Source organism: Phyllostomus discolor, chromosome 5 (assembly GCF_004126475.2).
Source record: "Phyllostomus discolor isolate MPI-MPIP mPhyDis1 chromosome 5, mPhyDis1.pri.v3, whole genome shotgun sequence".
NCBI lineage: Eukaryota > Metazoa > Chordata > Mammalia > Chiroptera > Phyllostomidae > Phyllostomus > Phyllostomus discolor.
The window spans coordinates 88,905,490-88,958,125 of NC_040907.2; the positions used below are offsets into that span (position 1 = coordinate 88,905,490).

Sequence of the window (52,636 nt, forward strand, 5' to 3'; positions counted from 1 at the left end):
TACCTCTCCCTCCTCCACCACCTCACTCTCTCTCTCTCTATGGTTTTTTTTTTTTTTTAATTAGCTATTTAAGATCATATCCTCTTGGACACGGAGATCCTTGTGGCCACAGGCACCTGGGGCCTCATTGGAACCCAGGCCCATGGGACACACTCGCCCACCCTTCCTCTGTCCACACCCAGGCCTCCACCAGGGCCCAAGGGAGCTGCCATCTCTAGGCAAGGGTGGGCATCCAACGGCCAGGACCCCATCAGGCGGGACCCCATTGGGAGGGCGGGAGGCCCACACATGAGCCACGGCTCCAAGCACACTCCATTGTGTCACCGCCCTTCACCCACAACATCTAGTTCAATGGCAAAATCATAAAGGGTTTCGAGATGGTGCCTCAGGGCACTGAACTCCAAGTACCCGGCCTGTGTCCCTGCACTGGTGCCGGGACACCTCTCTGTCCTCCTCTCTCTGGAGCCCATTGCTCACAGGTCCAGAACCCAGGGCCGTGTTTCCGTCAGCCCTCCCCAGCGCCCAGCACCCCTTCAGTGTCTCCGCCAGGCTGCGGGTTGCCTGGACACTGCTGTTTCCCCACTGACCTTGAGCCCAGAACTCACCTGCTGTCCCTGGGTCTGTACCCAGTGGCGTTTGCTGCTTTCCTGAAAATGCCACCTACCTAGTTTCACAATCAGCACTACTGAGGCTCAGCCGCACCAGCAGTCACGCTGCATTTGCCTACTTTCTGTCTTCACCACACAAGGCCTGTGCTGAGCCCCATCCCGAGCTCTTGGTGACAGTGCAGGACTCTGTCACGTGTGGCCTGTGCCCTCTCACCAGTGATGCCTGTCCTCCCACTCTGGGACCTGCAGGCCGCAAGGGGCCACACGGGCCAGCGGAACTGCCCCAGCTCCCTCGCCCACCCCAAGTATGTCCGGATTCTCAGGAGTCTGCACCCTGCTGGGGGAAAGTGGGGCTGCAGTGGGGGTGGGGAAGTGCTGTGACTGGAGTGAAGGGAGGCATGAGTCAGAGAGGGGCCCGGGCCCTGCCCTGCAAAAGGAGAGAGTGAAAGCAAAAACAAGGGAGGATGTGGGTCCTAAAAGCAGAAAAAGGAAAACACTTAGTAATTTTTTTATTGAAACAATTTCACCATGCCAAATTTTCCTGTTATGTATTGTCTCTTCTTCATAAGACTGTTTTTAGAACAGTCTTAGAACTTCTTAGGTTCACAGCATAACTGAGAGGAAGATACAGAGACTTCCCATGTATTCGGCCTCCCCATTATCAACACCCCACACCAGAGAGGGGCATTTGCTGCAATGATGAAGCTACACGACACATCATAGTCACCAGAGTCCTTCGCTGACACCAGGGAACACCCTTGGTCTTGTGTATTCCGTGGGTTTGGACAAATGTGTAATGAACCCATTATTACAGTATCATCCAGAGTAGTTTCACTGCCCTAAAAATCCTCTGCGCTCGTCGCATTCACCCTCCCTCCTTGCACTGGGCTGTGTTGGGACACCAGTGCAAGGTGAGGGCGGGGTGGGGGGTACCAGGAGAACGCAGAGAGCAAGTTTTATGTTTAACTGCGGAAAAGAAAGGATCAAGGGTTGGGATGCTGACCAGCCAGGCAGGACGCAGGCTCTCTGGGAAGTCACATCACCGCGCAGGAGGCGGAGCCAGAGGACAGGAGGGAGCTGGGGCTCACGGGGCATCGTGGTAGGGTGTGCCCACGCCTTTGCTCATTCAGCAAATGCCTTTGTGTGCCCAGGAGGTGCAGGCCCTCACTGGAAATCCAAAGATGAGAGCAACACCGACTCTGCTCAGCAGGAGTGTGGAGTGAAAGACGTGGGTAAGTGACCTGGTAGTTGGACAACGTTGTTCAAGGTACAGGAGCACTGGGCGCTCAGAGGCGGAAGGATACTTCCGGTTGGGGACTCAAAAGCCCTGGAGAGAGGCACCTGGGAGAGTTTCCACAGGCGGGGCAAAGGGGAGGTTGGGACCAGGGCCAGGCCACCTGGGGGAGAGTGCTGGGGCATTGAGGTGCAGGGTGCCCGGCCTGCCAGTGGGGTGGGCCAGTGGCTGAAGGGTAGGCGAGGACACTGCCTGACCCACACCGTGAACAGTGAAAAATGCTGAGCAAGTGAGTTAAGGAATTAGGAGAGCTTTGAATACTGGAGCCAGATTCTGGTGGCAAGTGGGGCCACTGAAAGACCTTAAGCATATCAGTTAGCAGGTCCGAACTGCATTCTAGAAGCATGCAAGCAGCAGCAGAGTGTAAGGTAGAGCGGAAACAGGGAGCCCACTGAAGAAAATATTAGAATAGTCTAGGCTGCGGAGAACAAGGGTTGGAGGGAGAGAGGCGTGGTCAGAGGGGCACGTGCCTGGGCCCTGAATGAAGCCAGGACACCCGGAGGAGAAGCGGTGCTGCTGGCTCATGGCAACTGGGGCTTCAGTCTTGTTTGAGGTGCCTGTAGGAGGCCTTTGATGGTAAGTGACAGAGTCCAACCAGACCAGCTTATGCACAAGTGGGAATGGGTTAGCCCCCGTTGCTGGAAGTCCCAGAGCAGAGGCTCTGCTCACAGCATCCACATAAACGGTGTTGGGATTGCCTTTTTCCTTCTCACCCTTCTTCTGTCTTGACACTGCTTTCATCCTCAGGGAGGGTCTCCGACATGGCAGCAAGGGGACACAGCAGCTGAGCCTCACATTCGTCTGTCTGGCAAACCCGGCTGCAAGGTCTACGTCCACACGGGATGTATTTGTCTGGCTGGCACAAGCCACATGCCCATCTGTGGTTCACAGGCCATCCTTGGAGCAGTGGGTGAGTCAAGTTCCCCAAATTGCCTGAATGGGACACTCCCCAGCAGGAAAACATGGGGCGGCCCTAGGAGGGGAAGGAGAGGGCAGGCCAGGCATCTGTAGCTGGGGGCAGGGAGAGCTAGGGCCACCTGGAGTCCTGTAGGAGCTGCTGCTCTAGGAATGAATGAAGATCATAATGGGGGTGGGGGGTGGGGAGGAGGAGGGCCAGAAAGAGACACAACACCCCCGGAAAGAGAGAGTTAGAGGACGAGAGAGTTAGAGGACAAGAGAGTTAGAGGACAGTAACAGCACTGCCTAAAGGGGTGCGCAGGTGGGGTGACCATTCCCATCAGCAGGGAGGACGAAGACCAGCCTTGGGTTTGGTGACTTGGGGCCACCACCTGTGCGGAAGGGATGGAGGCAGAAGCCTGAGGAGAGCAGCTGGGACTGGAGGTGAAGATATGAATGTGGAGTTCGGCAGAGATGGGAGGGATCCAGGTAAGACTGTCACCAGAGGGGATTGCAGGGTCCTGGAGAGGCTTTTAAGGATCAAGAGAAAGAGCATGGGTTTTTGAAAGGCAGTGAAGAAAACTCCGTCTCCTGATGGTGAGGGAATCATTGATAAGGCAAGAGCAAAAGTTCAGCAAGGTCCTGGAGGAGGCAGAAGGGAAGAAAAGGAATACCTGGCTCTCAAGAGCAGCACCGCCCTGGCCAGTGTGGCTCTGTTGGTTGGAGCCTCAACCCATAGGCACAGAGGTCTCTGGTATGTTTCTCTCTCTCTCTCTCTCAGCAATAAAAAAAAAATGCCCTTAGTGAAGACAAAAAAAAAAAAAAAAGAAAAGAAAAAGAATGGGCACCATATTCCTCTGAGATGGGAACCCAGGAAGAGTGGAAAATGCAGTACCCTAACCCTGACCCTGACCCACCTGGGGCTGAGGAGTAGGAAGTGAACAATTCAGGTGAGATGGCTCCCTTGTTGTGGTGCAGTCCCTGTCACCTGCAAAGAGCAAGGTGGAAGGCAGGAGGGCATGGCACCTGGGGTGGAGGTACAGAGCAGCCCCCACAAAGACCAAGTGACAAGGGCCAGTTAGGGCTGGGTCAGTAGCAGTGCAGGTGATGAGCACCAAGGACCCTGCTCGGCTTCGCAACGTAAGATGCAACTCAGTTCAAGACAAGCCTCACGGTGTGTCCAGGAAGAGGGCCTTCATTCACTGTAGCACTGAGCTGCCTCAGGGTTGGGAGGGCAGGGAGGGGTTGGTTGGGGGGGGCGGGGTGCCTGGAAGAGAGGAGAGAAGGCTGGCAGGACAGTGAGGTGGAGGGAAGGACTAGTGCAGTTGCTTGGGCTTTTTTGAATGCAAAATAGCAGAAATAGACTCAAGTTTGTGGGTGTCCAGGTTCTTCTCTCTGCAGGACACCTCAGGGTGTCTGGGTCTCTCCCTGCTGCCTCTTGAATTCCCAGGCAAGGGCATCCGATTGAGCTGGCTGAAGTCAGGGGGGACCCTGAATCAATCAGCTATGGCTGGGGGCGGGGACAGGGTCTACCCCTGGCATCGGGATGTTTCCAGAAAAGAGAGGATCAGGGGGAGAAAGCCAGCTGCCTCGTTGGGAGCAGGACTGGGGAGTTAGTTGAAGCCTTTAGGCAGAGCAACCAGAGTGAACAAGATCCCAAGGGCAGACCAGGTTTTCTCCAAAGGCAGTCCTTGCTGAAGGCAGAAACCAGGCCGCCCCACATCCTGGCCAGGGGCAGCGGTAGGGCCTGGAGAGAGAGCTGATGGGAGTGCTCTAGCCCAGCCCTGCCCTACACCGTGGGAGACGAGGGGAGTATCTGAAGTAGCCCTTCCAGTTCCTCTCCTGTCTGCAGAGCCACCAGAAGTAGCAGCACGTTCTCCTGCCCCTGGAAAAATGTAAGCTGACCCCTCACACTGGAGCCTTGGTGAGCGTTTGTGATAAGGCAATGTGTGTTTTGGGGGGAGGGGTCAGGATTCAGACCCGGCTTACAGTCACCTGACTCCTGACAGCAAATACCTCTCTTTTCCTTCCCAGCAGCCACTGTCACTAGGAGTGAGTGCTTGGCTGTAGGGGGGCCCCATGGGTGGGGACACTGACATGTGGAAGCTGGCACACACCCAAATCTTCCTCAAGAGTCTTTGCTGCCCCACACCTCCAATGGCCCCAGGACTTGGAAAATGACCTGCAAGCCCTATTCGCTAAATCTGGCACAACCTGTCTCCTGATAGACTGCTCTCTTAAATGACCACACCCCCAGGCTTTCCCAAATCCAATTCTGTGCCTTCAGTCCCACTTCCTCCTGGAGGCCTTCCCTGACTACTCTGGCCCTTGAAATATCCCTCACTTCATTCTTACTATATTTGTCTTTTCCTCACCCCCCCTTTTTTTTTTGGCTGAACTGGGTCTCCTCAACTAGACTGAAGGACAGGGCAGGTGCAGTTACACTTTTTGGTGCCCCCTCCAAAATTTAGCCCAGTGCCCTGCACATTTAACTATTCAATAGTTATTTTCACAGATGGAAACAAAGCCTGAGTAGCATCCATGAGGGGCTGTGTGGTTTGGGCAGTGGATGGGACACCAGGTTTTGGCTCGTCCCCAAAGCAGGCCAGCAGCAGCACTGGTGTTTTTGCCCAAGCCAGGATGATATACCAGTTTTCGATTAGTGACTCCCACTCACTCTCAGAGAGCACACTGTTGCTTTGAACTTCCTGCCTGCTGTTCACAAAAGGTGGTTGTTCTTTGTGTATTGGACTCACCTGGGGGCTGTTTAGATGCCACGTGACGGGGCCCCACCACAGGCCAGTTCCATCAGTGTCTGAGATTCCAGCGCACACTGAGAGTGCGTTTAACCTCCATCCAACTTCACTCTTCCTCCCCACCCCCAGAGCTTTCTGTTGTGCAGATGGCTGGAACCTGCCATTGACCAGTATCCTGGAGGGTGATACCGTACAGTACAAAGTTTCCCAGACTTGGGACCAAAGAGCCCGGAGTTCAAATCCCGGCCCCACTGTCTGTGTGCAGTTCTGCTCTTCTGGACCTTGATATCTGTCTCCAAAATGGGTATAAAATGTCCATTTTCAGAACATAAGGTGCATACAGAGCTTCAAATAAGTAGAAGCCCTTTAAAATGACAGTCCCCAAGCCTCCCTGAATCCTTGAGTCCATCACTGAGATAGACCCACAGTCTTCCATATCTAGGGATATGTGGAGACGACAAAACCCTTATGAGTGCTGTGACTCAGATGATGGCAGCTGAAGTCATTTCACAGAGCTGGGGAATGACACACCTTAATTTCACATCTGATTATAGAGAAAAGGATTCATAGTCTAACTAACTTTACACATTAAATTCTTCTATATGTTAACAAAATTATTATCTATTCATTTTAGAATTTCTCTTTTTCTAATAGGCACTGGGAGACCCCGAGTGGAGCCGTCTTGCAAAGTCAGGTGCTGAGTCCCTCTGCTGGTGAGTCCTGGCCCTGCCCCTGCCCCAGCCCTGAGCAGGGTCCTGGACTCGGACGAATGTCCCCGCCTTCCCCTCTCTCCCTGAGGGAGTGTGGGCCCATCCTCTGCACCCGCATAGTCTGTGGGAGGCAACACATTCCTGATGCCCCCTGGGGGTGGGAGGAGCCTTGGCCAGTGGCAATCATGGGTCTCCTTGGTGTCCCAGGACTGTTGGACAAGATCTTGTACATAGTATTGCGGCCGGGAAATTCTGGGCTCAGAGTTCAATTTTTATTAATACTAGAGAGAAGCTCACCAAGAAGTTGCTTAGAATTCTAAAAATAGGGTGGACTTCACGTATTTTTAAGAGTTAGGAGGCAGAAAATTTTTCATGTTTATCTAAAGACAGACTTCACAGGATCATGAGATAAGTAAGGGCAGCTTAAATTTGATAGATGCTACTTAAAATTATTTTTAAAACATATTTTATTGATTATGCTATTGCAGTTGTCCCATTTTTTTTCTCCCTTTTATTCCTCTTTGTTCTGCACCCCTCCCCCCACCAGCATTCTCTACCCCTTAGTTCAAGTCCATGGGTCGTATATAGTTCTTCTTTGGCTTCTCCATTTCCTACACTATTCTTAACCTCCCCCTTTGTATTTTGTACCTACCAGTTATGCCTCTTATTCCCTGTACCTTTTCCCCCATTCTCCCTCTTCCCCTCCCCACTAATAACCCTTCATGTGATCTCCATTTCTGTGATTCTGTTCCTGTTCTGGTTGTTTGATTAGTTTTTGTTTTTTTAGGTTCAGTTTTTTATAGTTGTGAGTTTACTGTCACTTTACTGTTCATAGTTTTGATCATCTTTTTCTTACATAAGTCCCTTTACCATTTTATGTAATAAGGGCTTGTTGATGATGAACTTTACCTAATCCAGGAAGCACTTTATCTGCCCTCCCATGCTAAATGAGAGCTTTGCTAGATAGAGCCATCTTGGATGTAGGTCCTTGCCTTTCATGACTTCAAATACTTCTTGCCAGCCTCTTCTTGCCTGCAAGGTTTCTTTTGAGAAATCAGCTGAGAGTCTTGTGGGAACTCCTTTGGAGGTAACTGTCTCCTTTCCTCTTGCTGCTTTTAAGATTCTAGCCTTATCTTTAATCATGGGTAATGTAATTATGATGTGCCTTGGTGTGTGCTTCCTTGGGTCCAACTTCTTTGGGACGCTCTGAGCTTCCTGGACTTCCTTTGCTAGGAAGTCTATTTCCTTGGCTAGGTTGGGGAAGTTTTCCTTCATTATTTTTTTTCAAGTAAGTTTTCAATGTCTTGCTCTTCCTCTTCTCCTCTGGCACCCCTATGATTTGGATGTTGGAATGTTTAAAGTTGTCCCAGAGGCTCCTCAGTCTCATTTTTTTTTTAAATTCTTGTTTCTTCATTCTGTTCTGATTGAATGTTGATTTCTTCCTTCTGCTTCAAACTGTTAATCTGAGTCCCAGTTTCCCGCCTGTCTCTGTTGGTTCCCTGTACATTTTCCTTTATTTCACTTTGCATAGCCTTCACTTTGTCCTCTATTTTGCAACCATACTTAACCATTTCTGTGAGTATCCTGACTACCAGTGTTTTGAATTCTGCATCTGACAGGTTGGCTATCTCTTCATCGCTTAGTGGTATTTTTTCTGGAACTTTGATCTGTTCTTTCATTTGGGCCAGGTTTTTGTGTTTTTTTTGTTTTTGTTTTTGTTTTTTGTCTCAGCCTGCCTGTTACATTGTAAGGGGTGGAGCCTTAGGCATTAGCTAGGGCAGGGCAACCCACATGGCTGTGTTGTGGCACTATGTGTAGGGGAGGGGTCAAAGAGGGAACAATGTCACTTGCTGGGCTCTCAGCCAGCTTGCAGTCACTTCCCCCATTACCCACAAGCAAATTGGGCCCTTCTGGTACTGATTCCCAGGTGGGCGGATTTGTGTACATTCTAGGACCCTGTGGGTCTCTCCAATGAACTCTCCTGTGAGTCTGGGAGTTTCTCCTGCTGCCATAACACCCACAGGTTTTTTTTCAGTCAAAGGTTTTGAGGCTTTATTTCCCTGCACTGGAACCCTGGGTTGCACAGTCTGTCTCACGCCCCAGTTGTTCCTCCCAGATTATCTGCATACAAATGTGGGACTGCCTGCTCCACCAGCTTCCACCTCCCCTGACCCAGTCCTCCAGCCACCACCTTGGCTACATGTCCTCTCAACCCCAATTGCTCATCTCCGCCAGTCTGAATGAATGTTTCTTTTTTAACTCCTTGGTTGTCAGACTTCCATACAGTTCGATTCACTGGCAGTTCTGGTTATTTTTTGTTTTTAAGTTTGTAATTGTCCTTCTTTTGGTTTGCTTGGCGGGAAGTCTGCTTCTTAAATTATTATTTAAAGTCCCTCACCACGTATACACTCAAGTTTATAATAAAGGAAATATTGCCTTTGATGGGCCAAATTGTATCCGCCACCCCCAAATTCATATGTTCAGTTTGTCAAAATAAAGAACAATCAGAGACCAGCCTTGAATATTCCCTGAGAGACAGAACCAGTTCAGTCACACAAATAAAGCTTACTTTAGCTTATTTTGCTAGGCCAACTTAACTTGGGTCATTTCTTGATTATGTCTCTGGAAATTATAGGAAAAACTTGAACTGTTTCCCAAGGCTGATATGAGGTGGGCACTGAAAATTCTGACATTATAACCAATCGCTGTGAAGAATAAAGTGACTTGGCTCCTCACTACATAAGCTGCTTTATAATACTATGTCCTTGAGCCTCCTTCCATGTTTTGGTTCAAGTGCTCTCATTTGCAAACTCTTTTTAGTGTCTGCACAATAAACTCTCATTAATTACTACAATACTTCGGTGATTTTTTACTTCTGTTGTTTCTAAACTTTTAAGGAAGTATATGCCTCCAAAACTCAATACCTAGTATGTCAGAATGTGACCGTACTGGGAGACAGGGACTTTAAAGACATGATTAGGTTAAAACGAGGCCAGTGGGGTGGGCCCTAATCCAGTCTGAGTGGTATTCTTAAAGAAGAGGAAGTTTGGACACAGAGACACCAGAGATGCACTTGCACAGAGGGTAGACCATGTGAGGACACAGGGAGAAGGTGGTCGGTCACCAGCAAGCTGAGCACAGGGGCCTTGGGAGAAGCCACACCTGCCAACACCTTGGCCTGGGACTTCCAGCCTCTAGACTGTGAGAAATAAGTGTTGTTTAAACCACACCCCTGACCCTGACTAGGGTATTGGTTATGGCAGCCTAGCAGACTGAGACACTTCCCTGGTTTGACTTTCTGGGTTATTTTTGGGTTAGAGAAGAAAATGGACTCTCATGAGCTTCTGCTTGTAAGGCACATAGCAGAGGATTGGGTACTCAGCACTGATAAATGCTGGGGGTCATTACAGCATTACTACTAATGGTTGTCATAATATTCATAAGAGGAGAACACACGGCCCACGTTCCAAGGGCTGTGCCAGGTGAGTGTGAATCAAATCAACAAACCTCCTGGGCCAACAGGGCCAAGCTCAGTAGGTAGAGTATGTGTCACACTGTCTTTCCCTCACATTTCATTAAAATATCTTTATAGAACCAGAAAAACAAGCGAGTGAGTTTTGTCTTTGTGTTTTGAAAGTCAGGATATTCCCATGGCCTATAACTAGACAATCTGTGATTCAGGTTGTTTCAGGGTGAGGTGTTCTGACTCAGGGTGCCTCACTTAAGACGGGTGTTAATGGTCTACTTGCTTATTTAAATGGCAGACCCCCATGGAAGACAGAGTGAGGCAGGGAGAACAGGCTGTGTGGCCTGAGTGAAGTCACTTGGCATCTATGATATGAAGGGATTTGACAGAGAAGCTCCTAGGGCCCCTTCCAGTCCCCAGTTTGATTCCTTCGATCAAAGAATACATTTGCCAAACTCCTATAACCTGGACTCTCCTGTCAAGAACTAAACAATCTTTGGGAATTGTGCCATTTGTCAATTTAGTGCAGTTCCAAGGTTACCCTTTGTTGGCTGCTCTGAGAAAGTGGATCTGGGCCCTTTAAATTTTTGTCCTTTGCTGGCAATGCTAAATTCTGTCAGCAGAGGACAGTGGAGAGACACAGAGGGGAGGGCTCCTGGACTCATTCAGCAGGTTCTGCACCAGGCTCCTGCAGGGCACAATGGTCACAGCTCACAGTCCTCCCTCCACAAACATACTTCCATGAACAGTTTGCCCCAGGAGCCTAGAAGCTGGATTTCCAGTAAACCCCACCCACACATGTGGCACCACCAGCAACTTGTCAGATGGAGGGAGGGAGGAGGCAGGGGGAGGAGAGGAGAGAGAGAAACATAGACTGGCTGCCTCCTGTACATGCCAGAACTGGCCTGAACCTGCAACCTAGGTCTGTGCCCTGACCAGGAATTGAGCCCACAAGCTTTTGGTCTATGGGACAGTGCACCAACCAACTGAGCTACACCAGCCAGGGCTCCCTATTCAAATTAATTAGTGGTCTTCTCCCTCTTAATTGATCCTTGACTGGTACAGAACTGATACCATGAGCAGTCCCGGGAGACGGACCTGCAAACCTGGGACTTGGGAATTGGTTTGATTGTGCCTTTGGGCTTGAGTGCAGCGCTGAGCTCCACGTCAGTGGGAAATGGTATGGTGGCAAGAACAGACTTGTCATTTCAAGTGGAGCCCGATTTCAGTTGTGTGGGCTACTCATAAATAAATGCCTCTGGATCTAGGCAGTGACCAGGCCCCAGGGGTGATGCCCTTCCAAGGAGCATCTGGGAATTTCACCTGTTACTTCAGGAAAACCAAAACCATTTCAGGTTGCAGGAACCCGGGCATTGCATGGATCCCTAGAAGATCTGGGTGGCCTTGAAGCAACAGGCCTCTGCAGGGCCTGCTTGGGAGACAGCACAGCCTGAGCCCAGGATGCCAAGTGCCCCAGAAGGCACCACTGACAGCCTGGTCCAGGCATGCCACAGTGATCAGCTAACACTGGCGTCTGTCACATGCTCTAGTGCCACACTTCCGTCAGAGGCTTTGAAACCTAGAATCCGTGTAAAGATAAGAAAGACACATCTGGTCAAATTTAAATGTTCGTATACTGTGTCTTGACTCCTGAGAGCCTCAGAAGACCCCTTCAGTCTGGCTAGATGCCTAGAAGTTTCTCTCAGATGAGTTTCCTTTGAATCAGTATCACCCCCTGGGAACTTACCAGCAAAGCAAGTACCCAGGCCCCTCCCCAGACCAGCTGACTCAGAATCTCAGAGGTGGGCCCAGCAGTCTGCGTGCCCACTAGCTCTCCAGGGGATCCTGATGTGTGCTCAGTGGGACAGTCAGTCAGTCCCTGGACACAGGAACTCACCCTGACACTCCCTCCCACCTTCTGATCATTTAGTGGCTCCCTACCACCCAGCAGAGGCTCACCCCTGACCCCGCCGTCCCCCACAGTGAGTGTCCAACTTTAAATTCATTTGCAGACTCTGTTCTAAAGTGCAGATTCCCGGGTCAGCTCCCCGAGATTCTGATTTCAATGTTCTGATGCATGTAGTACACAGGCTGCATTTGAGATGTGTGTTCGCCATGGGAACACACTGTGCATGTGTCTGTCTATATCATCTACTGGCTGGGCAGTTACTGGCTGCTTCATGCCACTCCTCTTCTAGTCCTCAAACACAGTGTGCCTTTGCTCCTGCTACTTTCTGGGTCCACAGAGTCCTTCTTGCCTTTACCTCCTTCTCTCCACAGTATTATAGTTACAGGCCCAGCTAGAGTGAAGACAGGGATTGTCTGTGATTCCCGGGGGCCAGGCTCTCAGCAAGAGATTCATACTTGTTTGGAGGCCTTTCAATTCAATTTATTTCAGTCCAATTCAACACAATGCAATGCAACTCAATTCATGTCAGAATAAAGGAGCCCTGGCCAGCCCTTTATGAGCACCCACTTGCGGAAACCAGGCCTCAGAGAGTGGAGGGAGGAAGGACCCCACTCACTGATAAGGCATGGTGACTTATATTCACATGAAACATTATTCCTCAGGGCATGGAGCTCCTCCTCCACGGGAGACCCAGTGATTGCTACAGTTGCCCAGGGCTCTTTGAGGCCCCTCCCCACCCAGCTCACCAGCAACATTTCCTTCAGATGAAACTGGAAACTGCTAAGGTACCCGTTGCAACCATCACATCACAAGGGTTCACGAGCTCACCTCACCCACAGCTGTCTGTCTCCTGACCTCAGTCACCATCAACATGATGGCGTAAGAGCGAGCCAAACTGAATGCCCCCACAGCTTATCTCTACCCACAAATAATGCACAACAGCTGTTGTTCATAAGCCACAAAGCCCTGATCACACAGCCATTCCCGGTGATGACGTCTCAGCAGGAGCCAGGAGAGAATCTAGCAAAGTTGGATTGCTGCTGTCCTAAGTTTCACAAATAGCAAAACGGTGCAGAAAGGATGGCCAGGCTCCAGGAACCACACGTCCAGGAGGTTTCCTGTGACAGCCCTGGCGGAGCACGCTGCCCGGGCACCTGGAGACCATGAGAGGGCAGAGCTGCAGAGAGGCCTGATGACATCAGTGCGTCTCCCTCCTCCTGCGTCTGAAACAACAAAGGGAGACAGTGATCTCCTGAGAGGCTCTGGGACTGCCCTTGATCACTTCCCTCCCGGGTGGCACTATGAAAGACACTTCATGCTGTGCTTACAAGTCCAAGTATTTCACACGATTAACGGTTAACAACGACCAGAGAATCTCTCACTCTACCAGCTTCCGGTGAAGAAACAAATGGAAAACTCTAGGACTGGGGTCCCAAGTTTTGACAATTAGTCCATTCTGTGATTCCCAAAAGGAAGGATAAATACTGCATCCCTCTCTATTGGGATTTAGTCAGACTCTCATGCATTCATCGACAATCTGGCATAAAAAGAAATCCAAGAATTTAGCCATTTCCATGAATAAAGCAGGAAACACCACAAAGACTCATCTGGACAGATTTGGAGGGTTTTGCTTTGTAACTGAATCGGCTCCCAAATAGTCTCACTCATTCTTTCATTTACTCAACAAGTTTATTAAGCTGCCATGGTGAGCAAGGTGTGGTCCTCGCTCCCATGGCCCATGCCGCAGAGTGGGGAGGGTGGGCACACCACCACCAGGATCCAGTTGGTCATTGTGAACAGTATCAGGCCCGCTATGGGAGCAGACACCTGACCTAGGTGTGCGTGACTGACTGGGGTAGGGGTGCAGATCTTTACAAAGCTTCTTTCAAAGAGGTGACAGGAAAAAACTGAGGTTCAAAAACTCAAAAAGACCCCTCCTTTCCCAAGACCCCGGTATCAACCTCACAGTGAAAGGACAAGCCAGCCCATCAGGTGCCTCTCAATTGAATGCACTGAAAAGGGTTTGTCACTTCCATGCTGTTCCTGCCCTTTAGGCATGGAGGCATGATGTGAATCTAACTAATCATGAGGAAGCAGCACACAAGCTCTGGCTGAGGACACTCAGCAAAGCGAGGAGCCTGTGCTCCTTAAAAATGCGATGTCCCAGAAGACTGAGGAAATGTTTCAGATTAAGACTAAGGAGACATGGCAACTAAACGCAACATGTGGTCTGCGACTGGCTCCTGAACCAGGAAAAAATAGCTGAGGGGCATTACTGAGACAGCTGGTGAAATTTGGCTGTAGCCTGTGGATTAGAAAACATTGCATTTGTGTGTAACTTGATTTTGATAACTGTAACTTGGTTTAGTCAGAGACTGTGTTCTTAGATCAACTGTGGTGTGTTCAGGGGAAAAGGGGCATGTCTGCAATTCACTTGCAAATAGGTCAGAAAAAAATGTGCATGTGTGTATATATGGGACAAAATGTTAACACTGATCTGGGTGAAGGTGAGGGGGTACAGGGAATTTTTTGCACTATTTTGCAACTTTTGAGTAAGTTTAAAATTGTATAAAAATTAAAGGTGATTCCCCAAGCAGCAGGTGGGGGTAGGGAATCATTAGGGCCCCTCTAGGATGAGGTTGGGCTGTGCAAGAATGGGAAGTGGCAGCTGTGTGGTGTGTGCAGGAACCAAGCAGTTCGACTGGGACACCAGTTCAAAGCAGGGGCTAGGAGAGGTCAGGCTGGAAGGTTTGGCAGAGGCAGACAGGAGTGGGCTGGGGTGTGTGACCTGCGGGCTGTGGGGACTGCTGAAAGGTTTGAGCAGAGGAGCAGCATGGGATCAGAAGGCCATCTTAAGGAGATCACAGTGGCTTTGTCGGGGGTGGGTTTGAAAGGACAAGACGGCACAGAAGGCTGGGGCCAAGCTCTCACAGCACTTGAGGCCACGCCAGCACCATCGTGTACAGAGCCAGCTACATTCACCAAGTGTTTCCTTAACATGCAGGGGCTGAGCTAAGGGCTTCCCTGCATCCAGGATGAGGGCCGGCAGCAGGGCCCTGCCTGCCTCAGTGCATGGAGGACAGGGGAGTTGGACTTAACAGACTTTTAACAGGTAGGATGAAGGAGAACCTGTAAAAAAGGGATTTTCCTGTGGAAGTGATGGCATCAACCGAGAAAGCGACCTTCTCTCTTACTGAGAGAAAACAAGTTAGGGGAGGAATAGGTCCAGTTCCCATGTGAAGTTGGAGGGGCCTTTGTGACACTGGGCATTTCGCACATGCATCTCAGGCTCCCAGGAGAGACCAGGAGCTGTGGCAGAGCCAGTAGACAAGACCCTTGGAGTTGGACTGCCTGTGTCCAAACTCTGGGGGGCCTTACTCTCTTTTACTAGATGGGAGAGCACATGCAAGCTGTCGTTTGTGCTTCCAGTTCCTCGGCTGTAACATGGTGGTACCAGAACTTAATTCAGGCACGGCTGGTTGCTCAGAAAATGAAATGAGCGTAAGTAAAATGTTTAGAAAAGCCCCCAGATCAGAGGAAAGAAAACCAACGAAAGGGGCAAGTGGAGCAGCCCCACCTGCACAAGGAAAAGGCTAATCCAGCCCAGGCTCTCCACCACAGGCTATGGTGCATGTGCGCCCAGCCAGGGCTTCCTGGGGTGGGCACAGCAGAAGAGCTCCCTGTGTCACAGCCAGGCAGTACCTTCAGGCTCTGCGGGAATGTTTTATAGGGGGGCTTTGTGAGAACCACTACTGCTTATTAAAATGCAGATTCCTGGTCACAGCTCAGGGCTAGAGCCAGAAAACCTGGGGGTGGTGCCCAGATCTCTGCACTTCAAACACAATTCCTCCTGCCCCTTCTCCCCTCACTCGACTCTCTCTAATCTTATGGGTGATTAAGTTTCTGAATGCTGACTCACACCCAGAAATCATTGTTGAAGTAACACATTCTGCAGGGAGAACTAATGACAATTATCTTAATTGTGTATTTCAAATAATCATTTTGGACCCTTTAATTTATATAATTCAATGAAATATGTAAGATTTTGTGTGGCTAGACAATTACCACAAGGAAGTTTCTTTGGGTTCAAGAATGAACAGTTGAGCTGTTCAGTAATGGGACAGGCCACCCAGCCAGGTGGAGGTGTCCCTACAGGGGCCCTGTACGGGGCAAAACTCTGGACTCATTCTTAAGATTCTTTCCAACTCTAATATTATATAAGCCTCCATTAAGTACAGAAAAAAAAAGGAGGACACCTTTTAACAGGATTTCAGTTCTAGAAAAAAACTGATTTTTAGTTGACTGTCAAACAACTACCATATTTTGCTGTATATAATGCACACATACTATGGATATAAAAAACCCATGTATAATGCACACAGAAACACGGGTGTGCATTTTACACGGCAAAACCAGTACTTCTTACACAATGAGGAAAAGAAATATTCCTCAAAGTGAAATTAGGTTTTTCTGGGCTAGGCACTGAGATCAAGGGTTTGTTCTTTTTTTTTTTTTTTTAGGGACAATAGCTTTAAAAATTCAACATAACACACTTGACATATAGTGAGGGCTTTATATTCATTGAATATTAATAATAACTCCAATCACTATTATCCACATTTTACAGATGAAGAAACAGGCTAAGACCAGTTAGATGACCTGCTAAGGTTATCTTGCCAGTAGGTGGGTGAGCCTTGATTCAAACAAGTGCTAATTCCAACAGCAATTAACCATCATACTATAACTGATGCCCAATGAGTGAAACATTTAATGCATCCAGAATAAACATGGAGGGGGCCGTTGGCTTTGTCTATCCTCTGAGACAGTATTTCTCTCAGGAGACAAGATAAATCTAGAGAACACATCTTGAGTGTGGCTGGCTAGCTCCCAGGTGATCCACAGGGGGCCTTTTACAGCATTCATCTTTCTATTGACATGATCATTCAAATAACTTAAAAACCCAAACCATTTCATTGGTGTCTTAGCAAAAGCAGTATCTTTCATTTTGATGTCTACTTTTGGTGTGGGAGGTGGATCACTGGCATGCATCAGCTGGTTGGAGTAAGTAGTACCTTCTTTCCAATCCTTTTGTACCTTTCTGGCAATGTCAAGCAGCAGCACTGGGAATGAGTTCACTGCTATGCCACTCATGAGCAGCAGAGGGCAGCAAAACACACTCATGCTGATTATTATCAGGGGAGCCTAGGAATAACTGCTTTTAAAATGCTTTCAAATCATTTGGAGAATTCTTGCATAGTAGTACTACGGGTTTAGAATGATGAAAGTGAGCTTCTTTAGTTGTTTCAACTTGGTATATAATTCGCTAAGCCTGTCATTATGCATTTAAGGGAGAAATATTTAAGGTTGTACTGTATTTTTAGCACTGTTAAGACACACCAGACCATAAGATGCACCTGTTTTAGAGGAAAATAGGAAAATAATTTTTTGAAGAAACAAATGTGGTAAAATATTTAATAACATAAATAACATAGACCACTGCCCCCTCCCCCCACAGTGAGCCAGGTATGCTATATCCAGACTATAAGACGCACCCCGTTTTCCTCCCAAAGTGGGGTGGGGGGGGTTCATCTTATAGGCCGCAAAACACAATAACTCACAATTCCAGAACTAACTTTTCGTTTTGAAGCTCTGGTTGTTTCAAACTTCCTTTTCTAGAACTCACCTAAGGGGCTGCATGCGAACCACACAACAGCTCCTGGGTGCTTGCTGGCCAGTTTCCTTGGTTTCATTTTGGTAAGCACTTCCTAGTGGAGCTGCAGTGTAAAACCAAGGTGCCCCCGTCTGCATGAGCCTGCAAGGTTTGTGCATTATGTGCAGAGGAGACTCGGAATATGTGAACCCAGAGCATGACAATTCAATTCCAGAACTTCCATATTATGAGGCAGCAGTATCATGTGAAGGCTCTGGACAGATGGGCCTGTATTCCAGTCTCAGATTTGCCACTTGTCAGAGTGACTTGTTATTTAACTTGGGCATTCAATTTCCTCATCTACAAAATAAGGATGTATGCCCACTTCACTGTATGGTTGTGATAATTCATACTAATTAAACATCTACCATGTGCCATGTACTGTTTTTAGAGTTGGTGACCTGGTGACTTAAAATTATTGCTGTCATGAAGCTTATATTTCAAGAGTGTGACAGGTAATGGAAGGACAGTCATTTCAGACAGTGGTGAGGGGATAAGGACAACAGGCAGAGTGGTGTGAGGCAGGTGCTCACCTTCAATGAGGTAAGCATGTCAGAGAAGGCTAGTGAACAAGCAAGGGATGATGTAGGGGCTGAGACGGGGGCAGAGGATTCACTGCCAAGGCCAGGGCAGGAAGAAAGCAGAGGAGAGGCTAGAGGCAGGTAAGGACCAAGATCCCAGAGAGCCGATGGATGATAGTGGGTGGAGACTCCAAGTTCACACAAGTGCAAGAGGGGGCCAGATGAGGGTTTCTAGCCAGACAGGCAGAGGGACCAGGAGGCAAAGGGTGGGACAGGAGTAGCAGCACTTAGCGCACTGCCTGGCACAAAACCAGCTGTAGTTAGGGGTGGCATGTTAATTTAAAAAAATAAGGTGGCTTGCTTCTCAGCCTTGGATTAACATCAAACATAGTACCTGTTCTTATTAATTTAATATCTGATATGTCCTTTATCTGAGGACAATATATTAAATGGATTTTTGGAACTAGGAGATGGAATAAGGACATTGCTCCATCCACTCCACACATCAACCTGGTAATGCAGTACTTCCAGAAATAATGATAACAATAACAACAGATAAGAAGCTTGGGTTCCTTTAAAGAAAAAACAATTTCAAGTATTTTCCAGCAATAATCTACCTTGATTTTCTTTGAATATGTAGTGACAAGACACTCAAGTTTTAAAAATGGGCTCATTTTCTTTTTGCATTACAGAAAAGCTGCCCACAAGCACCGTGACGATCACACTCATTGTAAAAGGCTCAGATAAATTTAACATTTACACTTACTTCTTCCATTATAAAATATATGTACATTACACTTTAAAACAGAAAAAAAAAATCCACCACCTCACCACAAAAACTGCTTTAGCATTTTGTGTATTTCTTTTCAGATTTTGGACAAATCTAAAATTTACTTAATCCTGAGCACTTTAAGCATTGTAGAGAAGATATTTAAATGCTGGTTCTTGCCATCCTCATTAAATATTTTTGATTCTTCCTATTCCCTTTCAGAAGAAAACTGAGAACATCACATAGTTAAAAAGACTAACTCTCCAGTTTTCACAAACCTTAACCAGAAGTTATTTTTTCTAACTCAGTTCTAAAATCTTGTAAAGAAGTGTCTAGGTACTACTGAACTCACTGACACACAGACAAGGAAGTTAAATCAAAGGCCTACCTCTGCTCACTTAAAAATATGGAAATGGTCCAAGCACTCAGTCTCCACGACTACTGAGAACGGAAACTCTCGCTACATGTTTCATGATTGTCACCTGAAAAGTTAACTAGCTGACAGCCAAAGAGCACATTTAAAATCACCTTAATCATCTTTGTTAAATAATAAGACTTGAACTTAAAATACTTAAAATCTTATAAGCAGAAAACGTGTGAAGCTTTTTACAAATTCCAGGGGATAATTTAAACTATTTTAGCTCTTCTTTTTTGCTTAGTGTTTTAGATTTCCTTTGTGCTTCTCATCTTTAAGATGTAGGGGGAAAAAGACCCAACTGTAATATGCGTTGGCACTTCAGGAAACAGTTTGTATTGCACACAAATAATTTGAAGATCACCTTTAATTAAGGGCTGTTTAAATAAAAAAGATGCATTTGCCAGGATGGTAGACTAGTTTAAGTGTTAGGTCAGACTGAGGCAAGTAACCAAAAAAAAAAGCTTCTCTTGGGTTTACCAAACTGTGATTTCCACATACTTCTTCAGTAGGGACATTTCTCAAAGCTGCACAAGAGTTTTATGGATTCACAACCCTCACTTGTACTAGCCAGGTAACATTCTCAGTCAACAGATAAAAGCTCACATTGCACAAGTTTTGTCATAAGCAGCCTGATGAAAACACACTGCTAGAAACCATAGTTTAAGTACATAAACATTAGAATTAAAATAGCAAACCCTTCAAGACCTAAAGATTTTAGGAAAATATATAAAAAGACACATTTTGAACCAGAGGTATATTGCCTAAGTTATTTCAGTTTTTTAAAAAAGATTTTATTTATTTTTAGAGAGAGGGGGAAGAAAGGAGGAAGAGGGAGAGAAACATCAAAATCGAAGTGTGAGAGATACATCACATGCCTCTCACATGCCCCCAGTTGGGGACCTGGCCTACAACCCAGGCGTGTGCCCTGAATGGGAATCAAACCAGCGACCTTTCAGTTCATAGGCCACCACTAAATCCACTGACCCACACCAGCCAGGGCTCATTTCAGGTTTTTTTTTTTAAGCTCTTAAATTGTTCGATTTTGAAATGGCATAACTGAAATCTAATTCATAGCAAAGCTAAAAATTTTAAATTCTTACATGTAAGTCACCGTACTTGGGACTCTTAAGATTCAATACTGGATAAATGGGATAATCCTGTTAGTGAAGAATGAAAGTTAGACTGGGGAGGCCTATGGAGGGAATAAACATCTGTGACTTGTTGGTTTGGGGTTAGTCTCCTTGAGGCTGTTTCAACCCGGGTAAGGGGTTATCTAGGGTAGTTGTGAGAATTCAATGAAAACACATGTGGGAGAGCAGAGGCCTGATATACAGCTGCTCAATCTAAATACTATTCTTGACTGAGGTATTTCTCACTGCTTTCTAAAATGCCACAAGGCGAACAGGATGGGTGACCAAACGGATTTCTGAAAAACAGTAAGACTGAGTCTCTTGGGTGGCTTACAGTCTGAAGTTGAAAGAAATTCTAAGTTCCAAAAATGGAAACATTGGAACACATGCAGCCTCTCTAAGTGTTCTGAAAAGGATAACTCTCAATGGGGTGTATAGGTTCTAACAGATTTATTACAACAAAAACTCCCCATGTTAGCCCTATTGCTCTGGTTCTGGTTCATTTTTTTTAAATTAATGTTACTTCTTTAACTTTTTTTTAGATTTTATTTATTTATTTTTAGAGAGGGAAGGGAAGGAGAGAGAGAGAGAGAGAGAGAGAGAGAGAGAGAGAGAGAGAGAGAGAGAGAGAGAGAGAGAGAGAGAGAGAGAGAGAGAGAAACATCAATGTGCCGTTGCTGGGGGTTTTGGCCTGCAACCCAGGAATGTACCCTGGCTGGAAATCGAACCTGCGACACTCTGGTTCATTATTAAACCCACAGAACTAGCCACATTACATATCCATCTTAAAACTTACACTTTTGTTAAACTAGAATACTGTTTAACTTTTCTATTCAATAGAATTCAACTATCACTCCACATCAAAGTCAAAAAAATACCACATGCACTTGTCCCCCACATGCTTCACGGAATGTTACGACAATATGATGCTTTACAAGAGCAGCAGCAATCACTCACATGGTTTCCTATGTCCTGGACAACGTTCTAAGCAGCCCAAACTAAAGCCCAGTGAGGTTACTCACCTCCAACTAAGAAAAGGGAGCGGGGACTTTGAACCCAGGTAGCCTGACACGAGTCCATTCTATATCTTAGTTCTTTATTCTGTTGCTGAGTAAACTAGATTTAAGAATCACCTAGCATTTTATTAAGAGTATATAGGTAACAGATTCAGACAATTTGGAATCCACACTTCAAGCATCTCTTCATTGAAATTTAAAAAGCACACACCAAGACTCCAAAGATAAGCTGCCTTCCGAAGGTCACCATGCATTAGAGGCCAGGGCTGACCACATCCTAACCACCAAGCTAAGCACACTCTTATCATCTCTCTTCGTGCAACCTCACAGAACTAGTAATGGGCTCAGGTTAGCACCAGAAATACTTCTGAACATAATGTGTGGATGAATGGCCTATGAAAACTGGCCCACATCTTCTTGTTCTTTCTCTGAAACCTCTAATAGGTTTCCACCTGAACATTGTCAACTAGAAGCTGGGAATAAAAAGCAAACAAGACAAAAGCTCACGGTCCAGCAGAGGGGGATACATATGTCAACAAGATGACAGTCACAGGTGCCCCAACCAAAATCTATGTAAGGAACAGCAAGGGAATAAAAAAAGGCCTAGTCAAATCATCTTTGGCTATGATTTATCAATTTAACCTATAATCCCAGTTCTATCATTGCCTGGTCATATAACCTGAAGAACAGGTACTTCACTCCCATCTCTAACGTGAGGATGAATCTTTGAACTTGCAAATACAATCAAACTAGGAAATCTATTTTGAAGAAAATGTTTTTAAAAACTATGATTTTATTAATCAAGGGGACATTTAAAGAGATGTGTCATTGTTAGAGATTATCTAGGGTATTGTGGACAATTATCATATAAAAACGCAGTATCAAATTCCCCAAAATTATATATACGTACCATAAACACTAACATACAAATAAATTTGCAACAAAGAAGACTCTTTGGAGTTTAACTGTGCTCTGGAATTGAGTGGCATTTATACACTATTGTAGAGCACAGCCAGCATGAACATACAGTATATTCCGTACTGGCATTATATGAACTTTCTGGTTGCTGGATTCTGGAAAACCAAGTATTTGGAAGCTGCCCAAATGCTTGGCTTTATAAAATTTTCATTTAAAAAAATTTCCATCTTAAGCATTGTATAGGAGAAAGAACATGTGAATTTTAGAATAAGACAGCTCTGAATCCACATTCAATGTATAACCTTGAGCAACCTACTTAAACTCAAAAGGTTTTTTTTCCATCTACAAAATAAGAACAATACCACCTTCCTTCAGTGAACTGTTGTGACACTGCATGGCTGATGATGCAGTGTTAAGAAATGAGTTCCTTTCCTATTGCCTTAAAAAAGGGTAGCTAAACCTTTTTCTTAAATAATCCTTAAATCCAAAAAAAAGAAAAGCTCCAGACCTTTAGGTTACATAATTAGTTACTATAGAAGTCTAGGTTTTTATATAAAAAAAGGATAAAATCATGTAAATACTAATTTGAAAAGTACATAAGAGTCCTACAAAAACCATTATTTAGCTTTGCAAGTTGGTTCTTCAGTTTTGTTCATCCCTCCTAACATCCTCTCATGATGTCCTAACATTCCACTTATACTGGTGTCAGCTTGCTCTTCACTAAGCTGGAGATAATAGTTCAAAAAAAGGGTAGGATATTATTTAATAAAATCAGAAGAAATTTATTAATTTTACAGCTATAAATGGTGCTGTCCCAAACTGGTAAATTACTTCAGGTTATCAAGGTGTTTTAAAATTTAAGCTAACATCTAATTCTAGAACTAAAATAAAGACTGAAAAATCAAGGGTGTACCCTATAAAAATCTTGATGAGAGACAACTGCCAAGTTCATGGTTAAAAAAAATCATTATTTAAATGCACTAAACAATTAAATTTTTCTTCATTCCAAGTACAACCAAATATAAGTGCTACATAAGAAGAGCCTTGTCTATGATATTACATTTATCTACTACTGTAGTTCTAAAATAACTCAAGTCATTAAAGGAAAGTTTTGACATCACACTACCATTTACCATATTTTTCAGACTATAAGACCACTTTTTTTAACCACATTTTTTTGCTTCAAAAATTTTCCCCTTCTAAAATCTAGGTGTATCTGGGGTCTGCACCATAAGACGCACCTAGGGTTTAGAGGAGGAAAATAGAGAAAAAAATTTTGAAGCAAAAAATGTGGTAAAAAAGGTATATCTTATAGTCTGAAAAATACAGTACTTCTCCCAAACAGAGCCAAAATACAATTGCAGGTTGATGCATTGCAAATACACCTTTAAGGCAGTGACTTTTAAATATATATTTAAGAGCTCAATTTGCCTTTTTCTGTCAATGTCACTATTTTATGAAGCTTATTTAGAATTAAAAACATTACTAACACCATCAAGTCAAGGCTCCTTCTGATCCGCTGTCCACAGGCTTCTTACCTTGTAGGCCCCACTTCCCTCCTCACCTGCTAGGGGCACCTTAGATGGCAGAGACAAGTTTAAAGTCACTTGCTATTGAAATCCATGAAATGAATGATGAAGCTATACAACCAAAGCAAGATCCACGCTTTATAAACACATACTCTCAAGTCTGAATTGATACACAAGATTCTTAGTTCATTTTACAGATTCTGAAACCAAGTTGTTCAAAAGGTTAATTCTGAAACCATGGTCCATGTAACAAATGAATATATCAAAACAAACAAAAACTTCATTCAAATATTTACATTTAAAAATTAGGCTACTTATTAAGTGTGCTTGAACAAACCATGTGTGGAATTGAATTCCATTTACTATGGAGTTAGTTTCTGCTAAACACTTACTGACATTAGAGAAGACCCCTGGCATCTGAGTTTTCAAGTGTTCCCAATCTATGCTTAAAAAAAAATAAAAATAAAAAATAAAAATGACAAATAATTTCTGAGGCACTAACTTGAACCTCAGAAGTGGAAGGGCTAGTATGTAGGGCAAATTACTTGGGAGTCAGAGGGTTGGCACCTGTAACTCAATGTGGCTTTGCCATTGCCTCAGTATCACCAGGTATTCAATAAAATTCTCTAGAGGTCACTGAGATTTTTCAATTACATCTTACTGCATTATGTTCTAATAGTTTCACAATCTTGGAATTTCACAAAAATATCTGGGAATATATTCCTTGGAAAGGTAGAGGGGTCTCCTTATTACATTAAACAAAAAACCATGCAGTTTCTTAGAGCTCATAGAGCTTTTTCAAAATAAACTACTGATCATACAGCCCAATTAAAAACTCCAACACTTTATATTACAGGTATAGAAAGTTTATAATTCAGCAATGCCAACATACATAATTTGACACCTTCACCCCTACTTGCAATGCGATTAGTAACTAACTATACAATGACTTCTATTTTATTGTCACCGACTTTGGCTCAGATGTTTTAAATGCTTAAACAATTTGGAAAGTTTTTTTTGTGTGTATTTTGCTGTTTTTGTGTGGGGATGGGTGCAGGTGGGGATTATAATGAGAGTAGTCGGTTCACTATAACAGAGACAACCAAGAATTTAACAGCCACTAAGATTTCACTTACCATTTTCTTACAAAATATATGTGGAAGAATATGGCTTAAAGACAGAGGGAAAAGCCTCTTATTTGCACATACTATTGTACTTTACCCTTTATTCAGTCTGACAATAATGCCAAACTTAATTTATTACCTAGGACAAGACTAACTCTCTAAGAGGATTTTATGAAATCCAATTTATTTTGGTTTTTAGATACTGAATACTTAAAATTTTTGAATTCTTCAGATTAACTAAAAAAAGGTTGTTATCAACAACCAAAATCCCCAAAGGATTAGATAAAAAACAACTGGTTAACCATTTAAAAAATACCCAACTAATTTTTTAACAGATTAGAATTAGTTGAAATATATCTCTGCCCCTATATTGACCTTTTGCTTAATCTATAGCCAAGGCAACATTTCTTAGGCAAAATGCTTCTATTAAGGAGACAAAAGATCTCTAAAAAACAAATTAAAAAAATAAACAAAAAACCCTCAGTAGGTCTAAAATCATTCCAAGGCTATCCCTTGGGCAAGAAATAAAACAACAATGGACAAAACAACTCAGTTTCTACAAACATACCATTTTCTTTTTGTTAAAAAAAATGTGGTTGATTTGATACATATCAAAATCGGCAGAATTTTCATGTTTCACAATTTTGTTTCTAGAGATCCTCAAATCTCTTGAACTCATTTGGGAAGTGTTTTGAAGGTGCATATTATAGTAAACAGCAGCAAAATACCAAAACAACTCTATTGCTAAAAAGCAGCTGCTCCTGCTTATGCCTTTAGAATACTACTAGTTGTAAGACAGCAACAATAACAACCAATGCTAATTTGTGCCATCAACTGGGATTCTAAGGAAGAAACAAATTGTTTTCTTTAGACAGTCCAAAGTGGGACATATACAATCATACTGGACAAATACTGACTTTTGGGAGAAAATACCAGAAAATATTAACAAGAGACACAAGAGCATTATATTCAGTATTCTAAAGGCATGCTTCAGGTAGTTCAACAATGATTCTGGTAACACCAACTGCTCACATACATACACATGCACACACATAGATTTTAATGGTTTAAAAAAATTTGTTACTTTAGAAAAATGAATGCAGTGCACTTTCAACAATATTATCGCCACAGACTCTGATTGCTCAGTCCACACATAAGTAGTAGTTGCCTTCTATGGTGATATGGCTTCTCTGCACTAATTTCCATCAGGCCGAAAAACATTAGGGCAGGTTAAGTAAAGACTGAATTGTTGCACAAAGGAACATTTACTCATCAGATCCCACTGATCTCTTCTGTGCCCGTTTCCTGGGCAACCTTCTTGGTGAAGCTTTATCTGGAAGAAAAGAGTGACTATTATAGGTATGTTAGATTCTAAAGACATTTTAAAAAGCATTTCCCTTCAACTTTATAATTAAGTTCAAAAAACAATATACATACCATCTAATAATAAATGCTTCTTATCTAGTTTAGGCATTTTAACAGACCCTCCTTTTTTTAACAAGTCTTTTTTTTTAAGATTTTATTTATTTATTTTTAGAGAGGGAAGGGAGGGGGGAGAGAGAGAGAGAGAGAGAAAAATATCAATGTGTGGTTGCTGGGGGCCATGGCCTGCAACCCAGGCATGTGCCCTGACTGGGTATCAAACCTTCGATGCTTTGGTTCACAGCCCGTGCTCAATCCACTGAGCTACGCCAGCCAGGGCTTAACAGCCCTTTAAAATAATCCTTCAAGAGTTAACAACTAAAACGAAACCTTTTGCAATTAGGCTGGGAAAAGAGCTACTCTTGGTTATTGTAATGTTGAAGCTACCATGCGAAATCTTCTTGAACTCTACAACTGAACATGATTATTTATGTATGCATAAGTAAACACTTTAGAAACAGAGTAAAAGGTATGAAACTTACAGCTCAAAAACTTATATTGGTTACAAAATTAAGACAGAATTTCAAATGCAGCCAGGCAGTTTGCATAATATTGGCAATTTCATAAATTACCTGCAGAAAGCAGGATAAAGGAAATGAGGCAGTTGATTATTAATACTAAAACCATCCCACGCACATAAATATTATTATTTTCTTTTAACTTTTTCTCTTTATAGTTTACGTTAAGAGTCTAAGTGGGGGCGTCTATCAAACAAAAAATAAATTGGCGAGTTTCTTCTATTTCCATTCAGTAAGAGAAGTCATCTTAAGTTTCTTTTAAAACAGGAAGAGCTGTCTTCTCTCTGACCATGGTATCTTCTTATTTTGTACGATCACTTTTCAGATTAGGAAGATAAGTTCTCCTTGTGGACTAAGTAATTATTTTTCCAGTTTTTTAATAAAGTGAAGGACTAGAAAAATGTTTTCATCAAAGTAGGGGGTTCATTTGCAAACATTTCATGAACACTGGTAATGAAAAGTATCGTGTGCCTAAAAAATTTTAAGTTTTATTTTTCCAAAATTACTAGACCATGCCTATATTTAAAAAATGTAATAGATTTTTATCAAGCATATTTAGAAAATAAAAATTATTTTAAAAATCTGCTTAAGAGTTAATGACTCAGAAATATTAAGCCTAAGTCTAAAAATCAGATAAAACTGACCTTTATTATATAGATCAGTAATGTTGTGTTTAGGAAGTTCATCTCACTCAAAACTGATCATAGGATCATTTTTCTGATGAAGATAACCTAGAGCTCTCATCTGATTTACAACTACTACCTTCACACAGTTGACCAATTTCCATATAATTCTTAAATAATATGCTAAATAAGCTCTGGCTGGCGTAGCTCAGTGGATTGAGCGCGGGCTGGGAACCAAAGTGTCCCAGGTTCGATTCCCAGCCAGGGTACATTCCTGGGTTGCAGGCCATAACCCCCAACAACTGCACATTGATGTTTCTCTCTCTCTCTATCTGCCTCCCTTCCCTCTCTAAAAATAAATAAATATTTTAAAAAATTATTAAAAAAATAATATGCTAAATCTAATTTTTGAGGATTCATAAAGTATTTTAGAATCTAGTAGCCATCTGTATGAATACAGCTGAAGTGGTGATTACTTCCAGCAATTTCAACCACCTACAGCTGGTTTTAAAAGATGGGCATACATAGGGAAAAAACCTTCATCACCCAGGTGTCTAGCATATCAAAGTTAGGAGGTAGACAAATGAGAAACAGAACATTCTGGAGTCACTGAGCTTTTGGGAAAATGGCTCCAAATATCTCAATAGCCCCCAAAACAGCATTTATTTCAGCAAAGAACAAGGTGTATAATGGTGCTTTTCAGCCCAATTCCCCACTTACCGCAACCACCACAAAGCCTAAAAAACCTTAGAAATGAATTAACTGTAGTAAAATCACAACTCGCTACAACTGTCTTCATTTGTAGACAACAAAGGCAAAATCTTAGCGCAACTGAGAAGAAAAAACTTAGTAACATATTCAAATAGTTTCAAACCACCCTTTCTTTGTTTACAAAAAATAAACTGGCGAGTTTCTTCTATTTCCATTCAGTAAGAGAAGTCATCTTAAGTTTCTTAAGTCATCTTGAGTAAAAGCTCTTGACAAATTTAATATTGGCCTCTTATATATCCTTCTCTTCACACCACCCCTCTCCCAAAGTAATTAATTCCTCAAAGCTTGAGGCACCTTCCAGACATACTTCCTCCTCCTCCTACAAGACCTTCAAAGTTTCTCTGTCCTCAAATATGCAAAGTACATGTCTTATCCAAAAGAAATAGCTAGTTTTCCTAAATTACCTGCCATTTGGCTTAACCCCTTCATGCTAGGAAAACAATGTTCTAAAACAGTGGTTCTCAAAGTGTGGTCTGAACCAGCAGTCTCAAAATCCCTTTGATATGCAAATTTTTAGCTCCTACCTCAGAACAACTTGGTTGGAAACCCTGGAAGTCCAGGTGATTCTGGTGAATGATAGAGTTTAAGACCTGCTGCTCTAAGCAATCAAGTATAGGAGAAAAAAAGCAGCACACAAAATTAAGTAAAAATATTGTTAAAGTTGAACTGAAAATATCAATGATTTTTATGATTTGAAAAATATGTATGTTCTATCTCAGTTCACAGAATGGGCCTAGAAACAATGTCACCCAGTATCAATGACATCTCTCTAAAAATAAATAAAATCTTTAAAAAAGAAAAATATAGTTAAACACACCAATTCTATGAAAACCTAAATTTAGAGGTGATAATTTTAAAAAAGGAGAAAATTTTTTTAAAAACCTCATTTGTCAACATTTAGGTGCCTCCTTACTTTGACAATTCAAAATAAATGGAAGAATTTAGCATTCATCCTTTTTAAGTTCAAACTGTTTTAGGGTAACCAAAGTTTCAGGTGATGAGGAAAGGTCTACCAATGTTTCTTCCTTCCTCTTGCTCTAAAAAATAATGAAAAAATGTCCTCAGGTGAGAAAAAAAGAGAATGACATGGCTCTGGAGCATGTGGCTCAGTTGGTTGGAGTGTCATTCCATATACCTAAAGGTGGGTTGGATTCCCAGTCAGGCCACATGCCTGGGTTGTGGGTTCAGTCCCCAACAAAGCAGGTCTGAGAGGCAACCTATGTTTTTTTCTCTTCCCGCATCTGTTTCTCTCCCTTCCCCTCTTTCTAAAAAATCAATAAGCATGTTCTTCAGTGAGGATTAAAAAAAAATCTTTAAAACAAAAGAATGGCAGTTAGTAAAAATCAAAGAAATTTCAACTGAAAATCATCACAATCTCTGGAACACTGATTCATGTGAGCACTACCGACTAGTGAATGGTTTAGAGAACTGGACATCTGTGTGATGCTAAACTAACACCCCACAATAACTTTTAGCTGAAAGCAGAAAGAACTCATCTTTCCTTGTCACATGGAAATATGTGGCTACCACCCTAATCTAGTGCTCGATTTAGCACCCCTAATGATGGGACATGATACTTGATGTGATACAGGAAGAAATACTCATGCGCTATGATGTATGCCAGAGATTTTCAACCTGTGGGCCTCAAGAATTTTTAAAACATGTAATACCTAACTATTTAGTCCAGGACACTGACCCCTTTTCCCTCACATTATCAAATAAAAAAAGTCAACAGCCAACGCAATTGTCATCTGGTGTGAATGAATCAAAATTTTACCCATTTTTTCTTGTCAGATCGGCAAAATATAGTGTGCCACAGAATTTTTGTGATTAGTTTATCTGTGCTATGAGATGAAAAAGGTTGAAAATAGCTAAGGTATTCTATTAGCTAAAAAGATCAATTTAAGTCTAATCGAGCCTATAGATTTATCTTCCAGGTTAAATAACTTTTAGCTGAAGACAACCAGGAAAAAAGACAAATCTGGCAGGTTGGACTTTTTAGAGCCTTATTACTCAATGTGATCAGGAGGTCACCTGAAAACGTACTAGAAATACCAATGCCCTGCCCACTGTTCTTGTTTCCTTTTCAGACCCCTCAGAAGTATAACCACCCTCAAAAGGGCACATAATCTTGTTAACTATCCTGTAAAAAGATTTCCTTGCTTTGCTTTCTTCCGCTGCATGTGACCTTCCTTAAGCTCCCTCCTTAACTCCAAATGTAGAAAAGAAACTGCAAACTGTATATTCTGGAGAGCATTTGAGATCTTCCTTACTGGCATATTATTAGTTTGCCTCAAATAAACCCTCTAATTTTTTTTTCTACAGGTTTATATGTTTCTTACATCAACATGTCATATCTGTAATTTAAAGTATCTCATATTACAGAAGTTTTAAAAAGTGACTTTGGTATAAAAATCTACACTCTAAAATAGAAAATAATCACGTTTTTGCCAACTACAAGTATTTTTTCACACCCTTCTCCTTAACCTCTAGATCTCTGATTTCTGAAATGCTCTCAGGACCCTATTTGATTTCCCTGGACATGAGGCTTCATCTGGGGCCTCCAGGCTCCCAGGGTTTGCTATAATAGCAATAAAGGATTGTGGTTTTATGTGTTATGCACCTTCCAACCATTTTCAAATTCCAAAAATTAATCAATAACATGCCTCTCAATGGTAAGCTTGAATATGATAAATTTTTTCACCTCAACTGGATAACTGGATCAGCTTAAAGCTGTTTAGAAGCCGCCTTATTGTTTATGAAGCCTCTCAAAACGGAATTTCACTTAAACAGGGAAAGAGAAGGAATAATGAAAGTGTCTTTGGTGGTGAAACGTGATCCTAAAACAAACTCAGGCTGGACTATCAGATTTTGAGCAAAATAAGCAAGTGTTGTTAAAAAAAATATAGTATTCGTCGACTTTAATTCTACCTATCTTTGAGTATTGGGTCTCACTGGGAAAATATACCAGCTTTTGAATGAGACAAATGTAGCTGTGAAGCTTGGTTAAGTTGCTTTTTCTTAGGAGCAATTTCTCATTAGTAAATACAGAGGCAGCAGTTTACCTTGCAGAATGAATGCCCAGTCTACACAAGGTACTAGTGTAAGTTCAATTCTTCCTTCAACAAGGCCTCCATAAGTTGTGCATATTATTTATTCTAGCACATAATCACCTACTACCTCTGATTACTCAAATATTTCATGTATGTGGCTTTATTTTCCTCAAGAAGAAATGTAAGCCCTGGCTGGCGTAGCTCAGTGGATTGAGCGCGGGCTGGGAACCAAAGTGTCCCAGGTTCGATTCCCAGCCAGGGTACATTCCTGGGTTGCAGGCCATAACCCCCAGCAACTGCACATTGATGTCTGTCTGTCTCTCTCTCTCTCCCCCTTTCCTTCCCTCCCTAAAAATAAATAAATAAAATCTAAAAAAAAAAAAAAAAAAAAAAAAGAAATGTAAATTCTGGAAGAAACAGTAACTTTAAGTTCTTTTTAACATACCATTCAGAACCTAGTAGAGTATTATGACATAGTATATACTTAATACTTGCTAACTAAAGACACAATTATATATGGTTCAAATTTTGCTCTGTGAGTGTAATTATGTCAGGGAGGTTATGTCAGGGAGGAAGATACTATAAAACAAACCCTCCCAATCTGTCATTTAAAAATTCTTTTGAAGAGGTAGATTCCATAGCAGTTACAGTGACTTTAGTTTTTACAGTTTTTAATGCTTTTCAAATGCAGTTTTACCTAATTCTATGAAACTTCAATTTAAAATACAATTATATTTGAAGAAATCATATTTAAACATACCACAGACTTCAAACTTCTGATGCATTGTAAAGACACTACGGTAATACTGTATTTTCGGACTGTAAGATGCACTGCCCCCAAATTTGGGAGGAAAGGGGGGTGCATCTTATAATCCGAATGTAGCTTACCTGGCTTGCTGTGGGTGGGGCAGTGGAGCAGGGTCACAGGTTATTAAATATTTTACCACATTTTTTGCTTCAAAAATTTCCCCCCTATTTTCCTCCTCTAAAACCTAGGTGCATCTTATGGTCCGGTACATCATATAGTCCTAAAAATACAGTACATTTCAACCTGACATTTTCTGCTATGGTAAATGTCAGGATGATATGAGAAATCTGTCCTTAGAATGATTTACCCCCTCACCTACCACCTATGCTGTTATGTCCCATCATCTTCATATCTTGTGCTCTGAACACAACTTTCAAATGCTTACTCGACTTCCTTATCTGGGAGTTCCATGGGCTCCTCACATTCAACAGATCTAATCCAAATTCATCTCTCCTCATGCATACTTGTTCCTCTTCCTACATTCCCTGACATCAATAGGATCATTTCCCACAAGGCTGCCAAAACTCAGAGTACTCTCACTCCTCCCTAAGATATCCAAACAGTCACCAAAAACCTGATCTGCTCAACTGCTGCAACATCTTTCTTCTCACTTTCACTCCCATCACTGCTGTCTTAGCTTACTGAGGCCCTAATAATATCTTATATTTTTTTGAAGAATCATCTTCCAGAAGCTCCTGCTTATTATTCATCCTCCACAAAACTGCCAATTTCTTTTAAAACATAAATTTGTTATTTCTCTGCTTTAAAGTTATCTGATGTTGTAAAAAACCTAGAAGGAAAAGTTAGAAGTCCTTAGCATATAGCACATAAAACTTTGAAGACTCCTCACCTAACTTTTCAAAGCTCTCGTCAAATGTCAATTCCTGTGAATGACTTCCCTACTGTCCTACAGGGGGAAGGCCCTCCTGTGTTCTCATTACTTTGTACCCACTTCTATTTTTTAAAATTTTAATTATTGATTTTTAAAGAGAGAAAGGGAGAAATATCAGTGTGTTATTCTACTTCTTTATGTATTCATTGATTGTTATTTTTATTTTTGATGATTGTGATGCACAATGGCTGTGATAGGGGTGTGTCTTCAAGGCATTAAGGGTTTAGTTGTATTTAGTAGCAGAACCTAACTGCTGGCTCAGTGCATGTATATGTGAACCATTCTTTCACATCTTGAAGAAATCTTCCTCTGTACTCTGAGGTAGTATGGCAGAGGCAGCTTTAGCAGGAGAAGGCCTAGTTTCACGTTACCACACTTGGGTAGAAGGCATCCTTTCATGCGGCTCCTTGCATTGACTGTGAGTGCATGAAAGAAACATCTCTTCGGACTTTGTCAACCCTAGTTTCCAGTAATGTCATCTTACTATTGAGAAACTTCAATTGTTTGCAATGTTTAGCCATGTCTGCATGCAGATTGTCAATTTTCTTCTCCAACTGCTCTAATATTGAGGCAGATTTGTCATGGATGACATTTTCATCGCTTGACTCACCGTCAAATGGCTTATTGCTTGTCTTCCTACTTGTTCTTGCAGCAGTTACTTTTTCTGTGGTAACTTCTGCAGCTATCAGTTCTGAAACATCTGAGGAAGGAGTCTCATTATCAGACTCAGATTCTTCCTCCATAATCAATTTAGAACACGCACAATATGATGGACCTGTTGGGGGATTGCAGGCGACAGGAATGGTTGTTGAGAGGTCCAGGAGACCATTTAGGAGGCCCATTTTTTTTTTTCTGGGCTCAGCCATTCTGCATCTTTTAAGATGATTCCCAGTGGTTGATTCTTGTATGTGCCCTGGTGTACTAGACGATGCTCTAACCAACTGAGCCATTCAGCCAGGGACTTTGTACCCACTTTTAATAAAGCACCTACTATGCAGTAATTATGTTTCACTAGAGTTCACTGAATAATATGGAAATAAAGAAAACAATTCAATTTGCAAACAAATTTGTAAGCAAAACAATCTGTAAACCAAGAAAAGCCTTGAATTCACAGGAAAAGAAATATTAAAATTGTAATAAAAAAAGACATAATCATTGACAGATTAAAACATTTGATAATACCTGAGAATGATAAGTGAGAGTAGAGGAGAAACAGGCAATATTGTATGTACACTGGTGAGAATATAGATTGGCACTGTATTTTGGGAAGTAAATGAGATACTTTCCTTAAAAATGCATTTTAGATCTAACTGTTCTACTTTTTAGAAATTATCCTGTGTGGGGAAGGGAAAAATGGGCGAAGGGGGTCAAAAGGTACAACCTTCCAGTTATAAAATAAGTCATGGAGTGTTATGCTTATTATGGTGACTATAGTTAACAATACTATAGTGTATATTTGGAACTTGCTAAGAGAGTAGATCTTAAGTTTTCATCATAAGAAAAAAATTTACTAGTATGTGCACTGATGGATGTTAACTAGACTTAGTGTGGTAATCATTTTGCAATACACATGAATAATTTTTTAAACCCCATACATTTAAAAATAAGAATCTTCATTAGTGTTTTTTAAATAAACGCTTACATATGAACACTGAGTACTATTTGATCATTCTGCTTCACTCACTTTTATTATACTACCACTTTAGGTAGCAAAGCACAGCATTTAGTTGCACAAACTCATCTGAGTATTGGCTCTACCTCCTTTTTTTCTTTTACAGTATATTCCCATTAAAATATAGGTTATGCACTATGCTAAATACCATGAGCATCATTAACTTTCTGTTCCAGTATACTATCAAATTCAAAAAGCAGTAATTAACCTGGCTCCACCTCTTAATAGCTGTATGACAAGCTTCTTCATTACAGGTTTAATTTTAAGATTGAAAAGCTCAAAATAACAAACATACTTCAATACAGAATGGATTTAATCTATCATGACACATTTATATAAAATACTATCTAGTTATTAAAAAGAACAAAAGCATCAAATAAGTAACTATCACAAACATATCCAAAGCATGAAAACTTATTATACTTGTGAGATACAATGCCAGCTGTGTAAAATAAAAACAATAGACACATAAGTTGACATATGTATAGAAAATACTTAGAATAACAAGCAAATGGCAATTACTTATGGAAATTGAATCAGTGGATCCAGAAGGTGGTATTAGCTTTTCGCTTCTGTACTCTTTCATTTTTACAATGAGGCCTTATTACCTTTACAATAAATATTTTTAAAAAGTTCACTTACAATTGGAGAAAAACTTCTCTTTTATAAAGATTAATATTCTAACTAATTGCATATGTAATAAAATTGAAATAAATCTGTTAAGGAAACTATCAATGCAATACTTTAGGTTTATTTTTCAAACTATTTTGGGTAGTTAGCAGTTTTTCTAACAAATACAGTGATAAAAAACTGTTTTATTACTTATTAAACTTACTGTAAAGTAGAGCCCCCAATACATAGCAAACCCCATTAAAAAATTAATCGCCTCACCTCTTCTACTTTGCACTGAAGCAACAGGAAAGAAGAGAGACAGGAAAAGGTTAGAAAGAGAATTCACACATTTGTATGTAAACTGCAGATATGGAAGCATTTCTAAATTACAATGTAAAAATACTATACAGAACAAAATTTTAAAGTACTCATTAGCCGTATTATACTAGATTCTATACAAGAAATGGAAAAGATTAAGTGTCAAATAGCACTGACCAAGCACTTTTGCTAAATCTTAAATATTTAATCTCCGTTTCAGAGAAAAAGTTCCCAGCCAAGTTAGTTAGAGTACTTACTGATCTGATTCAAAGTTTCCTGAGGAATCCAACTCATATCAACATCATTCTGACTTGATGTACCCATCTCTACTTTCTGTATGGGTCTCTTGCGCTAAGAGAACATCAAAACAGTATTTTAAAGGAGTTTCATTGTATTGTTCACTGTAATTTTAAAAACAGACTACTTAAGTATCTTTAGCTACCTATCAAGCTACTTAAATATCTTTATAGACAAATATGTTTTTTCTTTGTTTTAAAGCATACACCTATCCAAGTTTTTATTAATCAATGAGGGGCAATCACATCTTACACCAACTATAAAGAATAAGGAAGAGATCTTCAAACAATGATTTATTTTCAGGCTTTAAAGACATTTTCCTCTGCTATAAAGCTTCACATGTTATTAAGACTTTCTACGTACAACGACTATTTTTCCCTTTTAAATGTTAAAGAATACACAAAATATTTTTTAAAAATAAAAATAAATGTTAAAGAATACATTTATTTTTACATTCCACAAAATTCAGGATAAATTCCTGAAAGGTTGCTCGTAGGCAGATTCCTGCATTGTTAATTAAATACACTTAAACAGGTGGCATAGATAAAATAAAATAAAAACATAAAATCTCACTTAAGCTAACAACCTAAAACTTTGTCCCTAGACTTTTTGTATCAAAACTGCTAGAAAGTTTAAAAATAATTCAATTATATTATTTAGCCCTGCTCTTAAAAAACAGCAAAACCCCTAATTATTTACCTAAGAGAGTATTAAATATACGGTCCAAAAACTAGATTCTGAATATACAGAAAGGTAACCACAGCTACTTTTTAAAAATGGCTTCATTCAAATGGGAAGAAACTAAAGATGCCATTATACCTAATATATAAATTTATAGCAAAAGCACCAACTATTATGAAAATAAGGCGAAGAAAGTTACAGAAACTAACATTTAAACACTAAGTATTATTTCTCTTTTAAAGAGCTAGTGCTTAGTAGTAACACTTATTGTTAATTTTAATGTAAGGGTCCAGTGAGCATTAATATTTGACACAAATCATGTCATACTCTCCCACGGAAGAAATAGTATGAGTGGATTTATTTTGTTTTGTAGGGCCAGGGAGTGAGATGAGGACTGTGGTGAAATTAGCTACCATGTCCAGCGAGAGAAACCATGATTATACTGTAGCAGGGGCCTCAGTGTTACCTCTTTATTATACTCACAAGAAAACAGAAGTCAGACTGATAGGACAAATACAGTCAAATTCATTCTTTCTCAAATGAAAAGGCTCATTTAATTGCTAATTAGGAATTACTTCTATAGTTAAAGAGTACTGAAGCAAATATAAAAGCTTCAGTGCTAACAGATAAAATAGCATATCCATGAAGTATAGTGAACAGAAAAATAAAATCTGATGTCAGAGTATAAGAAGAAAGAATTCTAGCATAATTTAGAGTTTCAACATAAGAAAGTAAAGCTCACTCTGGAGGGTACAGACTAAGGACACATTGCACATGTGAACAAAAGCCTGAATGAATCCAGGTCACATATCCGAGGTTTCATTTTAAAAGGTACAACAAACCTGTAAATATATAAACTTACAGTGAAAGCAAGAAGCCACAAATAACTGAACTGAATTTAATTTAGTACTGTTAACAACTTTTGGCTATAAGAGTCATTCACCCATAATTACCTTTCTAGATTCCAGGAGTTGATGAAGGCCAACAACAACCAAGAGCCCAAGACCCGCAAGGAACATATACATAAAGATACTAATACAAAAGGAGAAAATAAAAATTCCTTAATTCATAGGAATTATCACAGATAATTAAAACTATAATTGTTTTAACTTATAAAAAACACCATAGCTAATTACATCTATAATGCTAACACTATGTAACTTATAAAAAACACCATAATTACATCTATAATGCTAACACTATATAAGTTTTCCAAATAACTTGTTGGTAAAAGGGATACAATATTTTAAATTCAATTTAGAATCAGGTAATAAATTTTATAAATTTCTTTACTTTAATTCATCACTTACAAAGAACAGAATTTTCAAGATAAAATCTTACAATTTACATTTCCAATGGCAATTTTTGAGGCATGCAACTTAAATTGGGCTAGCGATCAGCTTAAGAGAATGGGGTGAAAAAGATTTTAGAAGAGGGGAAGAATGGAAAGCCAAAGCTTTCTTTTTTCAACAAATTATTGTCAGTTTCAACTTTCTTTCCTGACTTGGTATAAATAATTATAAGCATCATCTAAAGTATGAATTTACCTAATTAGGATTTCACAAAATCTCTAGTCCATTCCATTTTCATCATTTAATAAAGGTAAGCTGACAGGAGCAAGCCTTCCAGTCCTACTTAAGGAGATCAAGATCTATGTATTTCAACTTTCACTTACGTTTCTCCATCTAACCCATCCTCTCTTTCAATAATTGTAACTGTTTGATTGAAGACAGCATCTTGAAATACATTGCCCTGTCAGGGAAAAAAAAAACAAAAAACCCAAATCTGAAATGCATTGCAACAATGAAAGCCTACAAGAGTTCTTAAAACCATCACTGTAAGATATATATAATGATAGCTTTTTTTATCACTTAGAACATAAGACTTGACAAAGTCATCTGTAATGGCACTAATTCAGTGTCAGGGATTGAACATTATGAAGCTTATTACTTTCTCCTACAAAATAAAAATGGCTACAACTTGGCCAAGGTTGTCCCCATTTTCTTTTGGGGGCAGGGGGAAAGTTAAAATGTGTAGAATGAAACGAAGCCCACAGAACACTCTTACAAATCGTGTTTCTGTTGCATGTAACCCTTCAAAACAAGACAGAAAGAGCACAAACATGTACAGTAGAAGCAGATCATTTTAAGAACTAGATCTGAACAAGTCAAATTCATGTTTTAAATTAACAATGGGTTGGAAATCAATTTCTTTGTAATAAATGGGTTAGTAATTTTCAATATCAAAATATTTTTCTGCTGTGATATTAAAACAATTTTGTTAGTTCAACACAATTTCAGTTTTCAAACACTGGAACAATACATAGATAGCCATTTTCAGTGTTTGATGCTTGGTGCAAAGGTAGTTTTTAAAAAGTGTTACTTATTGCTAAACTCTATTTATGTAAGTTTTACTTCAAGATCTTGCAGTTTGCACTTTTGTGTTCGTAATTCCAAGAATCAGAATACACTCATGAAACTAATATTTAAAATGGAACTGAAACTACAAACATGCCTGTTGGATTAAGTTTTCTGTTTGAAAACAAGATGAAATATAATATATAATTCTTCAAGTCACTTAAACTGTAATGTTAAAAAAAAGCTTAATATGCTATTTTGAAGAAAGGATAAAACCCATTCTAATCTCTACTAAGTAATTTTTTTAAAAAAGGGAAAGCTTAATTGCAGCACAAGAAATTTAACTAAGACATAAGGTAAACACTTGACACTACATGATGATAAAAGTTTGAATAAGCTCCCAAATGGGATAAAATTTTCTTCTCTGAAAGCTTCCTGAAAAGGGAATGCTTTAGATATGCTCTTATCTGTAGGTGGACATAATAGCTAGCATCTAGAGGTCAACTCCCAGCAGTACAATTGTGGTGGCTTCTCTCATTTGTTCACTAAATATATACCATAACATTAAAAATTGTAAGAAAGACAACAGAGCTTATATTAGGCTATTTCATTGACATAAACCATAAACTTGACTTCTAAAACTATATTAAAAATAGTAGACTCTATTGTGTGCTTTACTTTCTTTTAAGATCCAGCTCAAGTCACTTCTACTTTTATACTTTAGCATCTTACACTTATCTCTAGAATGTGTCACTTATCATACTGTGATATTGCCTGTTTACACCCATCTCCTCCAGCAGATTGTAGGCTTTAAGACAGAGACAATTTTTCTTTGCCTCCCTGGTACCTGACAGTTTAAACCACAAAACAGGCACTTGAATGAGTAAATACAAAAATATTCAAATGTCAATTGTCCTCATCCATCTCTAATAAAAAAAAAGAGAGAAAGTTTAGAGGGTCTTACATTCAAATCTTTGTAGTTCAGATTGATGACTAAACCAAAGGGTCGTCCGCCCATGGGCTCTGCAGGAATGAAGGAGTACTCAAAAGTTGCCTGTCTCTGGGGTGGCACTACAGTGTTCAGAGGGAGAGCTGTGAAATTCTGGATATAAAACTGGTAGTCCTGAGGATAACGGAATGAGGCATCTAGGGATTCAACAATAAAATCTTCTGTACCCTTGTTTGTAAAGCCTACCAGGAATTTCACAATGTTATTTGCTGGAAAATCTAAGAAAAAAGAAAAAAAACAAAACAAAGAGACAGATTATAAAATGTTCAAAGGGTATAAAATAAACAGTTGACATGTCTAAGAGGCTCGACGAAATTATATTATGTAAGAACATTAAAATAAAATCAAGCAATCCCTATCCACTTTGAGCAATTAGTCAAAATGCAAATTTGAAGGTAAGACCCAAAGAGGGAGCTACAAAAATAAATGGGGGAGGGGAGAGGACTCTCTTAATAAAATTATACTTTTTCTAGGCATAAAGTTGGAATGTACATGGGAATAAAACACAAAACTTAAGAAGGCAGAGGAAAATTAATAACTTCAAATAATAAGTCTTCAATTACACTGTAGCCTACAGAGCCGAGTTTCACCCAGTTAGAGCACAGCACAGGCTTTGGGGTCAGATGGGTCTGTGTCTGAAACCTGTCTCCACATTCTATTTACCACTGGGTAACCCTGAACAAGCTGTTAACATCTCTAAATCTCAGTTTAGCAATAGTAACCAACCTCACAGGATTTCTGTTAGGGTTAAATAATACATGCAAAGAACTGAGAATACTGACATATAGGCCATTATTTATTTTCTTTTAATAAAATCTAGGTTCCGCCCAAGTCCAAATGATAAGTTTTAATGTTCCACTCAAAATATGAGTTACTTTATTGTGGCAATTTTTAAAAACAGTTTCTTTCAAAAGAATATTTAACTTTCTAGTTAAAATGGGTGGTATTTTCCTTTGCAACAGCATGGATGCAACTGGAAAGCATTATGCTAAGTGAAATAAGCCAGGCGGTGAAAGACAAATACCATATGACCTCACCTTTAACAGGAACCTAAAACAACAAAACAAAGAAACAAGCAAAATATACCCAAAGACACTGAAATAGAGAACAGACTGACAGTGTTCAGAGGGGAGGGGAGAAGAGAGGGTATTTCAGGGGAAAAGGGGAAGGGTTTACAGGAACAAGTATAAAGGACACATGGATAAAAACTAGGGGCAGGTGGAAATAGGAGGGAGGAGGAGAGGGCTGGGTGGGTGGAGTGGGATGGGAGTAAAAGATAGAAAATTATACTGCAACAACATTAAAATACTCTACAGACATGGGTATTCATACCTATATAAGAGGGTTTTCTCATAATGCATATTTACACTACCTTGTAAGAAAGGAAGATGAATCTTAAGCATTACTACCACCTCCCAAAAAGGTGACCTTGTCATTTTAAAAATTCCTACACCTGAGTTAAAACTAGTATCTATTACCTTCTCCTTTCACAAATAGGATAGTTGTATCTGCGCTTGGTGAAGCTTCAGGTTCACCAGATACATCTTCTTCCTCTTTATCTTCTACCTAAGAAAAACATTAGAAAGGGATTACTATGGGGGTTGGGGGGGGGGGCGTGGGGTGGGGAGAATACCACCATTTAGAAATGACAAGTTCACTAAGATTTGGGACAAAATAGTGTCTCTCCCAGGCTTTGTGGAGATTAGCAGTGGTATATGATTTCACTGTAGTTCACTGGTTAAAATAAAAATTCTAGATCAATGCATCTCAAACAGTAATGTGCATTCCCAATTCCCAAGGATTCTGCAGATCTGATTCAGGTCTCCAGTGAAGCCTGAAATTCTCTATTTCTAACAATTACCCAGGAAATGCTGATGTTGCTGTTACTCAAACCACATGTTGAACTGCAAGGTTCTGGAGTGTGGGTTGGTAAACTTTTTCTGTAAAGGGCCAGATAGCAAATATTTTTGGCTTTGAGAACCACAAGGTCCCTGCTGCAACTATTTGACTCTGTGGCTGCTTTCTATGTGGCTACAGTGTAAAAGCAGATATACACATTACATAAAAGACGGGCAAAACTGGATTTGGTGTGCAGCCACATTTTGCTGACCCTGTTCTAGAGCACCTTATCAGCCTACAAAGACATAAATTACACCTCAAGAATAATGTTAAAAAATGTGAACAAATTTTAGTTTAATACTTTAAACCTCAGACATTTCTCCCATCATCACTAAGGATTACAAAAAGATTCACATATTTGAAGTGTCCATGCCCTTAATAAATCAGGATGCTTAAGGATACCACTTTTTATTAGTATTTAACTTTTTCATTTATGTAATAATTTTCTCAATAGACAGAATTCTCAAAGGCAAAGACTATCTTACAATTTAAAACTTCTCCACACCCAGTCCATATGCTTATGAGAGAAGACACTCAAACATTAGTTTCATGACTGTGCAATTCTGGGTTTTAAGTATCCTTAATGACAGCATTCATTTAACAAGAGTTAGTGAATTTCTGCTTTTCAGAAAAGACACCCAGAAGTAGGAAACAGACCAAACACAGAAACCATAAGCTGTAATGAAGAAGAAGAAGGGTATACTTGAGAAACAGTTAAGAGAAACCATCTCTAAGATTTGATTAATGGGTTGTGCAACAAAAAGAAAAGTAGCAAGGCACAAGTTTGAATCACTAGAGCCATATCAAAACAAGAAGTTTATGCAGGTGGGATGGATGGTATATACTGAATTCCATTTTGGACATACAAAATTTGAGCATCCAGATGGTGCTATACTGCAACAATGAAGCAAATACAGGTATAAAGCTCAGTAACTGTAAAGTAGGTGGCCAGAAATGAGACCTGAAAGTCATCAATATAAAGTGGTGGTAGCTGAAACCACAGGTCTCATCAACCCTAAAGGGGTGAGCAGAGGAGAGAAGGTAGAGATGAAGCAGCAGTAACTGGGCAGGGGAAACTAAGAGGGCTGCAGCAGAAGCTAACATGAAGGGACTCAAGAAAAGGGTGGACTGCAATTGTGAAAAGGGTTCAAACAGGTAACAATGGCAAACACACCCAGAATTTGGCAATTAGGTCACTGGTGACTTAGCGAGAACATTTTTACCAAATATAGGCAATTGATCAACTTAGAGAACAAATGTGAAATGAGCACAAGAGAAAAACTAGTTTGCGATTTCAAGAAGCATGCTGGTAAAGAAAATGTAGAAAGGACAGGTGAAGTATAAAGTTAAAAAACTTGATGGAGTTCATCCTTCATGGCCTTCACTTTCTGACACTGAAGTCAATGTTGCTAAGAATGAAGAGGACTGATATCAGAAATTGAAGGTGTTAAATGTTTGGAATAATAGTTGTGAAGAACTGGAAAGTATATGGAAGTAAAAGTAAATAACTCATTTATTTTATAGCTAATTAACATAGGATAAGATGTATATTGCTTAGTACCTGCTACCTGGTTGTACTCTAAAATATTTTGGCTATGACAGGTTATCCCCAGGACAGTAAAGAAACTGGCAGTACTGCAGAGATGACCTTAGCACCTGGAGTGCAGGCATGCAAGAGAAACTTTTCACTATATACCTTTAACTTTTTAAATTCTAATCCACTTGAATGTATTATCTATTTTAAATAATACCAATATTTTTTATGTTAGTATCACTACTATAGTGCTTGTTTTAACAATCAAAACAAAAATTACTATCACTTCTGTTAAGAAAAATACTTTCAAAGAATGATGACAGGCTACATTGCAACCTACAGCTTTAGAGACTAAAAAGGATAGTCGAGAGGGTAAAAGAGCCCAAGGTGACTTAAAAAAGTTTTCAGTGCAAACTTTTAAACCAATAACTTGCATCTAAACCAGCTGTTGGTATCTCAGATCTTAGGAAAATCTCCCTTCTGTCCCTTGACTCCAGAGATAGGCCCAGTGGCAAAGGATCCTACCATAACCCCCCATTCCTTGATGCCTAAGGCAGCTGTATACAAGTTGATAATCATGGGGAACAACAGTAACAGGATAAATTCTAGGGCCCTCAGTTCTAGAGGTAACTTTTCTAGCCACTCTTGCCCTAAGGGCCTACCTTTTTTACTCTACAGGGTTCCACACAAACCTACCACTGCTGGTACCAACTTAGTCTAAAGGAAGGAAACACTTTCCCTGCCTTCCTGCTTCAATTTTCCCTAGCCATTTTCTGATTTGAGAAAAGCAACACAGCAAAGGATACTAACACTTTTGAATTCATTAGTCATGGTATGGAGTGGACAATTTGAGCTACTCTTTCAACTCTAACAGTTCCCAAGACAAGAGATATGATCAAGGCATAGAAAAGTTCTGGCTAAACTGTAACTATAGCAAAGATCTAACAGTTTCCTTCTTTACTCTTTTCCTCCACAATACATACATTTCAAAGCCAGAGAGCTGAATTTCAGAAAAGTGGTTATAACAATATCATCTATTACTAAATTTCTAAGCATGCCCACATTTCAAAGCCCTAAACGTCAACTCTAATACTCAATTTCTGAATAGATTCCCCTCACAATGTTCACTCCAATTTATCTTACCACAAGTGGCACTTTTAGAACACTCAAGTTTTTGTTACCAACAGTGATGGAGGAACGTGCTGACCTAGTTAGAGTAGTACATCAAACAACTGGGTCAAAGATGCAGAGCCTAATATAAACCCTAAAAGTATGGGTATGCATATATGTGAAAAGCTTGACACGTAGTAATCAGTAAAGGTGTCTTAAAAGAGGGGGAATTAGAAAAGTACAAAAATTAGTAGGGATATTATAATCAAATAAAACAATATGTAGATGTATAAAAACAGTAATTTAAAAATCAACAAAACAGCAAGCAGATTAGCTTACTCCCAAAAAATGCTATGTCAAAAGAGAAGCAGTATCTATATACAAGGCTAATTATTCTGATGTCAACATAACAGAAAAATAAGGACATGGTTTAATCTCCAGAAAAAAAAGTAAAATCTAGAATCACAAACATTTCTAGATTCAAGTATGGCATAATGAAAAGAGAAAGAAAAAAATATCTGTGTAGCACAGAGTATAACAATCCAAGAGAGGAAATGAAATTAGCTAGAAGCATGGTGCCATAATCCTTATTCTAGCTCAATGCTCTGTCATACTATTTTATAATAAAAGTGTCAGCTGTATTTTTTTTTTTTAATTGAAGGTCCCTCACTGGTCCTGCTTCCAGGAGTGGCCACCACCAGGTAGAAAAGGGGAAATAAGCCAGGTGGCATGCGGAGGGTTCATCTCCACAACATTCCATTTATATACAGAACTAAACAGAAAAGCACAGAGTCACTTCTGCAGATAGAAGTTGGCAGTATGGGACAGGGTAGGAACAGGCAGGGAAGTTAGGGTGTTATTAAAATACAGGCCCCTGCCCTGGCTGGTGTGGCTCAGTGGATTGAGCGCCAGCCTGAGAGCCAAAGGGTCACTGGTTTGTTTCCCAGTCAGGGCACATGCCTGGGTAGCAGGCCAGGCCCCCAACAAGGGACATATAAGAGGCAACCTCACATTGGTGTTTCTCTTTTTCCCTCCCTTCCCCTCTGTAAAATAAACAAACAAAATTTTAAAACGGGTTGGAAAGGCCAAAACTGTCTGGGGTGAAGGGAAAAAGGAAGGTCCAGGGGGTGGTGGGCTGTTTAGAAACTGGGTGAAGGGACTGCTGTTCCCCTGCTGGGATCCCCGCCAGCCCCTCTGGTCTGGCAGGAAGGGGGCAGCCTACAGTCCTCACAGGCAGGTCTCCTGCGGCCAGATGCTCCAGGCATAGGGCTGGAGGGGGCTCACAAAGGCTTGCCCTCCAGGGACATGAGAGCACTGCCCCTCAGCTTCTCTGCCAGAATGCAGCAGTCCTTGACCTCCTCTTAGCAGTTTGCTTGTAATTCATGCTTTATCCCTATCAGCTTCTTTATTTATTTATTTTTAGAGGGGAAGGGAGGGAGAGAGAAAGGGAGAGAAACATCAATGTGTTCAAGAAACATCAATCGGTGTTTCTGACACGCCCCCAATACAGGACCATGTACCCTGACAGGGAATCCAACCAGTGACCTTTGGGTTTGCAGGCTAGCGCTTAGTCCACTGAGCCACACCAGCCAGGGCAGATCTTCTCTAGGCCCTTTACTATTCACAGAACACATTGCATATATTTTTTATTGTCTGCTCCTCATGCCCTGCCACCAAAACACATAGACACTGCTTCAAGAATATGAACTTCATGACAGCAAAGAAAATACCTGGTTTGTTCACCCCTAGCATCCAGAATAGTGCCTGGCACATAGCTGGGCATATAAGTATTTACTTACGGAGAGAAATTAAAAAAAGAAACTCAGATTTAGAGAGACAAGCTACCCAAGGTCAGAAAGCTAAGCAGTATGTATCCCAAATCTATCAACAAATGGTCCAGATCTATTACCACTATGCTATTACCCTCATAGAGATGATCTCTCTGCCTGTTCCAGAAAATTCTAAAGATCCATCCCAATGACTGACCTCTATTCTCCCAATTTCAATCCATACCCCAATCAGAGTAACAACAATAACATGGAAGCTGCTAAAATCAAGAATTTTAAAACACAAATTTATCTATAAAAAGGATACATTTTAGATATATATATGCATTAAATCATACATCACACTAACCAAATCTGTGGGTTCATCTTCTTCCACTTCTGCTTCATCATCTTCATCTTCAATTATTGAATCTTCCACTGTTTCTTCATCTTCTGTAAGATCTTGAGCTGCTGCTACTAAGCCTAACAAAATATAAAACAAGCAGTTAACTACCCTGAAGTTAATTAATGTTTTTCACTTCAACAATATTCAACAAAAATTTCCTCTTGGAGCAATTCAAGCACAAAGTTTACTTGCATGATATCATATTATAATGCATGTAAGATTATTCATATGATGTTATCTTAGTAGTCTTAACTGCATGTTAATTTTAATGGGAAATGCTGTTTAATTTTTAAAAAGCACCTAAAAGTTGAAAAAATGAACTCCTGAAACTAAAGATGCCTTAAATTTCAAATAAAGAACTTTAAGCAATTTTGTTAAGTGAATAAAAATAAGTTTTAAAAGAAATCCCAAAATCTAATGTCATTAACAATACAAAAATGAAACAAAAAAATACTCATGTCTGAAGGAAATAAGCGATCTTAATATCTAGGCAAGAAACACTGTCATTAGAGTTGATTACAACTCAAACTCTTAGAACTTTACTGCATGTAATTCCAAGGAACAAACATCTGTGTGGCATCCATGTAAAAACTAGCTTACATGAAACATACCATTTAGTAAAAAACCTATACTGTCAACTTCAGGGTTGGTAGCCAAGAAAGCATGCATTTATTTTTGCATATGGCTTCAAATATGATACTCTTTAAATCCTCTACACTTAATATGAAAATAAAAGTTAAACAGAACTATAGTGCCATGAAATTATAAATTCTAATTTTATATACAAAAGTATTCTAAATAAGTCTTATTTAGAATCTTACTAAATCTATTTCAGACAAGACCTTCAAAAGAAATTTCAAAGATCTAGCAACTCCTCCAACATGTCTCAGGAAGAATGATGATGTGGCAATTCAGCAAAGAGGAAAAAATGTGGGAAAGGAAGCATGTGCATATGCTGCAATACTCAAGAGAAACTATATAGTAAGGACCAGGCATGTTAAGTCTTTTCAGTCCTACCTCTTCCTGAACAAAACATTTTTAAAAACTGGTAAGAAAAAGACCAAGAAAAAAAAAAGGAAAACACAAAGAAATAAAAAGCCAATAAGAAAAACATCTAGGTATGACATAATAAAGCTGTATTTAAATTTCAGGACTGAGACTTAATGGCTTTTCATCCTACCTTTCAGTGGATATTAAACTATTTCAATGTTAACCAGTAACAATTTTGTGCCTATGAAATCTAATAATTTTCAACTGGAAAAATTTAAGAGGAAACATCTTTTGAAAGAAAAACTAATTCTCACAGAAAAAAGTTTAAACATACCCAGTTCATTATAGAAACTGGTGTTTCTTTTTAAGAAAAAATTTAAAGCCTGAAAAAAAGCACAGTCTGGATTCTATACAGTAAAACTGGCAATTTATCTTTAAAAAACAAAAACAAAACGAACTGAAAACCAACCAGCAAGCAATTAATGAAGGAAAAGAACCCCTCAATCTGCAAATGAATGAAAAGTTCTGATTAATTTTCACACTTGGTTTTGTACTCACTAAACAGAAGCGAGTCACTTCACTTTTCTTTGCAAAACTTCTGGATACTTGTCACTATCATTATGCCACAGAGCTTGCTTCAACTAGGAATTCTAGTGATCATTTAGTCAGACTACAATTTACAGATGAGAAAGATCGAAGTTCACGATATAACCAGGGCAAAAAGCCAAGTGTCCACATTTTTAGTGTTCTGCTATCTAAATTATTTTCAAACCAGGTTAACTGTTGTAAGGAATAAACCTAAATACTAAGCATAAAACTAGAATTAGACAGTACTTTTTCAGGACATGGTAATTCCAAGAAACAAAAACAGCGACCAAAAAAAAAAAGGGGGGAGGAGAAAAAGGTGCATAAGTAATAGACATCCCACAGAGAGTCTTCAGTCAGCCTGGGACTATAGGAAGGACAATGCGGGGTGAGAATGGGGAGCTTTTCTGAAATACACGACTCCTAGCAACACACAGGGACCAAGGGCTGATAAAAGGGAAGATCACTAGAAAAATAAAAAGTGCTCTAAGAGTTTAGGTGCCTAGAAAACAAAGGTTTCAGCAAATGAATGAAGACGAACTCCTAGCGTGGAAACGAAAGACACGTCAGCCCAGAGCCGAGGGGATGGGGTGGAGCGGCGCTGGTGGCGGCCAGAGGAAATAAAACTGGCTCGTAGCGCGCTCTTGGCTCAGCCGTGCCCCTCGCCCCGTCTCTTTCTCATCTAAATGGACCCGCCAGCTCAGACTACAGTTGCCGACAAGGGTCCGGGAGTCAAGCCCTCGGACGGCCACCCAGAAGGTCACCGGCACAGCCTCGCGCTCCGCGTGGAAGCGGCAGAGGCCTCAAACAGGACCTCATGCCACGCGGGACCCTACTACGAGCCGGGGGTCGAGGAGAAGGTGAAGGGATATTGGCGAGGTGCACGCTGGACCCAGAAGCTGCTGCCGCCGCCTCTAGCTTTAAGCTTGCGGTCACTCACAGCTCCTTCCCCGCCAAGTCCCGCCACCCACTCCCCTCGCCTCACCTCTAGGGCCGCCTCGCAGCAAGACAGTGACAGGGAACACCAGCAAGAGAAGCAGAAGCAGCCGTGGGAGGAGTCTCATGGCGCGGCCGGTCCAGTGTCCACTCGCCGTCCGCGAGAGCTCTCGGCGGCTCCAGCGATAATGGCGTTACTCTTCATCCGGGCTCCGGGCGGGGAGGGGCGAGGCACGTACCACGTACGGCCGTTCGCCACGCCCTTCTGTGTGGTGGAGAAGCGCCGCTAACGTGGCTGAGATTCGGTTCCCGCTGGTGGTGCTTGGGAGGCCCACGGAGTCACGTGGCTGGCTGCCGGGGCCTCTGAGATTACCGCGAGAATCAGCCTTTCGCCTTAGTGCGGCCTGGCGACCTGGGGTTGGTAACATACAGTGCTCTGCCTGGCTCACTCCATTTAATCAGTATGGTTCGTTAGTGGTTACCTCACTTGAGTGACATTCTTTCTGGCTCGATAAAGTCTTTATATGATTTTGAATGGTAGGGGTAGGAGCATGAGCTGTCTGTATGTAGTGTTGAAAAGCAAAAATATGTTTTGGAATACTTTTTTAAAATAACCCCAAAAGCATAAAAAATATACAGTGGTAAATCTTTTTCTCTATCTGCCCTTATCTTCACCCATAGTAACAGTTCTTAAATTCTTAGACGACATTCCAGTGTTATAAATCATCTAGAGCAGTGCCTGGCATATAAAAAGTATTTGACAGATATACGATGGGGGCAGCAAAGGCTACAATATCCTTCAGTTTCCTCATCTAGTTTGGACTTTGGGTTGCTTCCAACAATCTGGTATTTGATGTATTTAAACAATCTGAATATCAGGTCTTGTTGGACTAGACCAATGTGACGTCATATGGATGATGAAACAAACTAATGCTTATGTGTGCTTTCTATTGCCATCACTGCCCCTTAATCTCTAAAAATCCCTATCAGCTGGATATTATTTACTGAGAAAAAAACTGAGACACAGAAAGGTTAGTAATTTACCCAAGACTTAAAAGTTAGTCAATGGTAAGGTTAGTCCATGGCTGATGGTAAGATTTGAACCTAACAACAGTCTCATTCCAGCCTCCATCGTCTTAGAATATCTTCTGTTCTACTCCTTTGTTGGCCCAGATCAAGGCCCCATTGCCCTGGGGACCCTGTAATGGCAGCTTGTGGCTGCTGCAGCCACTATTTTTGTCTGCCAAAGTCACCACCTGACACCAGTGGGCGAAACCAACTCTGCTCCACTCTTCTCTGCCAGGCCACCAATGCTGCTGTGGCTGCTGCCACTGAGGCACCCGGCAGAAGTAGAGAGACTCCCTAGAAAGGCATCCTCCCACTTTGCCGCTGATTGCACTCCTATACATGGCTACCAAAGCTGCCTCTCTGTGCCAAAGCCACCAGGACTGGTGACCTCACTTTCACGTGGCTGGGAATTTAACTTCCCAACTCTGAGGCACTTTCTGCTTCAGACTTGCTCTGAGTTCCTGAGTCTGACAGGTGTTTTGGCAAACACATCCTTCTGCTTAATTTGCTGTTCTCCCCTAGCACCAGAAAGAAAATGGTATGGACTGTAAAAAAAAGTCACAGACATTCTGCTAAACTTAAAATCACTCTCTCTGTCACTGCACCAACGGTCTCTCACAGACTTTTTCTTCAGAGGACTGATTTCCGGTGGAGAAGATTCTCATTCTTTATGTTAAAGTGAGTCCTAGTAGTTCTGTCTCTCCAGTTCTTATGACATGCTTAGACATAGCCTAAACCTGTGAGGATAATCCAGTTTAGGCTTAAACTGGGACTTTCACTCCAGTTATGTTATTAAATGATCACTAATGGATTTTAATGGCGATTTGAATTTTAGACAACTAGCTACTAAAGACACAGGAAGGACAAATACAAGTATACCTACTCTGGATGTGACTGATGTGATGAACCTAGGGAAACAAAAAAAGCATACAAACAGAAAACTGAGACCTATGTCCAATTGTCATAGAAAGCAGTAGGCTATGGATCAGAGAAATAAAATCCTCACCCTAATCTTAGTACCCACAAATTCTGCATTTTTGTGATCTACATTCTCCCTGTGGTAAGCAGCTTTCCCTGGGTGCCCACGCAAGAGCTCTCCCCTTGGTTGGTTCTAATCTTTAATTTACGGAATTGAGAATGCCATCTACTAGTTTACTTAGGTCCGTCCAAATATTCCCTCATGTTGTCTCACTGTCACCTCTACACCTATCACCTTGAAGATAACTATTTTCCAGGAAAAGAACACAGCTTAGACTAGTCCGAAGTGGATTTTCCACTTTTGTTATTTTATTCACTTAGAATTTATAAAAGCAGAGTCTTCTTTCCCTTTGATTACTTAAGATTTTTCTCATCAGCATTAGCAAATGTGCTTAATAGCACTGGTTTTTCTTGTTTTATTCTGCAGGTAACTGTGTAGCTAAGGAACTTCCTCATGTCCTTTAAGCCTTTGCTCAGCTGCCACTTGTCAGTGAGGCTTAGCTTCACATACCAATGTGAAACTACAGCCCTCGTCCCACCTTCCCCTGTGCTCGCTTGTGCTCATGTGCATGTGCTCTCTCTCCATTCCCTTCTCTCTAGTCTCCTGTTTTTCCTAGCACTTGTTACCCTCTAACAACATATATTTTACTATGTGTCCTGCCTGTCTCTTGTCAATGTTGTGAGGCCAGGAATCTGTTTTTGTTTTATACACCTTTAAAAAAAATCTCCCCCAAAGGATATGTTTATTGATTTTAGAGATAAGATGACCCTGATTTTTAGAGAGAGGAAAGGAGAGAGCAAAACATCGATGTGAGAGATATTCATTGGTTGCCTCCTGGACACACCCCAACTGGGATTGAACCTGCAACCTAGGTATGTGCCCTGACCAGAGATCAAATCCACAACCTTTTGGTGTACGGGATGATACTCCAACCAACTAGGCCACCTGGCCAGGGCAAGGCCAGAAATCTTTGGGCCTTTGAATCGATGTTATAGAATAGTGCCTGACACCCAGTGGTAACTCAGAAAATATTTATTGAATTTGTTGCAACATGACATTTTTCCTCCTCATATTTGCAACCTAATTTCAGTTGTAGACCTGATAAGAAATGAAAAAGTATCAAGTAAAAAAAGAGTTATGTTTATTACATGCAAGCAAAGACTTAAGTGTTCTTTCACCTAGTAAAGGCTAAAAAAAACCCATTAGGTTTTGCATACCATACATGTGACAGAAAAAAAAATTTTGTGATCCTTATGAAAAGGGGGTATGATGGGAAAATGAACAAAAAATAAGGAAGGCTTTCAAAGGAGTCCTGGCTCTCCAACCCAACTTTTCTTCAAGAAGGAGGGCCTGCCTTCTTTCCCACCCTCATAAAGCACTATTCCCATCTGGCCCTATTTCTTCATAATTCACAGACCTCCCCACCAGCTCTCCCAACTCATTTTTCATGGAAAAGAATAGAAAAAATCATAAGCACATAATTACTTACCACAAACTCCACCACTTACCGCCACCTGTGCACTCATGGTCTGCCCTCCTTGCTGTTACAATAAAA

The 52,636-nt window shown here is 40.9% G+C and overlaps 1 protein-coding gene, 1 long non-coding RNA gene and 1 other non-coding gene across 7 annotated transcripts; 1 reads left to right on the plus strand and 2 right to left on the minus strand.

Moving 5' to 3' along the window:
• Window positions 1–12,103: 12,103 nt before the first annotated feature.
• On the minus strand, window positions 12,104–49,267 carry SSR1 (signal sequence receptor subunit 1). 5 transcript variants are annotated; one of them, XM_028511337.2, is made up of 10 exons: window positions 49,084–49,267; window positions 46,488–46,600; window positions 41,287–41,374; window positions 39,764–40,026; window positions 38,118–38,194; window positions 37,396–37,474; window positions 35,722–35,815; window positions 35,426–35,440; window positions 26,045–26,108; window positions 12,104–12,863 (listed from the first exon to the last, which is right to left on the minus strand). In XM_028511337.2, exons 1-10 carry the CDS (start codon window positions 49,160–49,162, stop codon window positions 12,839–12,841), a joined length of 897 nt encoding a protein of 298 aa, XP_028367138.1. In that variant the 5' UTR covers window positions 49,163–49,267; the 3' UTR covers window positions 12,104–12,838. The 5 variants fall into 5 exon arrangements, with proteins under 5 accessions (XP_028367138.1, XP_035882419.1, XP_035882418.1 ...); XM_036026525.1 differs by lacking the exon at window positions 12,104–12,863 and adding an exon at window positions 13,144–13,177; XM_036026526.1 differs by lacking the exon at window positions 35,426–35,440 and having other exon boundaries at window positions 49,084–49,266.
• On the plus strand, window positions 18,228–18,418 carry LOC114498377. Its single transcript, XR_003684793.1, has one exon. It is a non-coding gene; the product is annotated as a U2 spliceosomal RNA (small nuclear RNA).
• On the minus strand, window positions 20,032–22,668 carry LOC118500743. Its single transcript, XR_004903329.1, has 3 exons — window positions 22,583–22,668; window positions 21,067–21,074; window positions 20,032–20,057 (listed from the first exon to the last, which is right to left on the minus strand). It is a non-coding gene; the product is annotated as an uncharacterized LOC118500743 (long non-coding RNA).
• Window positions 49,268–52,636: the final 3,369 nt, after the last annotated feature.

Coding starts and splice junctions, on each gene's coding strand:
- SSR1 (XM_028511337.2), bottom strand. CDS start 49,162: ATGAGACTCCTCCCACGGCTGCTTCTGCTTCTCTTGCTGGTGTTCCCT. Junction 40,027..41,286: donor CCTATTTGTGAAAGGAGAAG/GTAATAGATACT, acceptor CTTTTTTCTTAG/ATTTTCCAGCAAATAACATT. Junction 35,816..37,395: donor AACTCCTGGAATCTAGAAAG/GTAATTATGGGT, acceptor ATGTTCTCTTAG/CGCAAGAGACCCATACAGAA.